Genomic DNA, 72089 nt, shown 5'->3' with positions numbered 1-72089 from the left:
CATCAAAGATATTGAGAACACTTGCTCTTGATAGATCATACTGTTGGTGAGGAGCAGCTCGACATTTCAATGTTAGCGTATGATAATTGGCAAATAAATTTTTCATAGGATCTGGCTTTTGCTGTTTGTTGTTGGAGTCTTCTGTTGTACGTTGGTTTTTGTGTAGAGGGTTTTTTGCAGAAGTCGTATAGCGAAGACGTAAAGCGAAGTAATTGGTCGAGCCACTACTGTTTGAATGTGTAACTCTGGGCTCTGTATTTTTTGATTGAGCGCTATGATTTGTCGCCAGGTTGTGCTGGGCGAGGTAGGTTTCAATAACTGACTTCATGATCTCATTTCTTTCCCTTATTGTAGGTGGGGGAGAGTTCATTGAAGTAAGTTGTCTCGCTTTTTCCATGATCACATGTTGCTTCAATTGCAGCTGCGTTTCACTTACTTTAAAATCTTGTGGAATTGCAATTAAAGCTTTTGGTCCGGTCTCTTTTACAGGAACTACCATATTTATTTCAATTGCACGTTGTGAGAAATATGCATCAACAGCAGCTTTGATTACATCACTCTGGGTATGTATTTTTTTTGGGTGCGATGCTTGATGCAAAGTCGTCAGCTGAGGCACAGTGGCCACTGCATGCGTGGATTTCTCACAGAGACCTTGTGGATTTGCTTGACTGTGGGATCAGGTATATCGTCCTCCAGAGCGGTAATGAGTTGGTTCAAAGGAGAGTGGTTTGTTGGGAGACAAGACGGTTTTTCAATTTGTGTTGGGGGGACTTGGCTTTTGACCAATTGACCAATTGCACCAGTTTGTTTACCAATTTGTTCACAAGTTTTTTTCGTAGGTTTGGTTAGATCAATTGTGAGAGTGCGGGATGAAGGATTGTTAGCTTTAACTGTTTTGTTACTTGGTTGATAAGGTTTGGTAATGAGATGCCTTGCTTTGCCTTTAGCACAAGGACGTTTACTAAAAACGTCAAAGGCTGCTTTATTTAACTGCTGCTTAACCATTGTTGGATTATTGTCCCCACTTAGCCACAATGAATTTGGGTCCACTATTGTGTGGGTATCAGATTCCGTTGGGCGAATGATGGGCTCAAAAGAAGGAAGAATTTGCACTGGTCTTATTGAAGTTACTGATGGTATTGACACATTTGGGACAACTCTAGAGATTTCACTTTCAACTGAAACGTTCTGTGAGGGTAACAATCTCTGATGAGGATGTGTTTTGATCCATGTTGTAATTTGATCAATCTTTTCGGATTGTATATTGATTTTTAACTCGAGGGACTCAAAAAGTTTAAGTAAACTTTGGATTGTTTAGTTTACCGCCACCAATGTAATTTCAAGTATGCCAGTATTAGAAGTTGTTGTCACTTTTTCTCTAGTGGAAGCTCGATGTCTGGGAGTTGGAAGGATGTATGAGGACGCTAGAGAGATAGAAGAGTCCATTGAACATCGTTGACAGTAATCCGAGGTTGCAGAATGCAGAGATGAAATCATTTCTCGAGTACTTGCATGAATTGAGACTTCAGAGAACACCTCTTCGTTATCCTCGGTGTCTGAGATTTCCTCAATTTGATCCAATTGTGGTCGCGATTGTTTATCTTTTTCAGAGATCTTAAGTGCTTGTAGCATTGTGTTATCAGATACAGGAAGCTCCTCACGATTTTGGGATTCTTCATGATTTGTTGATGAGCTCTTGGAGGAGCTGGACTGTGCTAAGGTATCAATAGGGCCTTGAGCTGTAACTTTTGATGGATTTTCCATTTCTTCTTGGTTCGTTAAAGCTGCTTTGGGGGAGCCAGACAGAGCTGAGGAAGGAGTGACGGCTTGAGCCGCATAGTTTGGTGATTTTTGACGCTCTTCCTGATTCATAGCTGTTATGGTAAGAGACCCAATCTGTGAGGCGGGAGTAATGGTATCCTGAGGCATAATTTTCAAAGGAGGACAAAACTGTCTAATGTCTTTGCTCAAAGGTGGTGTTTTTCCTAGATTTTTGAGTCGAGGTGTGAGTGTGATAGATGTGCATGAGGCACTCTTTTCAATTTGTCTTCTGACTTGCTTGAGTCAACACTCAACGGGGTGCCTATTTGAGTGACTGAGTTAGGCATATTAGACTTGAGGGTGTAAGGTTGCATGAATGAAAATAACTCTCAAACAATTAAGCTAATCTTCCACATTAGCAATTGATTGAAGCAAACACAGAACAATAATGCAAACAGAGATAGAAGCGACTTACAACTGCAATAGAATATAAATGAATTCACCCTTAAAAGGTATCAAATAGAATGTTTTGTATCTTATGAGCAAAAGTTCCTAGCCTCAACGCTGCAGCACTGTGGCTAAGCGGCAAAGCGGGACGTGAGGGGACCTGCTTGGGTGCGTGTGTGCGGTGTGCACGCATACCAGATTAAATAGGTACCGCCTCCAAATGCAGGTGAACAAGCCTAAACAATGAAAGATAACAGTAAACAACCGTTTAATATACGTTTCAGGCGTGATAGTATAACTATCAAATGTCAATGAGGTGTATTCACCTTGTGGGCAGTGAAGTTCTCTTTGAAGAGAGTCCAAAAGCACAATACGTGTAAAGCGTCCAAACGTCCCTGGAACTGCACAGAGTCTCACGCTAAAGCGGGACTTCAGGGGACTTGCTTGGGTGCATGCATGTGGTGCGCGCGCGTACCAGATTAAATAGGTACCACCGCCAAATGCAGGTGAACAAGCCTTGTGGGCAATGAAGTTCGCTTTGAAGAGAGTCCAAAAGCACAATCCGTGGAAAGTGTCCAAACGTCCCTGGAACTGCACAGAGTCTTGCAGCAAAGCGGGACTTGAGGGGACTTGCTTGGTACTATTAGAGCATAGTGGGAGAGTGGGGAGACTGGGAGAGCTAACTAGTAGGGGAAGGCTTTAAGGAAATCCAGGTACTGCAACATCATCAGGGGTTATGAGAGCGCAGACCTTGCCATATGCAGACATTAGAGGTTGGAGGAGAAATGAGCCAAAGGCAAAGGCTTAGAAGGGAGCTTATTATTTTTTAAAATTATTTTATTGACATCTATTCAGGTAAAACCTGGAATGTTGTCAAAGATCCTATTTTGGATTCAAAATCTCGGTGCTAGGTTTTCCAGAATTGGCTTCCAACAGATCGGCCTAATAGTCTGCGGTGGACCAAAACTCGCCCGGAATTTTCCAGAGTGCAGGGACAGTGCCAGCCATTAAACGGAAGTCGCAGGAGTAGAAGATGCCTCGTTGATCTGTCAGAAAGCCAATTCGGTAAGGTTTGCCATTGCCACCATCCACCTGGTGGTTTCTCCCGATATCAGTCTGTTCCATAGATCCTCTTCTTGGATGAACCATGGATTCGAGATCAAAGGCACAAAGTAAGTGGATCTATTTTGTTTCTTGTTGGGGCAGTTTAGAACTAGATGTTTAAGTGTTTCCACCACCTCTGTTTTTTTGGATAGCCGACAACTCTGATTACCTACGACACCTCGAATTGATAGAATTTCTCGGGTCAGGAGTACGTTTAATCTTGCTTTCATAAACAGGATTCTTTTTCTTTTCTCTGGAAATTTGTTGGCGTAGTTCAGAGGGTTTTTTACTTTGTTAAACGTCGGCGGCAGGTGGACTAAAAGTTTATTTTCTGCTGCTGTCTGAGTAGTGTTGATCCAATCAATTTCTTCATTTTTTTGTTTGATTCTGTCTTGGTTTTCTTTTAGATCTGCTTCTGTGCATACTATTTCAGAAAACCTTTCTTTTCTGATTTTAGCCCACTTTTTGAGTGCTTTACAGTTGCCGTTTTCCAGTTCGTCTTTGATGAGGGTGTAGGCGGGTAACGAGTCTGCCAGAATTATTTTTCTAAAAAGTCTCATGTCGCTTTGGTCCACTGTCGAGGCTAAAGAAACTAAACCAAGTTCTCTTCGGATAGCCGCCATTGAAGTCGACTTTGGTAGGCCCAGGACGGCTTTCCAGAGTAGACCTTCCAACTTGTTCCATATGGTCTGGGGGATGAAGAGTGAGGCCTCCATTCCAAACGCCAGCGGGCGGTACAACTTTTGTTTTGTAGAAGTTGATTGCGGGCCTTAATGAGAACTTGCCGAACTTCCTATCTACAGTTCTCATTTGCGTTGTTAATCTTTTCGCTTTATCCCAAAGTACGTCTTGCATTGCCAAATCCGTTTCTGAGTTGTCTATTTGGAAGCCCAGGTATATGATGTTAGTTACCTTTTCAATCTTAGTGTTGTCTAGATTCCACGACTCCTGTTTCGAAAATTTCTTCGAGTTGTTCTCAAATGTCATGATTTTTGTTTTTTGTTTGTTTATTTCCAGGTGGTTTTCCTCGATGTAATTTGCCAAGTTCATTAATTTACGCTGAGTCCGACTTTTGTCTGGTCAATCAGGATCACGTTGTCCGCATACAACAGACGTGGGATGATGGTTTTTCCTATTTTCGGTGGAAAGGTCCTGATGTTAGTTTCCGCGTGCTGGAAATCTCCCAAAAAAGCAATGAAGAGAGCTGGGGCCATGGGACAACCCTGTTTGACCCCCCTTTTCACCTGGATTTCCTCTTATAGTGTTCCCTGATGATTTAGCTTCACTCTTATGGTGGTTTGTGAGTGAAGCGCTTTAAGAGGGTAGAGTACTGCTTGCCGGCAATTCCAAGATTCCAGTTTCTTCCACAGCATATTCCGGTCTATTTTATCGAAGGCTTTTGACAAGTCCACGAAAGCTAGGTAGATCTTTGGGGCTCCTTCCTTTACTTTCGCTTTCAGGATGTTGGTTATCAGAATGTTTATTGCGGTGGTGCCATTTTTTTGGAAGCCTGTTTCAGAATGTCATTACAGGGGCCCGATTTTTTCCATACTCTGAAATGGTCCAATATGAGGGTGGAAAAGATCTTACCTATAATATCAAGCAGAGCAATTGGCCTGAAGTTAGCCGGGTCTTCCCGATTGCCCTTCTTGTAGATCGGAACGATGACGGCTTTCTGACATGTCTCGGGGATTTGATGTTTTCTTTCGCATTCCTCGAAGATCTTTCCGATCATGACTGCCCACTCCTTTGGGAATTGCTTGAGAATGATGTTTGTCAAGCCATCCGGTCCAGGCGCTCTGGATGTTTTGAGATTTCTGATTTTTATTTCAATGTCTTCTGCGTTCGAAATGTTCACCCACGACGGGTGAGGCGTTCGTTCTATCACACCTAGAGATTCCTTTGGCTCAGCGAACTAATTAGAGAAGTACTCTATCCATTTGGCTTCTGACACAGCACTGATTAGCCTTGAGCTTGTTGGGTGGTTGATGTTTTTTATCAGTGACCAGAAATCGCTAGATTTCTTGGTAGCCAATCTTTTCATCATTTCTTCCGTGTCCAGTTGGTATTGTGCAGCTCTTTGTTGTTTCCGTCAGCCAGCGTATCTTTTTTTTTCCTGTTGCCAAGCAGACCAGTCTTCTTTGGTGTTTGTTTTCTTTGCCCTTCTTTTTAATTTGTACCCTATTTTCCGTTGGTCCACCAGATCTTTATTGTATGCATGGTTCGGGTGATCTTGTGTCGACCGTCTTCCTCTAGCTGGTTTCTGGTAGGGCAAATGGTGGGGAAGGTAGTTTGGTCTCTCATTTGCCATGCTTGAGCGATTATAAGCAACTTTTACGTCCCAAGATGCTCTGATTTTCAAGAGGTCTGCTTCTGTTAGGCGTAGCCGTGTTTGTTGGGAATTTACTTCAATAGCAGCAGGGTAGACTGATTTTTCCGGTCTCAGTCCTTGCCAGGTGCATGTGAGTAGATTGTGGTCGCAATTAGCTGTTTTTATCACCTTAAAGCTCACTATGTTGGATGTGAGACCAGATGTGAGGAATATGTAGTCTAAAGTCGCTTTCGAGGAACACCGTTCCCAGGTTGGGATGTTCATTTGGTTCGGAAAGAGTTTGGCTATGTTTTGTATGTTCCTTGAGCTGATTACATCCATCCACGCTCTTCCGCGTTCCAGGGTTGAATCTCCTTGGACCTGGCGCTGGCTGTCCCTCCTCTGTCCCTGTTGCTCTTTGTTACAGTTTGCGGTAAAATCTCTGCATACCATGATTTCAATTTCGTCAAACTCCTCTTACAGTTGGTCAATGGTTAAGCCAATGGTTTCACAGAAAGCTTTTGAGGTCATCCGTTGAGGATTGCAGTAGCAATTTATGATTGCTAAAAGATTCAACCGACCTCCTTGGTTTTTCAGGATCACCAGCGTTTCGTATGTTTCCTTCCACTTCCTGGGTGCTGCAAGGCCCAGGCCTGTTTTAATAGCAGTTAAAAGACCCGATGATGGTCTTCCTAAGAGGCCCTTAATTGCTGGTGAAATTTCCAAAGAAAATCTGCCCATCGTGGGTTTGTCTACCAGCCAAGTCTCTTGGAGACATAGTATGTCATATGCTCCTAAGTTCACATCTCCCAACGCTGTTAAATGCATATGACCTCTGGAGTTCCATGATCCTAGAATAAAGTAATCCTTGTCGGGCCGCTCCTCTTTGGTCCCTGAAGTTGTGAGGTTCTTGAGGGGCGGTGCTGGTCGCTGCTATTTGACGATTTTCTTGGACCAGTTCGATGTGAGCCAATCCCACGGTTCTTTTCGGGTGTTTGGAGTCTGGTGTTTTTGTGAGGTCTTCTGGTCAAGGACTTTTATAGTCGACTCGGTTTTTGGATGGCATTCCTCGTCTTCCTTTCTTCTCGTTCTTGTGGGTCTATTTTCTTGATCGTAATAGTTTTTTTCTGAGGGACGCCTTTGCCATGGTTTGTCGACTGCATCTTTCCTGATCCGATCGCATTCACATTTTTTGTTTCTTTGGCAATGGTGTGTGGCTCCCTGAGCTGCTTCTTCCTCCCTTGCTCTTTTCCATCGGTTATGATGATAGAGGTCTTCTGTTTTGGAGCAGAAATGGGAATCGTATTTTCTTGGTCTTATCTTTTCTTTGTAACTCATATTTCTTACCTGCTTGTTTATTTCAATCAGGCTGAAACCCATCAGGGCTAATTCTTTAGATTCCGACTGATCAATGTTAGTAATTCCTGCTGCTTTTACATGCAGGTAAGCTTTAGCTGTTTTGTCCTTGTGATATGGTTCCACCAACTCAAGGTCCTCAGTCCTTACGCGCCTAAGTGAGTTGGTTCTTTTCATTATCTGTAAGACAGTCGGCCGATTTAAAATTAGATACTCTTTTTTGTGTCCAGTTGCTCAAGCTTGAAAAGGCGGGTCAGGTCGTTTCTTTTCGAATCCCTATTCTCCTTTCGTCCTGCTGAGGTCTGGTCACATGGGCTGTCTCTATGTCTTGACCTTGGTTTTATGGTTGTTTGCTTATCCTCTTTCAGGGGTCCGCTACTGGTGTGGTCTGCGTCCCCTTTTTTTCGCCCACCGTTTCATGGTTTCCCATTCATCGTTCTCTTCGAAGGAGTTCTTTGATTCTTCTGCTGTGTTTTTTATTTCCGTGGTTGTTTTGGGGTTATTCGGGGAGTTTGGGTCAACTTCTTTTCTTTCTGGTGGATTTTTTTTCCCAATGTTGTGATAAATTCATTAAAGTCGAGTATGTCATGAAATCTTCCACTGTTCTTGGTGATCTTGAAGCGGTGGCCTTTGGAAGAGTTACTTCGTCAAGAATTTGGATCTCATCTGGATTCGATCCTGTTTTCGTGAGTATTAAAACTGGTTGCTCTCTTGACGATATGTGGCCCCTCGATGGATTTCGGGTAGAGGTTGCTGCTAGGTCTTTTTTTTTATTTTTAAGAAGATTCTCTTGACTTTTCACTGCCTTACCCCCCAGGGATTTGATATCACTGGTCAAATTCTGTGCCTGTGCTTCAAATGGGTTGGCTGCCTGGACAGAGTGTGGCATTGAGATCTTTCTAGACAATAGTTCCATGCTTTCAATTTTTCTTTCCAGGGCTTCGATTTTGGTTTCCCAAGTTTTTTGGTGGCTACTTTTCTGGTCCTCCACGGCCGTTATATAACTTTCTACGTGTGAGATTTTTGAAATCATGTTTGTAATGATTACCGTGTTGTCATGGATCTCCTTCTTTATCGCTTCATACAGATTACAAAAAGGTGCCAATACGATGGACATCGCTGACATGATTGCAGTCATGTCCGGCTTCTTATTTGGGGAGTCCTTCTGTATGGCTGCGGCTATATCACTTAATCGGCGATTTTTGGGAGAGGTCTGTGTTTTCTCCGATCTTTTGGGGAGGCCAGAGATTCCCAAGGCCGCACGGTCCATTGAGGTGCTTAAATCTTGATCCAACGGTGGGCGGCCTGCCGAGAATCTTTGGTTTGTATGCGAAGCCTCCCCCTTCCCAAGGTTTGAGGGAGACGTCAATTGAAGACCCGTGGCCAAGTGGGGCTTCGTCCATGCGAGTCGATGCTCTTTGTCCTCCACGGCACCGGCCCACCTTTGGGATTCCTCCAGTGGTTGGGAGGGCTGGGTCTGATCTCTCGTAGCCTCTGTCACACTGCCATTTGCGTTTGCTGGGGTTGTATGGACCACCTTGTTGGTTGCTGTGCGTAACTCTTTTGGTGGTGTGGGTTTCAGGACAGTGCCGCTTTCGGTAAGTCCGGGGGACGGCTGCTGACCTCCTGTGTTTGTTTGCAGGGTTTTGTTTTCACTCCTGAGGCTATTGGTCGAAGTACCTAGGTGTTGAGTCTCTTCCTCCGCCGGCGTAGCCCTTTGGGGCCAAATTGAGTACATTTTCCTTAGTTTCTGCCCGGCAGGTTTTCTTGTGCCACTTCAAGCATTTCTGCGTCGGAAACCTCGGTCTCCGTTGTTCACTTCCGTTTGTATTGTTGTGTGAAAAAGGCTTTTAGAGGGCAGGATAGTAATGGGGAAGGTAGGATTCTGGGCGTGGTTCCTCTCCTTTTAATCACCTTTACTTCATCTCTGCTCCTATCTTTCATGTCCTTGCTCGACATTTTGTTTAGTTGATTCAAATTTGTCTTAGTTGGTTTTTGTCCCTTTTTAGTTTTAGTTTTTTCTTTCTCTGTTAGTTCATTGCCAACTTTAGTTGCTCCCCCTCTGTTTCCTTGTTTGAGTTCTCTATTTCGCTAGCTGCGTTACATCCTGACCTTTTTTGTCCGTCTTCAAAGACGTCATCGGTCTCTCTTTCTGAGAGCGCATTACTTGAGTAGATCTCAACATTCTCTTTGTTGGCCTTTGCCAGGTTTTTCTCCACAGGTGGGGCTATAGTCCTGTTAGCCCTGTTATTCAGGTCGAAAGCTTGGCTTTTGTTAGCAGAGTGCATCATTACCTTGATTTTGATTTGGTTCTGCACGGTCTCCGTGCTGTTATTGGAGTCTAAAGGCACAGATGGAACCTTTTCTTTTAATTCTTTTGCTTTGTTCCGTGATGACTGATTTATCCTGTGTGTACTTTGAGCACCGCGTTTTTTCAACTTTAACTGGCCTTCACCCTCGGCGCCCTGATCCTCAGAGTGCGCGCTCTTTTCCGGGGTCACCTGTCCCTCATCTTCGGGTGAACTGTTAGTAGATGGGAGGGCAGTGGTCCCATCCCACGTGGATTCTATTTCGTGCCCCTCCGACATGGGAGCCTGCTGGGGTGCTGGATTTGTGATAATGTCCTCGCTCCTCCTCTCTTCGCGGGTGACTACCGTCTCGTCACTCCTACTCTCCTGGCTGCCGGGGTTCTGCTTAGATCCCAGCGAGGGCCGCCCTCCGACAGCCCTAACGTCGGAACCTCTCGCCTCCAGGACAGAAGGCGGAGTACCCACAGCAGCAGAGCTAGAGGAAGCGGGAACGGGGTCGCTCACGGCGGTGGATTTCTCGGGCTTGTTCCCTTCCTTGGCGTTTTGTCGGCGTAGGCGGGCACCAGTCTCCGCCTCTACCTCTGTCTGTGCTCCCATTTCAGCTCTGGGGCCAGCCCTCTGGCCGTGCTGGGCCTCTCCTTCACCCGCCAGAGGCATTGGAGAGCTGGGCGGGGTCGAGCCGGACGGGGAGCTGAGGGAAACCTTTCGCTAGACGGTCGCTGATGCTGACACTGATGTCCATAAAGCAGGTAATACAGATATTGACGGTCTCACTTGGCTCAGCCCTAGGGCTCCGGGGCTTTTCCATCTGGGTGTCCACTGCCTCCCGGGCACCATCTTGCAGCGTGTGTTTGCTGACTTCTTCACTTTGCGGTGTTTTCATTTGTGTAGTCCGTGGTACCCCACTCCTCTCTTGGTTGTTTTGGGAGATTTGCGAGATTTCTTCAAAGTCTTCGACATTGTCTTCGACTGTAGGGTTTAGTTGCACTTTCCGATGGTTTTGCCAACGAATGGCGGTTGCACTTCCGGCTCCATCACAGACTTACTTTGCGTCTGCAGCGGACTGTTGCAGACTGGCTCGAACCTCAGCTCACAGCTCTGCTCACCGCTCTGCGGTGTATGTGGGTGTAATAAGCACTTCCTGAAATAACGATGAGGATAGGCTGCAGACTGGCTCTAATCTCGTCTCTCAGCTCTGCGGTGTATGTGGGTGTAATAAGCACTTCCTGAAACAATGATGAGGATAGGCTGCAGGCTGCAGACTGGCTCTAACCTCGGCTCTCAGCTCCAAGGGAGCTTATCAAAGAGAGGCAACTCAGAGAAGGTTGTCCAGAACCAGGGAAGCCTAGGAACTCCAGTAGGGAGGCCAGGATCCTCAGTAGGCTGTCAACCTAGCCTGATCCATCTACATAAGAAACTGCAATGCTCTCTTAAAGCAGTCCAGGAACCACTGTTTGGAGTTCCCTAAAATGGTTCATAACCCCTATAAATCTGCACTGGGAAGACCAAAAGTAAGCAAGAGGATCAAGAAGATAGGCACCACCATTAGTAAAACAGTATTCTCGAAATTACTTATATCAGTCCTGTATGCATATAATGAGCACTACAGAGAAACCCAAGATAATATGGGTCATTAATACAGCACACAAGAAACTCTAGAAATCATTTTCCAGAGGGCTGCATGCTCACGCAGAGAGATCAATTGAGCTTCAAAGTCATAGGTAGGTTAATCCAAGTTCAATTTTCTGAATTAATCTAAAAGAAAGGTTCATCTAGATCCTTTAGTGGTCATATGCTTAATGTATAGATCCCATTCAGGGGAACAGACACAGTGATTACTCAGCCCTGCCAATGCATTTCAGACATTAGACGGGCATCAGGGCATTCTAAGTTTGTGCACCATATCTACAACTAACATATTTATGTCTGATAAACAGAAAGCATAAATAACATGACAAACAGCAAACAGAGAAAAGAAATGAACAGAGAAACAAATGAAAAGAGAAATATATCTAGTTAGAGCATTTGACCTGAGTTTGAATAGAACCTTATGGCATCAAATGGATAAAATAAAATGGTAAGTCTGCATCAAACCCATCTGAGAATATCAATAATGTATCCAGAGAAGATGAAATGTAGGAAGAAAATGCACATGTACCACTGTTAAAACATCAGACTCAATGAAGGTGAAGACTCTACCTCCTATAAATAATGAGATTTGCAGTGAGAACCCTAAAAGGCTGATAGTGCTGTAATAAAGATGATGGCGGATGTCCTAGGTATGGATGTGCCAAGGTCACATCTTACCAATGAAAGAAAAGAATGAAAAAAGGAATACAGTAGAAAAATCTTAAGGTCTAGTTAGTGGGTGCTGCTCTGCTAAATATTCATTGGTGGTTATTTATCTCCATTCAGTTCAAACATAAATTAACTTGCATACCAATGTCAACCCAATGTGCAAAATACATTGTACTGGTAGTGAATGCTGGAGTGAACGTAACATGTATACTGAACCAAAGTAAAATCCAAATACTACAGCATAACGCTTATGAGTGTTAGTAAGCATCTGGAGAATATTTCGACCAATGTGCATGGCACCTCATCATCTTCTGGTGTGCAAGTTCATTTATGGTCCAGACTTGATCCCAAAGCAACAGGCTGTTGATGTATACATATCAACATGCAGAGTTATAGCAAAATTACATTTATACTAGAATTTGCTGTTCATGTGCTAGTGATTGATACTTTTCTTTAGAACATTTTAAGACATCGTAATCAAAACCATCAAAGAAAAAACCATCAAAGAAAGATAGATCCCCTTTAGAGCACTTCATGAGTAACATAGGAAATTACAGCCCTTGTTCATGCCATCAGGCACCAATGCACTGAACTTATCAATCCAAAATGTTTCTCTTTAGTCCAACTTCTTTGAAAGGTTTATTATGTGATCCATTCCTCTTAACTATCTCTAATTCTTGAAACCGGATCTGCGAGATGCTGCATTGGTGCTCGATCCAATGTCCTGCTACTGCCGAATTCATATTAATAGTGCATTTATTTGACCGATGTTCGATCCAGCGTAGTCTGCAGGGCTGTGATGATTCTGCCCATAGTATTTTCTGCATGTGCATCTTATAGCAGAGACAACACTATTGGTGTCACATGTAGCATACAAGGACAATGCATACAGGGGTAGGTCCCTGTCTTCTTACTGTGATTGGGTGAAAAAGAGACTACTGCAGCTGCCCCCCCCCCTATATCAGAGATAGTGAGAGTGTGTGAGAGACAGACATTAAGGGAAAGAGAAAGAGAGATAGAAGAGAGAGAGAGAGCGGGAGAGAGAGAGAGAGAGAGAGAGAGAGACAGAGAGAGAGAGAGAGAGAGAGAGAGAGAGAGAGAGCGGGAGAGAGGGATAGAGAGAGAGTAAGAGAGAGAGAGAGCAAGAGAGAGAGAGAGAGAGAGAGAGAAAATAGATAAATTGGGAAGTGACACTGTTGACATTTGTAGATATTTTTTAACTACCTTAATCTCCCAAGGTTGTTCCAAATAAACCTTTCTTTATACTTTAGGTTTGAGTCTGGTTGTTTGTTGCAACCCGGTGTCTGTCCAGACAGGGGCAATGCATCAGATCCAAGTGGGACATAGATATATGACGCTAATATCGAAAATTGAAATAGACAATTTGGAAATATGAATCTTGAAACCATGTTTCATTAATTCTATGGCAAACTCAATGTAACAAGGAATAATTTGTTCCAAATTGTTTTGATAGGAAATCACCATTGTTCAACAAGTTCGAAATGCATAGTTTAGATGAGGTCTGACTAATTGTGTGCCAAATTTGGTTAACTTAAATGGAAAGGGCGGAATGTCACATTTTCTTTTGTAAGGAGTCAGGTAACCTTAATAATAGGGTTGCTATTGTAACAATATAATATAAAGATACTGAATAGGTGTCAGAAATGCCAAATGAGTCTGTTTTCCACATCAAGTCACCAATTCAGCAGATCTTCAAATCCTGGTAGCAAACATAAAGGAAGAAAGTTTACTGGAGAAAGTTTACTTTAGAAGACAGAATACAGACTTAACTTCTGTCATCCCAGAGGGGACTACATGATCACGCAGTGAGGACAAGAGCGGAAGCTGGTCTGAGTTTGCAGTTCAAGGACCGCTGCAACAAATCACAGTAGCAGAGGAAGACATGCTAGCCATCTGTAAAGTCATCAGGGATGAGCAAAGCAAGACACGAGAAGTGGAGACCTCAGTGCAGAAATGGAGAGGCCGGCACAAAGGTTGTGTGAAAAGGCTAACTGGAGCAACAAACGTCAAGGCTGGCCAGCAAGACAGAACAAGAGAAGAAGCAAGCAACACGACTGGAAATCCTGCTATATTATTTGCATATTTCTCTACTGTGCTTTCTATTTGCTTATGGAACTACCTTGCATGATTTGTGCATGAATAACATACAACGTGTGCCTCGTTTGAATCTGTTATCCTTTAAACATAATTGAAAGGTTTCCTCATTGTATTTCGAGGGTGGAGGCCAAAGCCTTGTTATTTTGTTTGCATTCTGGGACTTGTATTTCTGTATCCACAATAGTGAAATACAACACCGCAAGTCCCAGAAACCAAAAATAAATCCATAACTTGACGACCATCTCTCAAATGGCATGGGGCATTCTGGTATGTATGCTTAAAAAAGTATGAAGGCATTCTGGTTGCAAGAGACTGCATTTTTGGTACTCTTTGTCTCAGAAAGCCAGTGATTGAATATGAAGTGCAAAACAGGTTTATTATGAGTTTGTTTTGAATTTAAATAAAGTATAGTGTGTGCTTTTCTGCCAATATTGATGATTCACTCTGTACTGTATTGGATTACACAATGTTCCCACTCAGTGGGATGAATTTGTCTGCTGGAATAGGATGACGCAAGGGCAAAGTGGCACGGTATTAGCACTAGGGCAAAGTTTTCCCTACTTTTAAAAACACTGGGACATATTAGAAAACTATTGCACCATGACAACTGCACCTTGGCATTGTATAAGCACCTGGGAAAAAATGGCCCTAGTACACAAAAGATGCATTTCTGCTGAATTTTTGCACCAGGGCAAAGTTTGCCCTAGTACTAATACGGAATGGTATTAGCACTAGAGCAAACTTTGCCCTGATGGAAAAATGCATCAAGCATGTATCTATTTTGCATTAAGGCAATTTTTGCCCTGGATCTTTTAATATGACAAACTGCCCTTGTCATGGGGCAGTAGTTTTCTAGTGTGTGCCACTGTCTTTAAAAATAGGGCAAACTTTGCCCTGGTGCTAATACCGGACGATTTTGCACTTGCACTGGTGCAAAGTTTCTGTAATCTGGCCCCAATTGCGATGGTGCAGCGCAGCAGCTACAGCGTGTGTTTGTTTGTGCTGCACTAAATGCTTTGGTAATTCGGTCCCAGGTGTTTATTAAAGAACAGAGTGTCATTTCGAACAGACTTACAGAGAAGGTAAGAACAGATTTGAGGCAGCTCTAGGGGAAATATGAGAATTGTTTGATTGGGTGACGCATAGCGTGTGGTGAAGCGGTGCATAATGTTGACGGGAGTCATACACCAATAAACAGCTAAAGATATTGAATGTTTACATCAATAGTACACGATGTATCCACCTACGCACAGCATGCCAGATTCCTGAGTACTTCGAGAGAAAATAGACTCATTCAATCAACAGGGTACTTACTTGATTGACTAAAGACTTACATGTCGATATCCCCTAGTTCTCTCTAATCACGTTTATGTTATTTTCGAAAACATATGCATTATTTCTGCTCCTGTGCTGTTTGATGAGGACTTTTCATTCCTGCACCTTGGAGTGGTGCACTCAGGAGAAATTATTGACTTCATTCAGACTAGACCTTTTCTTAAATGATTTGAACTGAGTTTCCAAATCTAAAAGAAATCATCAAGGGATAGCTGCATGAGGGGAGTTCCCTTTATTAGTCAATAGATTAATTAAATTATGCGTAACGCAAAATGTGCACTTTGCAGAGTTGTTAAAACCCCACCACAGTGTGATTATAATCACGTGGGAGCGCACTTGCCTTGTGGTGGAGTGCAAACTGCACGCACTAAGATTGTATGCCGCACCATGTTTTTCATTCATTTGTATGATCAAGAAGGGGCAGGAAACAGAATTGTCATTCATGCCACCTCCATCCTCTCCGCCAAACAAATGCAAAAGCATGACATGATGGCATGTTCATGCTGCTGTAAATGCTTTGGATTGCTATTGAAGTAGTCTTGCCTTTGCCATCAACAAACAAGCAGGTGGACTCCAGAACAAGTCATTGTATATTCTGCTTGCTCTGCATATAAGGCAGGCTGCCTCGGCTCAATTTTCACTATGAAGTGCAAAAAAATGATTAAAGGTGATTGCACCAGCTATTTACATCTCCCTTAAGCACTTTGTAGTGTAAACGATGAAAATTTCATCGAGGAGAACTGGGGAGCAGGTTATTTGAAGTGTGTAGGCACTGCAAGCACTTTGCAGGCAGTGTTGTAATTGTATACACTTCCATATGTTGACTTGACTCACATCATGTCTAGCAATTACCAATTCAAAATTAAACACCCACTACTCCTCCATTGGATATTTTATTTGTTTTATCCCCAATGCGGTCCACCCTGCCCAATGTACTTTGACCTTTGCAATTTGTACCAATTTGTTGTTCCATAGCGGGTTTCCAAGTGCCAGGGTATCTACTATAGGCAACTGGTGGACCTTTTCCATACAGCTATATTGGTTGCTAAGATGGGGTTCAGTCTACTCACTTTACAGCTCTCAGAAACTACCTTTCTAACTTCTTTCTATACTAGTTTCGGTTCTAGAAGAGTCCACGTGTTATAATGCACCTTCTTCAAACTTCTTTAGCTTCTTGGGTATACTTTATTGCTTAGTTACATGAAGCTACATGAAAGGTAATCACTGGGTCCCATAACCCAGGCTTAACTGACCTCAGGTAGAACACTCATACAGCATTCACACATCAACATTCCAACATGGCATCACAGGCTCCCACATTCACAAGCAAGCACTTCACAACACCACGTCAGTCTATTCTCTGGGCCCCCCAAAAGTTGCAATTTATGAGATATGTTGGGCAAGATAGTATAACTCCACATTAGGCGATCTAAAACCACCTGCTAAAGTGGGGGGACATACTTTCTCTAGTTTGAGTCATGGACACTAGCTACTCCACACAAAATCCTTAATTCCCCTAGAGATGTTTCCCATCAGCTTGGGTGGCACTTTTAGAGGTTACACATTGGATAGAAGATTTAATCTCCTTACCAGCACCATTTTCATAATTTGGGTGCAGCTCGCCATGGTTAACGGTCGCACATTTGTTCAATTTTTGCTGTGTCTTACCCTATCTACATTGTCCTTTATCACACCCATGAATCCTTGATTTGGAAAGATTCAGAGAGATTTAAGATTTTTAGTAAACCATTGGAACTGTGTATCTCTGATACAATGTTAATGCGTGTTTCCATTCAAGGCAGAGCTTCACACTTTCTCATGTTGATTCTATATCCAGAAAAGATGGAGAAGGTTTGAACCACTTTCAATAATTCTTCAACAAATAGACCAGGCTCAGCCAACGTCAACATCATATTATCAGCCCACAATAGGGTATTTAGATCTGCTACTGGAGCCTTTATTCCCTGTATTTTTGTGTTCAGCCCGATTGCGATGGACAGAGGCGCCAGAGCCATGGCGAAGAGTAGAAGTGAAAGTGGGTAACCCTGCCTTGTGTCTCTGTTTATATAGAAAATTATCGACAAGCACTCACAGCAATTTACCCTGGCACGTGGTTGGTTGTATAATAATTTGTCAGAGCTAAAAGAAACTGTAGCACCACTATCGCATATAATCAGGAATGTGATCTTATTAAGAGGAGGTTCAAAGAACGAGGGTATTTGTCTGAATGCATAAATAAAGGATTGCTCAAAGCTAATGCTTGTGCACGAGAAACCATCTTGGATACTACAATTCAGAAAAAGAATCGGCCCCAAGATGAGATTATATTCATCACCAAGTATGTCCCAGACAATGAACTACTCTATAAACTACTCAACAAATATTGGCATTTGTTAAAGATCGATTCAGATTTGACCTCATATCTTGCCGATAGACCAAAAATTGTCTTCACCAGAAATAAGACCTTGAGGAATACACTAAGTCCCTCTTTCTTTGAACCTAAACCTAAAACAAGCACATATTTGGCGTTGCTCAAGGGTCCTCCACTTGGATTTCACAAATGTGGTTTTTGCAACTTTTGCCAGTATGCAATATCACCAGTTACAGAGTTCACTTGTCATCAAGGACTGTCCTTCAAAATATGTGATCAAATTAACTGTAGGTCTAGGTTTATAGTGTATGCTATAAAATGTGTTTGCAAACGAATATATGTTGGGAGCACCATACGGGAACTCCGGGTGCGAATCCGAGAACATTTGAACGATCTGAAAGGACAAAATCCTAAACTACCACTTGCCATATATTGGCAATCAGCACACCAAATGGGCAATATTAAGGACATACGGTTTGTGGGACTGCAACAAGCAAAACAACAAGCAAGAGGAGGAGACCAACAGCTCTTTTTACGGCAGCTGGAAGCTCATATGATTTGCAGATTCAGGTATACCACCCTTGGTTTGAATCATGATCACAAACTGATCGTTTTTCTTTAAGTTTCACATACTAATCGATTTCAGATACAATTAGCCTCTAGTTTTGAAATAATGGCATTTAGGTACAAATGCAGTTATTATTTTAGGTTGTTAAGGGTTCATACGGGCGGGATCACCAATTGAATCACATACATATATGATGTCTAAATCTTAGAAATGTAAGAGCCATAGAAATCCCTTTTTTTATTTTCAGGATGCAGAGATCTTTCTTACGGACAGGATCACCATATCAAGTATATGTGCTCAGGTTATTTGAATCAAAAATGACACCAAGAGATCAGGGGTGTTTCTGTCTAACTGCCAACATTATCATGTACTGCTACCAGATAATGGTCATTGCGAAATATCACTAATATTAGCTCTTTAGTATATGCAATTAGCAAGTAATACCAATGTTCATCCACAAATTTGCGGGACAATGAAAATGCACCCAACAAACAGTTGTCAAGAGACATGTCAAAGAGGCATGTGAGCACAGACTTACAGTAACCTCATTTAGGAGGTAGAGGGCTCACTCAGGCCAGACTGCTATATGATTTGCCATATGCTTATGATTTTCAGACCTAAAATGATACCAACAGTCCAGTAGGGGTGTTTGTCTATCCCCAAGCAGTATTATGTATTGATACTAAATGATGACCATTACGAGTTAAAAATACACCCAGGAGTAGACATCAAGAGGCATGTGTAAAAGGTATATGAGTATTTATTTTATTCATTTACACTAACAAAACAGGATGGACATTTAAAATCATATATTTATTTTTTGTCACATACTCGATAATGGGTCTTTCAGAAACCCACGTTCAATAGCTTTCAAAAACACTCATATTGCTATACGGAGTGGAATAGATGTGTTTTCTTTTAGCCCATTGGCTAGATGAGAGCAGAGATGGCCGTGGTCGCGTGGTGATGCGAACACACCTGCGCAAGGACGCGGGCATGGCTGCGTGACCATGTGACCGAAACAATGTGACTATCTGGGAAGTAATGTGAAATGCCCAGCATAGCTCACTTGCGGCAGAATGGAACACGTCGACCGCGGGGAATACTTGACCGTGGCATTCAAGCCGGCAACCTTAGTAAGTAGAGGGCACATTTTGTTAAAGTGTTTGGATTCCAATTCCAATCAGCTACGAATTTCAGCTAATGCTCAGGGACTTGGTTCCAGCATTGTGATGGAGGACTTTTCTCTATAGAAGTTATACCTTGGATGATCTACAAGGATGTGGATCCAATGAGATGACATGTACCATAACTAAGGGACGTTACTGAACAGACCTCATAATCAGCATATTAAATACAAGGTAAACACCAGTAGCTCACCAATTAATAAATCCAGTATATAGTACTATTTCTCACCATCATAATAAGTATAGCCATTTATGTCTCTAATAGAATTTTTCACAAAATCATCAACCTCCAAGAGAGGAAGTACTTTCTCTTGTACATGACAGGCCCATTTATTGTTTGTTAATCGGTGGACTATTCAATGAACTCAGGCAATATAACCTAATGACAGAGGTAAACGTTTGCCACACATTAAATCACCAAGTTTGGCGTATCAACACTCTAGCACTGGTTGGCAGTGATTGGCACTGATGCTCAAATTATAATAAAGGATCACCACATATGTAATTGGCAAATCATGCATGGAGGTGCCTTGTGATGTAAGATTCACTCATGGAGGTGCCTTGTGAAGTAATATTCACTTTCATATATTGCTTCGGGGATGACCATCACTGTTCTGGGACTTTAACAAACTAAGGATGTTGTCAAAAATGGGTTTGTTAAAATTACAATGTGATTATTCAATTCACAGATTTTCAAGGTTTATTTTTCTTTCTTTTTTCGTTCCCCTCTTTCGCCTTTGTCTCACCTCCCCCCCCCCTTTCTTTCTACCCACCACCATTGGTTTTGACTTACTAATTAAACATTACAATGTACTTTTGGCAAACATTGGCAATTATTTTGTATCTTCTTTTTCAAAGGCATTGACACACAAAAAAAGTTATATTTTTGAAAAAACTTTATGATTTAGGATCATACAGGCCCAGCCTTAAAAAAGGACCCAAGTGGATCGAAACACGTGTCGGCTTTCTAAATGGGCTTTGTAAATATATCATGTGCTTGGCTTATCAAATGGGTTTTGTAAATATAGCACATGCTTGATGGGCGTCTACAATTGGCTTTGAAAACCTTTAATGTGTGCAATTAAACAAGTAACCCTACCAAGGGCTGAATAGATTTTCTGTTGACATTTTGTTTGTCAGAAGAAACCTGCGTATGACTATGGTACTGTTCTATACACTCAAATAGTGAAAGCGCGCACTCCTTACAAAACACTGGGAATCCTATATCTGGTGCAGTTTGGGATTCTCCTACATATGTACAGAGGTGTACGGAGGTGCAGCAGTTACATCTCTCCGGGATCAATGTTTTCAAAAATATATTAACACTTCTTTGTGTATTTTTAGAATCCGTAGCGCCCTTTACCTGGTAAATCCCACACAATATTTACTTGGTTGTATAGTAGTCTCACCTTCCTATAAAAACCTTGCCCTAAGACAAATCTATTAAGCATTCAGAACATATAGTCACATTCTACCCAGTCGAAAGCCTTTTTGGCGTCTAAGAAAATTGCTACTCAGTTCACTGCTCTTTCTCTCTCTCTCTCTCTCTCTCTCTCTCTCTCTTGCTTGTTACAGGACATGCAATATTATCCACACTCATCTCTTGCTGTTCTACTGCGCACAAAACTACTTGTGTTTCATGTATCAATTTTGAGATAACTCTCTTCGGAAGTGTGGCTAACACTTTTGCTAAAATGTTAATGGCAATGTTTATCAGGGATATTGGACAGTAAAAGCTACATTGTAGAGGATCTCTGCCCATTTTAGGAATGATCATGCTTAGCGCTCGTTTAAACTCTGCCCACAGAGAGACCATTGTATTTGCCTCATTGAGCATTTTAGGATATTTGTTATTCTAGGGCCCCCGCTTCATGACATTTTATTGGAAGCCCACTTTTTCAAATGGTCACATACTGGAATCCATCTCACTGATTCCTTTTTTGATAACCTCTTCTAAAATCAGGCCTCCTAACATTTGTTGTTACTCAAACTCTAATGTGGGTAGAGGGATCTTGTGTTAGTTGATCTTATGGATATTCTGATGTCATAGAGTGTTTCATAGAAGTTATCTAATTCTTGTGCTATGGCCGCCGGGCCTGTAATGCTTTTGCCATTTCCTTCACGCCTAATTGTAGGTCTTCCTCCCTGTATCTCTGTTTGTTTCAATTGGGCTGCCAGCAGGCATCCCGCTTTTTCTCCCTGTTCATATAGCATGATTTTGATCCTCAATCGTGGGTTTCATCCTCAGCTCAAATCTTAACTTTCATGGGCATATTGCACAAATCACAAAAATATTTTTTTCCATTTATCTTAAAATAAACATTATGGTCTTCATCCCTCCATCAGACGTAATTCTATCGAGGCTTTAAGGGTTAGTCATATGATTATTACAGGTTTTATTAATGCCTCTAAACAAAATTCACACTCAGCCACCCAGATGATTAGTGCAACCCAGAGGTTTGACCAATTCATTTCACCAATTTGGATTTTCCTCTCAGATTACCTATTCAATACAATATTTGCTGCATTACTTGACAGGTGGTGCTGGCCAAACCTACCCATTTGGCATCCAAACTACAGATGTCCCCTGGTCTCAGACACAAGTGAAACATGGACATTCCTAAATGTAATGTTCCTAGGCAGTGTTGCTTGGCCTGTGGGGAAAATCATTGCATGTCAACTAGACTATATCGTTAAACCTTGCAACCAAGCAGCACATGTGGCATCTGGTTTCTCATCTGTCCCTGCCTGCGTGCACGTGTCCTTTTGGGGTGTGAGGTAGAATGAGTGATATCATGTGTGGAAGAGTCTGTGTGTGTGTGTCTGCGTGCGTGCGCGTATGTGTGTGTGTGTGATCTTCTGTGCATGTGTTTTCTATCTGGGTCCACTAAGGCAGGTACCTGGGTGGTAGTGTAGCGGAGATGGGGGGAGGGGGGTCAATGTGCATAGTTACTCCTATTTATATGTAAATACTTAAAGAACTTACCTTGGAACATACCTGGACTCTTTACTGCATCCTGGCCTTCCGTGCATCTACACATGTTTAGTGTAAAGTGTAAGACCACCCCAAAATGTGTGTCTAAATAGTATTCACATGTCTGGGATTGTGTGTGTGTGTGGGTGGGGGTGGGATGTCAGTAAAGACGTTTTCTCTCAACCATCCATTATTAAAATTGACTGGGCGTAAGCACATAACATGTAGGCTTAGACCACCGGTATTGAAGAGAAATTGCAATGTGTGTGGTTCAGGGGAGGTGGGTGGAGGTTAAGAACTCAACTGTGTGACCCCTCTCTCAGGCGTTAGTCCTCTAAACTGACCCATACTAACGGAAGCTTCAAATGCTTTTCTTTCTGTAGACGAGTGGGTAATATCCAACAGTTGATGTGATGACCCGCCACTTGATTATCCGTAGCTGACCCTTTATCAAATTGATTATTGATTACCTTACCACACGTATCCCTTTGAAAGACTAGCAATGCCATTTTGCGGCAATCCATATGTTTAAGATTTACTCCTAGATAAAAGAAATGGTTCAGGAAAGGCAAGTGGAAAATAGTGACATTTGTCATGGATTCCATTTGACTTGCACCTGGCTGATTCAACCCAAAATACTAATGTTAATAGCACAGTTATAATAACTCTGCATGACAACCCTTCAAAAGAATAACAACAACAAATCTAAAATCTTGATAATTACATACGATTTATGTTTGATTTTTTTCCACTTTCTGGAATATGCTTTATGATATAGATAGCCTTTGCTTTCCTGCTTTCCTATTCAAACCAATAATGTATTCTAATTCACGCAGATGCCTGATTTAGAAACTGTTTTTGTTTTGTTTATGGTACTAATTATCCCACTTCAGAAATGGGACATATATTATTGGTGGCAATTAAGAAAATATATTTTAAACTTGCAATACATGAGCAATGAATAAGTACTGAAAAACAAATACAGGAAAACATGTTGCTCCATTGTTGAAGAATGAAAATTGTATTCCAAATGAAGAAGTGGGCAATGTTTCATCATGCCACATATCTGCCCAGGAGACATGTGCATGGAGAAACAAGGTCCACTTGGTGATATTATATGCATTTATTCTTGGTGTTTTGTAAGGGGGCGCTGGCAGAAATATTTTACTGCGGAAAGCAAGTAGGGTCGGAAGGTGTAGGGGAACAAGAGGAGAATAGCGGGTGGGAGAGAATGGTTGCATTCCTGACACCACTTAAGTTGGACTTATACAATGAACAGTTAAGTTCATACAGAAAGTGCATTCAAATTAAATGCAAAATGCTCCAGATGTGCAGGGGAGCTCAACCGTACTAGTGCCAATGGACACTGGACACAAGACTTCAGTAAGGCCTTCAGGGCTCGGCAGAGAAAGGAGACATCTTATAATCGAGTTAGTGCTCTTCTAGATAAGGGGTGGCTACTTCCTACTCATTAGGAAAAGCCTCCAGGGGGTTTGCTGTCTCTGAAGCTCTGCAAGAGCATGCCATTTCAGACCAGAGTGCGACAGCACCTTCCCTCACACCTCTGCTCTTACTATGAGTGGCAAACGGAGCAAAACGGAATGAACTGAGGATAGCACAGGGGCAACGCGCAGGTCTTGGAATCAAGACCACGTGTAGCAACAGAGGTTCAAATACCAGATCTGCACTTAGAAATCAAACTCAGGTATGGTGTTAGGTGCGTTATAAAAACCAATAAAATAAAAATAAAAAAATATATAAATCCGCCTGGAAAATGTTTCCCTGGAACCTGCTTCAGGGATCAGGGGAGTGGGCTGATGGTGGATGAGTGTTGATATATTAAACACACAACTCAATGTTCAAAAGATCACGAGGGGAAAGAGGCATGGTGTTTAAGTTGCATTTGTTTTATTTTAAGCCCTTTCCAACGCCTGTATGAAAGGAATGGTGAAACATAGGCCACCAGCTTCGGATTTGGTGCATTTTATGCTTTTGGCAAAATAAAAAGTCTAGCTCCAGTGACCAGAGAAGTGCTTTAAAGAAAATCTAAAAATTGAGGGACTGTTTACTGAACAGTGTATGGTGTGGGGTCTGTTTGATGCTTGGTTAGACAACCATGTTGTAATGGTGTTGGGACGATGTCAACGGATGACTCACATTTCGGTTACAAAGACATTCACCCAATTTCTGGTCAAGTACTGAAGGTAGGTTTAGAAGCCACATATCCTGGTTCCAGCCAGTAGTCAACAGATCTAGAACCATTGGCTCTTGAGATGTTATGGAATACAATTCCCATCAGCCCGAGCCAAGAAGGTCATAGGTGAGGGATCAAGGGAGTCCGAGCCCTAGGATACATCGTGCGGTAGTCTGTTCTATAGAAGCGTGTTTCCCATTTCTGATGTAATGACCATTTGAAACTTCCAACCAATCAAGTAAGGTGGGTGATGTTCTCTTGTTGTTAAAAGGGGATGGCAGATATTGTGACATTTTTCAATTAGCATTCATCTGTTTCTTTGCAGCCTTGCAAGAGAGCCAGGTGGTATTCCCCCGCTCCCCCTTTTTGGTTAACTCTCTGGCCAGATGGGGTGTTAAGTCCCCTGGCTGGGAAGTCTGCTGGAAACCATGGCTGTTCTCCTTGGAATCTTGCCTGCCACATGCCTAGGATCTAGACTGTTCCGTAACAGGTACTTTCATTGTGTTTCCTATGACATCGCCCTCTCCTCTCAGAGTCTTTTGAGCCCTTTGCTACCTATCCCTGAAGGAGCCTTAAGAACTTTTTTCTCCCATGTACTTGTTTCTTTTTCTTGTTTCCCTTTGTTTCCTATCGCAGACACTCCCATGTACCACCAATGGCTGGACCTATCTGTCCCCATGCAGCAAACGTCTCTGTTTTCCATAGGACTTGGCCATGGGATAGGGTTCCCAGTGGCTCTCTTACTTTCTGGGAGATGTTTCCGTCAGGGGCCAGATTATCAAAGCTTCGAACCTGTATAAGAGCGTGAAGAAAACGTATTAAGCACCAATTTTGGTGTTTAGATAATACAGAATGGAACAAACAGGTTTAACTCCAATGGGTATTATAAAAATAAAATCACCAGGGCAAAATTGAAGCAGGTTGTTTCATGAACTACGTTTGCTGCTTAGCATGAAGAGAAATGTAGTAAAAACCTTTTTGTTTTGTTTATGCAATACACCTTGCACAAAAACCAGTCTGATTCATTGGCGGCCTCATTCAAACCTTTTTTTTTTAGATAATATAGATTGTGACAAAACCGGTTTACTGCCCCAGGAGTCTCACCACCTTCCCCTGCTGGATCCAAGTCTAAGAGCCCATCTATCAACATGGGTCCCCTTGTGCAGTCCTCTGCCTGGGCCCAGCCGTATCAGGTAATATTTTCGCCAGCAAAAATATCGCCGTACATATGGTCGTCGGGAGCGGCCATAGGCGATATTTTTGGTGGTGAAAATATTAGGTGCGGGGGTGTCCCCCGCACATAAGAAAATGATGCAGGGGTTGCGGGGCTGTCCCCGCAGGGTCCATGTGTTATTTTCGCCGCAAAAATATGGCGATATTTTTGCATCGCTATATTTTTGCGGCGAAAATATCACATGGAACCGGGCCCAGCCTCAGCAAGGTCAATGTGCTTCCTGTTCACACACTCTATGCGTCCGCTCTCCTTCATGCTTCTGTAATTCCTGCTTTGGTCTTGCATCTCACAACCCTCCACAGCTTCTCACTTTCTCCTGTGACACTTTCTCTTTTTATTCCTCTCCAGTATTTACCCCATTAGTGGTGGGTCCCATGACCTATTCTTACTTGCCTCATTGGTTTACTGATCACCGTCCCCTTCCCATTCTTCAGCATTCTCAGTCTCTTCCACCTGGTCATATGTTCTGCGGGGGAAAGGTTATAAAACCTCAGGTAGCCATCTTGGTTTTCCTTTCCCTTGTTCTTTCGCTCTGCCTGGTCAGAGGGGTTTTCCCTCTGATCCCCTGGTTTAATCTGGTTAACTGAGTCAGTGTTGGTCTCCACCAGGGCTTGCATACAACATACATGGCCCCCATCCTGGATTTTTGAGATGTTAATGGAAATTGTGAATGGATATGGAACTGTCCTCCTGACGACCTTCCAAAATCTCTAAAAGCTCGTAGGACAACATTCCAAAATGTAGCTCCTAGACTGGTGCCAGGAATATGCAGCATTGACCGTACACCTTCAGTACTACTCTTCCGGCATTGGCTCCCTATTGCAGCCCCGCGTGCCTACTAAAAGGGACGCATAACTTACACTCACCTACACGCCTAGCTGACAATCTCTCTCACTGTTAACTTCTGGGAACAAACCAAATTGTTCCCTCGAAATGCTCAACTTTCAAAGACAGCAAACTCTCATTGAATCCTTCCTACTGTGTGTCCCTAAAATGAGGAACACTCCACCAGTTCCCAGTTTCTTCCAAGCTTCACCTGGCAATTGTGTCCTACCATTCAAAGACGACACCCATGAAAAAAGCGGGCTATAATTAGGAAGCAATTGTCTAATGATCCCCTTTGCATCACGGAGCAGATAAGGGGTACGCGTAGAAGACTTGTTTTTATATTCCATAACCACACAACATTGCAGCACAAAAGTGGAAAAACAATCACTGAGCATGGGAACCGAAGAAGGGGCATCCCACAACGCCCTCCACAATTTACACAGTTGCACTGCCTCCTACAAAATGGCTGAAACTATAACAGGAAGCAACTGGGCTCATGTAACAGGGCCCATGTTACTGGAAAAGGCGCCCTGATGCCTCGGGTTTGTGTGCGCTCTATAAATGTCAAAATAAATAAATAAACACATTCTTTCTGCATCATTGAGAAGCCGATTGGCACCAAGGAGCCTCTACATACTTCAGGAAGAGTTTTGCCAGAGAAGTAAAAATTCTAGACATTCCTGATACTTACTAGCGGTATTAAGCACCTGCCTAGTTTTGTTCGCCTATAGCCTGAGGAGGTGGAATGATCACTGCTTCCTTGATTGCATATCCTCAAGGCGCCAGAACAGATCAGTCAAGTAAAGTGAAGAAAGCAGCTAAACCCCCATTACCAGGTCTGATCTGTGCTGAAATGAGGGCCCTGGCAATGCCCTGTCTTAAGGTGTTTTTGGCATTTTTGCCCGGTCTGGGACCTGGCGGCACCCAGCCCACTTAAAGGCCAGCTCCAAATCCTCTTTCATCTCCCACTGTTACAGTCTCCCTTTTTCCTCTCGCTCTCACTGTCCCCATCTCCTCCCTCCCACTTTTCTCCCCTCCCACTCTCCTTTACTTATCACATCTTACTGGATGTCCACCTCTCTCCCTAGTAATCCCCCACTTTTGATATGATATGATAGTTTATTTATAACGTGCTTAATACCCAGAGGTTTCTAAGTGCAGACCCGGGGATCAAACCTGTGGTGCTCCGTGTCGTCTTGCTTTCAAGGCAAGCACGTTGCCCCTGAGCTATACTCCCGGGACAATTGTTCTCTCTAATCTAATGATTGCTCTCTCTAATCATCCCTCTTTCTATCACTATCTCTCCAGAACCAGAATAGGCCTCAGAATAGAGCAGGGGCCACTGTTGTTGTGAATAGTCTCGGGAGGATAGCTTAGGGGCAATGTGCTCACCTTGGAAGCAAGACGACATGGAGCAATACAGGTTCGATCCCTGGGACCGCACTTAGAAACCTCTGGGTATTAAGCACGTTATAAATAACCTATCATATCAATAAAGGACCGGTCCCAACAGGCCATCCCCTCCCTCTCTGGTCCCCCCGTGTTGTTCCCTTGTGTACCCCACTCCCTTCCTGCACACAGGAGTCTGTCCTGATACATTCTGGTTTCACCATCACCGTCTTGTGGCCAATGCTGGATTTTACTTTTATGGACTTCATTGATTAACGGTGTGTCACCCTTTCTCAACTCTCATGCTAAACTTCCTTTGATCTTGTCCTCATGGCGGCCCTGAATCATGCTGCTCCCATCTTCATCTTGTATCCTGGCTTGCAACATTATGTGTTACTACTGACTTCTGCAATTGTATTCGCTCTCCTGTCTTGCTTCTACACTCTTTTTGACTGCTTACTCTCTTTTCTCTCCTCCTTTCCTTTCTCCCTTTTCCCATCTCCTCCCCTCCTCCCCTTACTTTCTTCTATGCACTTACTCTATCAGAATTTTCCCTGGACCTACTATGATAGCAACCTCGTCTGTCGCTCCCCATCCCCTTACTGTTGCCCCCTCCCCCTCCCTCCAGCACTATCAGAAATGTCGTCAGGCCTAGTACGTACGGTAGTCGCCTGTCTGTTTCCATTTCCTTTCTACTCTCCCCCTCCCTTCCTTATCTTGGACTATCTGAAATGTCATCAGGCCGAGTACGATAGTTAACTTCACATCCTTACTGTTCGTGGCCTGTAAGAATGTCGTCCTATTTTCCCTTGTTCAATCCCTTGCCTTGAAGCGCTTTGAAACACATTGAGTATAGGCGCCATATAAATAAACTATCATATCATATCATGCACTATAGGGGTTGGCCATGCCTCTCTAGTCTAATGCGGAAAGAGCAGGGGTGCTAGGAAGAGGAACCTGAGAGCCTATTATTACATGGTGTTATCAGTATCTCCTTTAAAGAACATCCAGAGGCAGAGGTTTCCATCAGGGTCTACATTAGTAACCCGTGTAGCTCTGATGTTTCTTCCAGCATGCTGAATTACTCGCGCACATTTCTACTTATGCATGCCACAGTAGTCCCCTATAATTTACCTGTAATTACTGAGTTCAAGTCAATGGAATGGGCATTATGAAAGCCCTCTCGAAGCTCCCGATAAACTGATTTACATGCAGCAGCTACAGGGCCCAGCGAAACAGTAATTGACCCTGCTGACCTCGCCCGACTGTTCAAGGTGTTGTAATCTCACCGGGAGTCTTCCATCTCCGCGCCACCCGTCCTGGCTGACTGCAAGGTAATTGCATGGAATTCTGGTTTAAGCGTATATAGATTTGTCACTGGCCAGTGGGCATCACCAGGCCCAATAAAATCAACAAGCCTATAATTAGCCCGCACTATCTATAGTAACCTAATTACAAAAATGCAAATGAGGAGCCCGGCTACCATTAAATACATTTAAAACGAGAATTTGAAAATATTAAGGATACAAGTCACAGGTAAGAGTGCACCGATCTCGAAATGCTTGACGGCAATTATGTGCTTCATTAAATTAAAATGAACTTGCGTTATTAATAATGACTCAAATGACCTAGCCTGCTAGCCCAAACTTTTAACGTCCAATATATTATTAGTTAGGAACTTTTCAATTAGGACATGTCTTTCAGAATTTAGCAAAGTTCTAAAAACTTTTTTTTTCTGGCCAGGGATGTTCAAATCAGTTGCGAAAAGGTGCAACATTTGCACTCGCCGCTAACTTCTGGCTAGTGATGATTGAATCTTTGCGAGTAGGAAATGGTGTGCTGTCTGTGTTTAAAGAATTGAGTGAGAGAGTCTTATTATGGATGGCTAGTTGATTGCAACTTGAAATGTGTACCCCTGGGTTAGGGGGTTGCTGACAAAGAACAGTACAGTTCTATTGGGAAGCAGGCCGGGGATCCATGTTCATATGTGGTTAGAGCACGCTGGGCACTGTACCGCAAGGAAGCCAAGGCCCCCGCACACCCATCGTGATGAGACAGCACTCTCTCATGTGCAGACCACCATATGAAAAAATGTACACTCAATAACTGGAGACATTAAACAAACAAGACATCTGGGTTAAATAAGGCTGCAACCTTATTTATTATTATAGGGAGCTATGTGGTAGGAGCAACCTCGCTCAGGTCATCTGAGTGCACGGCCACCAAGATGTTGGCCATTTCCAGTGGTATCCCTAAGGCGGAGCGCCCTCTGTTACCTTGCTTGCCAATCACTGTAGCCTCCATGCTTTGGACCTGACGAGAACAGCCCACCAGCCCTTGAAATATAGCCTATTGTCAGCATGGCCTGCCTAGCTCTTCCAGCCAGAAAACTGGACTCCAAAGCTGGGCTCGACAGGTTGGTGGAACCAAATGACCTAATCTGGTACCAGGCCTATGGCACCTGGTTGCATCAAATAGCATCAATACCACTGAGCAAACCTCTTTCTAGGGAAGATCGCAGAAGGTGGCTGATATAAGTTCTAAGAAGGAACTAAAAGTCCACACTGGGTTTGCTACTGCAGTAAATAAGCCCTCTTGCCGTCCACCGATGACACAAAACACAGCTGCAATTACACTATTGTGACAGCCTTCCATGCAGCTAGGTGATAATCACTGGGAGGACTAATTAGTCATCGCTTTTGATCAATGACAACAAGAAATTGTTAATACACTGTGGGGTGTTCCTCAGGACAGCATCACTATCAGCGAGGTAATTGCACATTGTGTGAACATATGAAGAAGATAACATATTTTTCAGTTGGAGATTGTGGCTAGCAACGGAAGCAATTCAGTAACTGTAAGAGCAAATATGTAATCAATTGCATGGAATGCGCCGGCTCCAAGATATATACATGAAAGACTGAGACCTGTTCACGCAAGAATTACGGAATACCGCTCACGTATCAGATGCCAGGCACTCTATGCACCACAGGTTCTGAAGTACATGCAAATGAACCACACAGAAGATGAAATCTTGTGGTGTGTTTGTCTGTCCACATGTTATGTGGCATGAGTTCCAATGATGATTCAGCTATGGCTAATAGGAAGCAAAGCTGGACACACCATTTGAAATCTCATCTTGGAGGTCTGAATGAACAAATAGATTGGACCACATTGGTTCATTAAGTTCAGCATATACTGCACCAACTTCTACAGGAATGATGCTTAGTAGGTCCACAGTTCAGACACAGACTTATTACACCCAGTGAGGAGCTGCTACTACCATGTTATATTGCAAGTTAAATGAATAGCTCTTTTGCGTAGTTGGCCATAGAGACAGTATACTCAGGGGTCTGCAACCCTTGGCTCACCAGATGTTTTGGACAACTCCCATTAGTCGCAGCCAGCATAGTCAATGATGAAAAATCATTGGAATTGTAGTCCAAAACATCTGAGGAGCTGCAGGTTGCAGACCCTTGATCTCACAGTTATTCAGACCTCTGCTGGAAGTGGTCTTAGGTCCTTGGCATTTGCACGTTTTAAAAAAAATGATCTTACAGAGATGTCATTTAGGCAATTTTTTGTATATACAGTGATGAGGCTAAACATAGATATTGAGTATACATGATAATGTATCAGTGATTATTATATCAACATTAAATCAAAGGATTATAGAAACATGCCTTTGCTTTGGATTGTCCTGTGCTAGTTGTTAAAATGGTAGGAAGCATGCAATGATGCCAGACATTTTGGCAGCCCTACATCATCAATGAAAATGCTGTACAATATGTAATTTCAGGTGCTCTAACTAGTAGGCTGTGATGTCATCAGACCAACCAAGAACTACATAAGTACCCACCAAAGAAAATGGTGCCTCACGCTGACTCATCTATAATGTATTTTCATATTTTTATTTGAAGAACTGGGATATCAATTTTATAGGCAGTGTAATGACAGGGCACATAATGCAGCGTATAGTTCTGCCCACCCTTCCTCACCACATGCAAGGGAAACTTCAACGAGCGCCCTACTGAGGTTTCTTCAGGAGCTCTGTTGAAGAAAATCTCATATATTTGCCTTTAATTCAACAGCAGCAAAACTCACAGGTACAACAGATTGAGTGCCGTCTTCTTTATCTAGGGACCCCTCTTCTGAAATTCACAGATATCATTTTAACAAGATGGGGATGCTAGAGGCAATAAACGCAAACACATGATTATATTGAAAAGCCCTTAGCAGCGGAGAATAGAAAGATACAGAAAGTGCACTTTCCGAAACTGTTACTAGAGTTTCCTATTCTTTAGCTAACAAACATCACATTTACTTCACTGTAATACTGTACTGCCAAAACATCTGATTTGGTTTTCAAAAGCTGCTGATTTGTTCTTCACCCCATAAGGAGTGTTCTCCTGTGCCCTTCCATCCCCTCCCCGGTTCCTGTGCAAGCTTCCAATACTAGTTGACGGGGCTCTGTAATAAGTGGGGTATTGTAGTAGTAAAACACTTACAGGGATATCTGCATACCCACAATACTTGGCAAGCAAAACATAGATAAGGCCTCTTATGACTTTATGTGCAGTTTAAGAAAATGTCATGAATCTGCATGTGCACAATTACTATGAAGTGAATACAAGATTGTCTCCATCATGCCCCACCTTTAAATTGTTGGGGTGGGATTATACAAGTTCTCAGTGAAACCTCTTTCATATAACAACGTGGCACCATATAATATGTTTAAGTCTATGCCCCATGGAACTCTGAAATCTTGGAAAGGATGCACATTGTGTCAAAAGCATTCTAGCTATCCGAATATCCGTTGCCCCAATACTACATCCAAATAATGCCAGGCATAGTCCATACCCATTATGCCTTGCAGGCCAAGTATATTATATTGCAATGTTGCTCTCCACTTATATGGTAATATTGGCATTGCTACAATAAGAGACACAACATGACATTTGCCTCCTCAAAATCTTTAGAGGCCAAATTATTCTTTGAATTTTATAATGCATTAGACATGGACAGACATGACAACACTCTCATCAATTGTTGAATCGCTGTTCTGATTCGGTTATGGCTTGATGTGCTTTGCACTCTGAAGTAACCTGCACTGAGAATGGGAGTGTGTGGCTGGCTGACATACCACAGAGTAGACATTGGAGGGAAGTGAGAGTTTGTGTGCTGCTGCATACTGAGACCTACTGTGCTCTCTCCCCGCCGGTTTCTTCCCTCCCCCCCCCCTGATGTGGTGCAGTTCATTGCAGTGCAAATGTCCCAGAAACTGTGCATTCTAGGGTTGAGGGGCAGTCTTTCTACGAACACATTGATTTTTTTCGCCGATTTCAGGCAACTGTCTCGTGTGAAGGTGCTGAAATCCAGGGAAAGAGTTGCAGTGTCCAAATGTTATATAGCCAGTAATGTTTGGAGAGTCCTAAAAGGTAACTATGAAAAATGTGGTGCAGATTGGTGAAATGGTATGGACTTGTGTTAGAGGTTAAAAGGTCGAAATACAAAGGATTGAATGCCATTTTTTCAAGTGAAAAGGACCGGAAAAAAATGGCTGAATGCATTTTTTTAACTTTTTTTTTAATGGGGGATTCCCCCTCAACCTCCTGTTTTCTTTAAAAAAAATGTTTTTTAACAATATTAAATTAAAAAACGAAACATATAAAAGCATTTGAAAAAATTGTTTTCCGATCCTTCTGACTTGAACTTTTTGTCATTCGATCCTTTGTATTCGATCAAATGACTGGACACCATGGAAATTGTATAAAGAACAACGCTTTGTCAATCCACAAACCCACAGACACATTTAGAGTGTTGCTGGAATCTGGGGAAAGAGGTGGGGTGTCCAAATGTCACATAGCCAGTAATGTCCCGAGGTCCTAACAGGTCATTATGCAAGATTTGGTGCAGATTGGTGAAACCGTGTTTAGTTGTATAAGGAACCACACTTCACCAAGCCACATACCCATAAACAAATCTTGACTTTTGCTCAAATCTGGGGAAAGTGGCGGGGTGTCCACATGCCTTGTAGCGACGATTGTCCGGAGGGTCCTAACAGGTAACCCTGCAAATGTTGGTGCAGATTGGTGAAACAGTGTGGAATTGTGTAAGGAACAATGCTTTGTCTATGCCACAAAACCAGCCACAAACCCACACATTTTCCCTTCTATAAATATAGATTAACTTGCAAGGGGGCACTACAAAGTGTTTGTGTGACATATGTACAAAGAATAGGAAGCATGGGATGAGTTTACACATCCAAGTAGCCTGCTTACTTACAGTCAGTATCAGATATCAGATATTTGAGCTGACAGTTAGGTTACATCGTCTGGGTGATGCTTTTGCTAAGTCACCATGGGTACCAGAAATTCTTGTGATTGAACGTCATTCAAATTATAACAGAAAATAAGTGGATGTAGCTACAAGTCTGGTAACCTTTTGCAGAGCCAATGCGGGTATAGTCAAGGTTGTCTGGTAATATCTGAATGTGACCAGGGGGGGAGGTTAGAGTCATAAGTTTTAAGCATAGTAGAGTGAAGTCTAGGAGTCATGGGTAAGAAGCGACGCTTATTTAAAAAAAAAAATCCTTATTGTGTTTTGATCAAAACTATGATCTTTCACAAAATCACAAAAAAGCATAATTTATACAATACGTTTTGAAATAGCACATATACAACAAAGAAAGAATGAGAACAAGCAAAATCTTTAAAAACCTTCTACAGTTCATGACACAAGTATAACGTTCAATACAAGCATTGTCTCACATTTAAAATTAGATTTTCATTTCCTAAAACATACAAAACACCAAATATTATATTATCAACATATTATCAATATTATTACTACTCAAATAATAAGAATTTGGCTTTACAGATGATTCCAAACCTATTAAAAGAATTGTTGCACATATATAAATTCATTATAGTTTAGATATACCCAATTGACATAACATCCTGACTATTTCTGTATTAAAAAAGAGTTCATGCCCTGCAATCAAATGAGCCTAAATATCTTCAACATTCACATCATAACTCAATCCAAAGAAGCACCCTAAATACTTTGTTCTAATCTCAACCAACATCAGACATTTCACCAAAATATGTTTCAATGTTCGAATAGCACCAACAACCTTACAAAATTCACAATTATTATCACTCAGAACGGATGTATAGAATTTCAACAGTGGCCAAAAGATTCAAGCAAAAATGCAAAAATTGTCCTGTAATGGTTTTCCAGGGAGATTGAACAAGATATTTGGGCAAAGAATGCAAAGGTGTGTCTATTTTTGCAAATGTAGAGTGCACATTATAGGTCCTGGTCAAAGCAATCGTATGGATCCCGTCCATTTCCTTAACTTTCTTTTTAACTCTTAGTGGATTTTCAACTAACTCATTCCATCCAAGCCCGCAATAAACTATCATGTTAGATGTTTGAGCTTCCATAGCAATTAGTAAGTTAGATGATTCTTGTTTTAATTCCACTTTGAGTTCTTCATGTAAAGTATTTTTCGACGGGGAATCCATTTTGCCAAGGAGTGAAGCCATTCTCAGAGTGAACCACACATCTAAAGTCGGGAGCCTTACCTCATAACACAACGACACCATGGGCAAAGAATTTGGAAGGTCCAACACATGCTTCCAAATACGGCTTTCCAATCGCTCTGAAGGCAAGTCATGAGCCGCAGGCTCAAATTTGAGGGCATGTAATATCTTTGGAATAACCCCCCCAACATAAAATCTCAGCAGCAGTTTGATTGAGAATTTACACTATTTATGTAGAATTTCTTCATTTGATTGACCAATTGCTCTATTTTATCAATTCTTTTTAACATAACTGCTTTGTTAAGATGCTCGGTCAGGTGGAAGCCCAAGCAGATGGTCTAATTTGTTTCTTCTATTTGAATCCCACCCAGAAACCATTTAAAACTACGGCCCATATATTTATGTTTTCAAATTAAGATCATATTACACTTTGTATGATTGATAACTAAATCATTCTTTTTTGTGTAAACGCGAAGAGCCAAAAGTAACCTTTGTAGACCAATAGGGGTGAGATCTAAAAGCGCTTCATCATCAGCATATGTTAACCAACTTATTCTGACACCACCTATTTTTGGGCTGATCAAAGAAACCTCCTGAAGAGCTTCTTCTAAATCGGCTAGATATAAATTAAAAAGGCATGGAGCAAGAATGCAACCCTTCCTTAACCCTCTAGTGGTAACAGAACTATCTCTTAAGTTACCTGCATCATCTAACCTAACTTTAACAGATGTGTTTGTATGTATGTGTTCCAAAATGGCTAATAGAGAGGGAGGTATATTCCAATTCTTTAATTTACACCAGAGCACTTGTCAATTAACTGTGTCAAAGCCCTTAGAGAAATCTATTATAGCCATAAAGATAATCAAAGTGGGTTAGTCCATTGATGTTAGTTGCCATCCCTTTCCTGAACCCAGTCTGGAGTTTCAATAGTATTCCTTTATCCAAGGCCCAGGCTTCCAATTTTTCTAAAATCAAGGCTGCAAAAATGTTACTATCCGCGTCCAACAGAGCAATGTGTCTATAATTGCTGGGGTCCTCATGGTTGCCCTTCTTAAAGATTGATTACAATAGATTCCCTCCATGTGGGAGGCAAAATAAACAATCGGAGGATATGCCTAAACAAGTATTTCAGCAATGTATACAGCATCTCTCTTTTGGATTTCAAAATGCCATTAGTGAACCCATTAGGGCCAGAAGCTCGAGAGGCAGAACTCTTAATAATGAGGCACTCAATGTCCTCTCTCTTGAATTTGACATCCCACACAGGGTCATTAGCGGGCTGCCAAACTTGCTTAATTTCACTGTTGATAGCAGTCTAATGCAAGCACCATTGCATTTTAGTGACTCCACTGGACTGCAACTCAAATTGTTTATTTCTGCCTGAAAATTCAGAGTTATTCTGATAGTGAGCATTAAGCATTATTTCCCCATCTTTCTAAATCATCCGGTATCTATGCGAGCATGACCATTATTTATATGATCTGACTATCTTACATTTTTTCATGATATTTCATATGTGATGGACCATTCAGTCGCAATTGATGCAACTGACAATGGTAGATCTTCTTTCTGGCCCATACCACTCTACCAAACCTGTGTGTGTGGGATATACTCCTGTCCTGTAGACATTTGGGTTTCTCCTTATCCCATACAAATTCTTTAAAAACAACACTAGTTCAGACATTCATCAAATTATTTTCCAATACATTGCTACAATAATATTCCAATTTCTTTACTAATCTAGACCCACCCTTTGTGAATGTTAAGATCTGATTTCCACCATTCCCATCTACCAGATCTCAGTGATACAAAGACGGATTAGCCCTTGAGAGAATTACATAGTCTATAGTAGAGGACTGTGCTGCCAGTTTTCCAGTTGTCTTTTGGTCGAAGTCCCCTGCCACATTTCCATTAGCAATCAATAGTTCCCATTCCTGAAGTAGTGCTCTCCATTCTTTGCCATTTAAGTATTGTATCCCTTGGATGATTTAGACACTGCAAATTTAAATCCCCTGCCAAAATGACCTGGGATTCCCCATGCGTCATCCATTTACCCAAAGTTTTGGATATTTCATTCAAATAAATATCTAGCTCCATGACTGCTGGGTTCCAACATAGATTTAGAATTAGAACTCAACACTTCTTACCATATTTCTTCACATCTAGAGAGACTGCCAAAATACCAGGGAAGTGATCAGACACAATATTTGTGGATATGACAATCGAATTATGGGTTGCTAAGAGTAACCCCATGCCCCTGTTGGACACTCACCGTTGGATTTCAGTTCCAGATGCTGAATTATAGAGAACCCATGTATATATATTTTTGAGGAGAGCCATGTTACATGCAATAAAACAATATCACTTGTGTTAAATATTTGTCTTCCTCATGTTTCATACAACTATTGTATCCCCGGGTTTTCCAAACTAGCAATCGCACCGCACCTTCAGAGCTGCCAGAAGCATGGAAACTGCTGTCCTGAACATCTGCGAAGACCTGCTCTCCAACCTTGATTCTAACACCCCCTGTGTCCTCATCTTGCTTGATCTTTCTTCTGCCTTTGACACGGTCAATCATGCTGCTCAAATGTCTCTGTGATAACCTGGCTATCACTGGTCAGGCCCTGGTGTGGCTGACTTCTTTACTCACTGACCGACCCTCTAGCTCCAACTTGGGTCCTCCCTCTCCGCTGTCTTCTTCTCTACCTTTGGTGACCCCCATGGGTCTAACCTCTCTCCCTGGGCTGTCCAACATATAACTGGAACTTCTTGCCCACCGCATTGCATATCATATCATACCTGCTATCAAAGATCATTTTTACCACTAATATCCTTTGTCAGTTCATGCTTCAATGTGTCAAGCAACAACATCCAATCTCCTTTTGCATCACCTCGGGACAAGTTTCTCAATGTTTCCATAAAGGTTTCAAACATTTTCATCTCACAACTTATATTGTACTTATACGGCCCAGGAACAATTCAATGTTCCCATGAAGTCTCAGCATTTGACAACTCACTCCTTTGCAATAGACACCTGATTTAATTCCTATCTTTATGAATCATCAACCCAATTTTAGGAATGTTTTCTTTTTTTCCAACAGGCTTCCCATAACAAAAGAGGACTTTTGTAGAGGAAAGGAAACAGACAAAATCTATGTCAAAAGTGGAAATTCTATCTAGTGCCGGTATTTCTCTGATTCATTTAAAAATATTGACCTATTAAGAATCAAATCCAAGTTCAACCAAGGACGGAAATCAAAATACACCATTATACTTTCCACCTTTTTTTTTAGTGCTCAAGGCATCCTCCCATAAACTAAATGAGGGAGATCGGGGAGAGTGATTGTTTTAGATTTTTTTAGATCACTGGGGACTTCTTACTTAAATTCCTCACTCTTTAGTCAAATAATTTAACAAACCACTCTCAATCCCCCCAATTCCACTGCAGATTAGTAGAGGGTCAGGACTTTCACTAATTATGACAGGTTCATTAGTTGTGGCTTCTTCCCACACAGAGCTAAGGCTTGGGACAAAGGTCACCACTTTTTAATTAATTTGTGGTTGATTATCTGTATTTATTACCACTTTTACAGCCTGTTTTAGCATATTAAAAATTGCAGCCCATCTATCTTTGCAACTTTGAGTCCCATCTTTGTCTAGTATTGGTTGGTCCCTTTCCTTGGTGAATCCATTATTTCTGGCCAGTCTTAAATTAGATCCACTTTGATAATTTGAGATCCCATGAAGTTATAGATGGTCAGAAGCCAAGTCAATTTTCCTCAAGATGATATATATATACTGTGTAACAACTGGGTGGCTTCATTATTGATACCTGAGTCTGGTGGATTAACTACTTCCAATAATAAATGTCTACAGGGGTATTACCCCATACATATCTGGTATTCACCCCACCTACTAAGTGGGGATATAATCGAATTATTTTACAAACAAAGGAGGAGTCTAATCCCTAGTAAACATTAACAATGTCCAAAATGCACACAATGGTAATACCATGACATCACCTTGTACATTCGTCAATCATCAGTATATGTCCTCAAAAGATGTTCCAAATCACATATTTTAATATTCAAAAAGAACTCAAAAACACAAGACCCTGACAAAAAGATCTAAAACACTTAAAAAGCATATGCACATGTTACAATACAATATATACAAAGCTTAGATTAACTACTTCACCACCCTCTAATTCCTGCAATCCATGACCATTCTGTTGTTTAATTACACGCTGGGTAGTTAAATCAATCGAAAGAAAACCCACCCTCTCTGTTTGAGTAGCTGTTTCTATATGAGGAGTATTGAAATTGTCCGATATGACACTCCTAGTTGGCACCCCATTATTAGTCTCACCAATAGTGCCACCATCCTCTTCACTCCCTTCCCAATGTAGGTTTTAAAGAAACTTCTGAGAATTGCATCTACACTGCTTTTATCTTCCATTTTTAGTTTTTTTTACTGCCTTTTTATAGTGTATTAAGTTTTCGTGGGGGATTTCATTAGTTATTACTAAATGTAGTTTGCTGGTACACAGTTAAGACAAAAGCTATATAGTTGTCGTGCCTCTAGCTATCTTGGAAAAAAAAGCCAGGTGTTGAGGCCTTTGCAGAAGGATCTGTGGGAAGAATCTGATCTAAGTGCTAAGGGCAAGGAATTCCATTGTTTGTTTGGCTGCAATCACAGGGAAGCTACAATCTCCGGCTTTTTGGCGCCTGTATCTATGGATGGCTAGAAGGCACGTGTATGCTGATTGGGTAGGTCTATTGATTTGGGCCTTTGAGATTTGTCTAGCTAGATAAATCGGGGCACTGTTTGATAGGCATTTGGGGGTCAGAGATAAGGTTTTGAATGTAATGCTTTCCCGGCCCGGGAGCCAGTGGATATTACGTCTAGCTGATGAGATGTGATTTGTTTTATGCATATTGAGTGCCGCTCATAAAGCATTGATCTGGATGATTTGTAATTTAATGTCGCGTGAATTAGATCCTACAAAGAGGGAGTTACAGTAGTCAATCCTAGACAGTATAAGGGCTCTGGCGAGGGTGATACAGTTGTCAGTGGTCAGGAATGTTCTGCTGGTGTTGATCAGTTTGGCAGTGTAAGCAATGGCTAAAGCGATAGCATTTACCTGCCTTGTTAGGGGGAGCGAGGAGTCTAGATATACTCCTGAGGTTTTTACCTCTTTGACGACAGTGATAATGTTTTTGTCAATAGTAAAGGATTTATAAGAGTTAGATAGGTTATTTAGCCGAGATTTAGTGCCAACGAGGAGTAGTTCTGTTTTATCATCATTTAGGTAGAGCTCGTGTTGCGCCATCAGGCTTGAATGTTTACTTATATTTCGCTCAGTACGTTGGAGTCAGTGTCAAAATTGCCAGTGATGGGTAGGAGTATTTGGCTGTCATCAGCATAGTTAGTTTATGTGACACCCAGTTTGTCTAAGAGGTCAAAAAGTGGCTTGGTGAAAATGTTGTATAGTGTTGGCGAGACACAGGAGCCTTGGGGCACTCCACAGGGCAGTGAGGCTGGGGGGCTGCCGCGGTGGTTGAGGACACTCTTATTGAGCGGTTGGAAAAGAAGGATTCTATCCATTTTATGGCTTTGGCCAAGAAGTGGGCAGCTAGGGCGAAATGTTTGCAAAGTATATTGTGATTTACCAAATCAAAGGCTGCTGAGAGGCCGAATAAGAAGAGGATGGCCAAGTTACCGTTATCTTTAATCTCATCCATTTGGACTTTGAGGTCTAAAAGGGCGGTTTCCAGTCCGTGACCAGGGCGGAATCCAGACTGGCGGAGGCCAAGGAGGTTGTGAGTTTCGAGGTATTTTTGAATTTGCAAATAGGCCACTCTATCAAGTATTTGCAGGAGGAAAAGTACCATTGTGATAGGGCGGTCGATAGTGGGGACATTGGGGTCAAGTGTAGGTTTTTTGAGAAGTGGAAGTACCAATGCTTCTTTAAGGTGTCTGGTACATTGCTAGAAGAGAAGCAGTTGTTAATCAGGGCCGTGATGAAGGGGGCAAGCTCTTCAGCATAGTCTTTTATAAGAGAGACTGGGCAATTGTCGCTTTGACATCTCAAAGGTTTCAGGCCTTTGATGATTTTGGTAGATTCATTGGTGGTTCCAGGGGTGAATTCGAGCCTGGGCGTGGGGCTAGAGGGTGTCGGTCGCTGGTCAGGGATCTGGTCAGCTGGGGCAAGTTTGGTTTTCTTCGCAGTGATTTTGTTTTGGAGTACTTTTTGGTCAGGGCATTGAAGTGTAGTTTGTTCGCATGAGAGAATGTTTTATTCCAGATGCGCTCAGTGATTCGTTTTGAGCAGTTTAAGGCTTTGAGGCTTGGCGTGTACCAGGAATTCATTTGGGCTATTGGTGTGAATTCATGTTTGCACAGGGGTGCTACTTTGTTAATGGCTTCTAGGAGAGTTTGGTTGTAAAGCGAGACCATCACAGTGGGATCGGTTTTGGTCAGAAGGAAGGTTGTTAGCCGTTGAAGCAAGGGGAGTATGTTGTCTGGCGTGTGTATGGGAGTGAGGGGCCGTTTGGGCCCCCCGCCATGCATTCAGTACGGTTTGGACCATGTGCCTCCCAATGGTGGGGGACGCCTCCATCAACCTTATGTTAATATCAGCCTTATGCTGGCATTGGCGTAGATGGGGCTGTTGCGCGGGACACATGGCATCCATTTTGTGCACCCTCAACTCCATCTTTTGAACTAGGCCTCACTGCGATAATACGAAAAAGGGATCTCTCACCTTAACAGTGCCGTGCACACTGTGCACAGGGCCCCCACCCTTTCTCACTGTGTCTGAAAGTTTCACAGCTCCATTCTCACGCTCGAGCCGGAGGCAATTGCAACAAAAACAAATGTAACATCTCGCTCTTCCTCTGAGATCATTGTCCCTGTGTGAACAGGCCTGAGCCAGGCCTTGTAGCTCATCCATCTCCACAAACCTGCCCGTGCCTCCTCACCCTCGCTAACACATGTTATCCAATCCTGTGTCCATGTAATCCCTTATATGATGATGTCATTGGTGATGATTTCTGCCTTCATAAATTAATGTAATTGTAATGTTTGCCAGAGCGCTCTCGGGCAGCAGAGTTCTCTGGATGCCAATGCTTGATAAAGGAAAGACTAACTTTCGCAACCGGTTCTCTTAGTCTCAGTCCCCGTTGGGGTGTGTCTATTTATTCATATTGCACATGCTACGACGGGGATGGGCCTTTACATTTGGTTACCCCCCGCAACGTGATTTGGGATAGGTGCCCCAATGCCCCGTGCCGTCCAGCGCGATCCGGGACGCCCCCCAGCAAAAATCATCGTCTTTGCAGTTGACCAGCCCTTGCGCACAACGAGAAGGACCAAGGGTTCCCGTTTACCAAATACCCAACTAAAAACTGCTCACCGAGGCGGGCCACGGCTTGGTTGGGGTGCGGACAAGATTGTGGATAGACGGTGAACGGTAGCTCTCGGACCACCCACTGAACAGGTAAGTACCGGTTGTGAAAGTTTCAGATGGATAAAAGAGGGTTTGGGAGAAGGGGAACAGATAACCGAGTGGGCAAGATAAAAGTTAGGGCAAAGTCGGGGTCTTTGTGAATGTTACTGAGGCTTTTTCTCACCTATCTTTTATATAGCCATTAGGTTTTTGTGGAGAAAAAAGAGGTAAAAGAGGTACAAGGGATCCTAGCCCGAAGGGGGTAGAAGGTGGCGCCACATAGCATTGTCTCGTCTAGTGCAGGTAAATAAGTGAAGATAAAGAGAAAATAGTAGGAGTCTCATATATTTAGGAGGCTCGGGGAAGTAATTTAGAATATTCTTTTTCCGTGTGAGCAGAACTCTTGGTGAGGTAGACTGAGGGGTTTAGAGGTGGGGAGTGTCTGAGAAAGCAAGGTTGAGGGGTATACATTGAAATAATTAAAAAGGGGAACACAATGGAGGTAGTTCATGTTATGTGTTTATGTGTTTTTATGTTCTTGTACGACAGTTATTACATATTGGTCTGTTAAGTAAGAACCTATGTATGTGTGAATTGAAAAAGAATTAGGTAGATCAGGAAATTCAGTGATGAAATGTGTGAATAATATAATAAACATGTTGAATAGTGGCAAATAATGAATACCTTTTGAAATATTTTGTGGTTCCAGCGAGGTGGTGTAAGTAAAAAGGTTGTTGAAATATTGGAGGCCCCAAAGGTTAAATAAGGTTGAATAAGAATTGTCACAAGATAGAGATTGCTGGCTGATTGATTTTGTATTCATCCACAGAAAGTGAAGTGATCAAAAATAAGAGTACAAATACACTATCATGGGAGGGACACCACCATTTGCACACATCTGTCAACATCTCCCTTTGTATAGTGAGAAAATACAAAAATATCATGATCAATGGGTGGTGGAAATAAAAGGAGACAGCGTAACGCCTATATGGCCAGAGGGAGAGTCCTTCGACAAAAGGGTATTGGATATAGTATCCACACGCTTGCTTGCGAAATACAGGGGAAAGCAATTGCAGAACAGAAGGGAAGTGCTAGATTTGTGGCGAATGTTCGAGGAAGAAGCACCTACAGGCGAGGTAAGTAAGGACGCAATAGTTGAGAAAGAGAAGGTGCCGAAAGGAGGAGATGGGGCTACAGGGGGAGAATGCATGACAACCACAGCAGAGAATGACACTACCAAAATATACCCCTTGATGACAAGGCCTGCAGTGGGGTACAGTCAGCCCCTATATGTGCCAACATGCACAGCACCAACGACCCCAGCAGTGGCGTCGGCCACTGTGCCATCCCCGTATGAAAGAGGAGGGCTGTACAGCCCAACCAGTGCCCCACCAATGCATTTGGCACGGTTAACAGGAGATTTAGACAGACAGCTTGGGCATGCACAATTACAGATAACACAGGTACAAGCCTTGTGCGACAGAGGTCAGATGTTGCCAGGGGGAGGGGAAGTACCACCATTAACGTTGGGCAACCTCACACCTCCACAAAGCGGCGCAGGGGGATCCAAATCATCCCCACCACCACTGCCAGTGCTAATACCAAAAGGGCAAGAACAAGAGTGGCAATCAGGTGAGTTTCTGTTCCATTTAAATGGCAAACCCGTGAAAATAATACGGCCAGCAACACCAGATCGCCAGAGAGGGGACGCCCAAGAAGAAAGGGAACAAGAAGAGGAATTAGAGGAGGTATGGAGTGATTTTGATGAGTATGAAGAGGGAGTGGCTTCGATGGGATCTCCATTGCCATTCCCATTCGGCGAAGAGGAAGGTCCCCGCCAAGGTGGCAAGGGAGGTTAAGGAAAGAGTAGGAAATATGCTGGTAAGTAAAATGAGGAAGGGAACGGTAAGTAAGAGCGGAGGGAAAACATAGCTACAAATGCCTCTGGTACATAAAGGAGCAGGGAGGCCACACTACATACTGTGGGCGCAAATGGATAAGAATAACTTGTTGAAACCTCTCCCTCCACTTTTGGTTGGGGCGGGGAAATGGATACATGCATTCGAAAAGAACACAGCGGGATTACCATTGGCTGTAGGGGATGTGAAAAGGTTGCTGGTGTCCGCTGTTGGTGATCAAGCAGATGCAGTGTGGGTGAAGGCGGGGTTCCCATGAGTGAAAATGAGCTGTGACCGCCATGACAGATCGCCATTTAACAACATTAGAGCACAAGTATGGGATGCGTTGAGAAGAACGTTTCCAGACATTCCAGACTTACACCTAGTGATGCAGTGCACTATGGGAGAGGAGGAGGAGATAATACAATTCATCCTCCGGGTACAAGACCTGTGGAGAAGTTAAACGGGTACGGCGTGGGATCAATTTACTGCCTTCTTCTACTTCATAATCAAAAAAGGGCTTCCAAAGGAGGTGCAGAAGACCTTGGATAAAATAGCTAGGATAGAAGCCAAGGGTTGGCCCGAGATTTAGAGCATAATTGTGCACCATTGTAGGAGGATCAAAGTAAGAGAAAAAGAGATAACACAGCGAAGGTTGGCAGACGAAGCAAAGTTAGTACAAAATAAGTTAGTGAAGGTTGCAGCGCTGAATGCAACAACATCAACCGACAGGAACGGCGAAGGAGAAGAGGGAGTGGGAAACGCACCAGTCAGGATGGCCACAACATGGGCTGCAAGTGGATAAGAGCAGTGGCATGGAGAGGAACAGTACGGAGGGCCCCAATTGCAAGGAAGGACAGCAAGAGGACAAGGTGGGTACAGAGGACCAAGAGGGGGATTTGGAGGAGTTTGAAATAGAGGATTTGGCACCCTGAGATGAGGGGAGGACCACAAGGGTCATGTTGGAACTGTGGGAGGTTGGGCATTATACAAGAGAATGTAGAATGCGACCCATGGGTTATTACCAAGGACAGCAGTATGGTCACCCACATCCAGGAAGTCCATACGGATTACCAATGGGAGGGTGTGGACAAAACAAGCAATATTATAATGAGCCCCAAATGCAACAAAGACACAGTCCCAGCAACAACCACAACAGAGGGGTATGCAACAGCAAATGCCAAGACAAAATACGGTAGGAAATGCGAACAATAACATTTTTGCAACATCCGCTAATGGCAAACCTGCTCCTTTTTGTGGTGCAGCAGTGGAGGAGATAACGTTTTCTCAGTTCCAGGAACAGAGACATATGCAGATTAGGACAGCCCACAGAAAGCACTTCTGTGTCCAGTCCTATCCACTACTCTACGTGCAGAAGAGGAACCACTAGTGGGAGCAGGGAAAGGCAACAAACAGTTCATCTTTATGGTAGACTCGGGAGCAGAAAAATCATGCCTCATGGAAGGCTGGTTCCCGCTCTCGGGAAGAAATTTGGAAACACAAGGGTTCTCTGGGGCTATTTTAAAAGTTCCATACACAAAAGATCTTGATATAACGGTGGGCGAAAAACAATGCGCGCACTTCTACTGTACCACGAAGACGTGGCAATAAATTTACTGGGAAGAGAGCTCTTGAGTAAATTAAACATGACGATCTCCTTTACTGAACGGGGAATAGTTTGTTCAACCCCAGGAGTGTGCCCTGTACGGGCGATGCTGATGATCAGCACGATGACAAATAAAGTTGCGATGAGAGGGGTGCCCATTGACATGGATATGTTCATTTATGGTATCAAGGAGTTAGCACGAGTGGTGCCAGAGATAACAAGGAAAGAATGGAAGGCACCCTCAGATTTTGTCTTCCGCCCAATTGTAAATACAGACATTGTGCCAAGAATAATGTTGCCTATTGACCTAGAGGGGGTGCAGGTCTCGAGCAAACATATCGCAGTAATAGGACTGGACACACATGGGTGCGGGTGGAGAACAATGCTTGCATAGACCCAAACATAATGTTGCGCAATTTAACAGATGAACAGTTGTTTACTGACAGTGAAAGTGACGGGGAAATAATAATGGAGATAAGTATACCTTGTGATATCATGATCCAGCATAGGGAAATATACAACCCTCTTATGGCTAGTGTTAACGTGCCACCCACCATATTTGAGAATGACATGGAGAAGGTGCTGCCAGAAATATGGACCATAGGCCCCCATGATGTAGGGCTACTACACGAAGTTACACCAATCAAAATTAAATTAAAACCAGGAGCAATATTGCCCAGAGGAAAACAGTACCCACTTTCCAGGGAGGCAGAGGAAGGAATACAAGAAACAATAAACGCCCTATTACAACAAGGGATAATAGTGCCATCTAATTTGCCATGTAACACAGCGATTTTGGCTTGGAGGATGATCCAGGACTTACGCCCACTTAATGACGTCATCCAGAAAGAATTCCGGTTAGTTCCCAATCCAGCGTCAATATTGTGTAGCATACCTAAAGATTCCACATGTTTCACAGTAGTGGATCTGAAGAATGCTTTCTTCTCATTCCAATTGACCCAAGCTCTCAGTACCTCACAGCGTTCACGCTAGGGGGGAGCAGATATGAACATTGCAGACTACTGTAGGGTATTGTGAAAGCCCCAGCAGTTTTAATAGGATTTTGCATGAAGATCTCGGAAAACTTAATGTAGAAAGCGCAGTAATACAATACGTAGATGATTTACTTGTCTGCAGCAAAAGTGAAGAACAGTGCAGGGCCGATTTAATAACATTGTTGAATTTGTTAACCATGAAAGGGTACAAGGTGGGCAAAGGCAAACTGCAATATTGCCTACCTGAAGTACTGTACTTAGGACAGCTAATTTCAAAGGATGGTAAAAGTATATTACCCGACCGGGCAGCAGCCATACGCCATATGATCATTCCAAAAACAGTAAAAGACATGCAGAAGTTTCTCGGCATCTGTAATTACCTCCGTGCATGGATACTTGATTACGCAGCATACACACGCCCACTGCTATAAGTACTGAAGGAAGCACAAAAGAACAACGTCCCAATAAAATGGACAAATGAGATGATGACACAGTATCTCAAATTGCAAGATCTTGTTGCACACGCATCAGTTCTCGCGAACCCAGTCTATGACAGGGAATTCTACTTATTTTCACACTGCAATGGTACTCTAATGACTGCATTGTTGACACAAAAAACATCACTAGGCCACAAACTATTGGCCTTTTACAGTGGTTCATTGGATTCAGTAATGCAAGCTCACTTTGCATGCGAACAAGCTCTCGCAGCAGCCTTCACAATAGAAAAAGTGCCACCATCGTGATGGGATGTTCAGTGACCCTACATGCAGAACACTCACTCTTTGTAATTCTAGAAAGATCCAAATCAACGTTAACAACACAAAGGGCAACAGCCTACGAAATAATAATCTGTAGTCCAAATGTCCATGTGGTTAGGTGTAAGACAGTAAACCCAGCTACATTCATTACTGAACCATGCACTGTAGGAGATATGCAGGAACACGATTGTGCTACATATGAGGGAGAAGAGGATGATATTCCCAAAGGGAGTGAGAATGCAATGCAGGAGGGAGAAACATACTTCATAGACGGCTCAGCATCAATAGACAGTGAAACAGAGGAAAAACACGTGGGAGTGTGGTTGTAAGAATGGAGGAAGAGGGATATGAGATAATTGTACAAAAGCGTCTCCACGCTCATTATTCTGCACAGGCAGTGGAATTAACTGCACTAATTGAGGCGGTGCACGCTGCTAAAGAATGTGCAGTAACGATATATTCAGATTTGGCGTACACCACAACAACAGTACACTCAGGGCTGTCACGATGGCAAAGGAGAGGGTTCCGGAGGGCAGATGGGTCGCCAGAACAACATGCTGCATTACTAAATGAGCTGATAGATGCATTAGTAGGACCATCACTAGTAGCAGTGGTCAAATGCCAAGCCCATACCAATAACACGGATGCAATCTCATTGGAAATCCCAGCAACAGACGCAGCAGCGAAAGACGCTGCATATTTCAATGTCCCACCAGCAATTAAATGTATTATCAAAACACTGAGGACAGAGACAGTAGAGGAAGGATAGAATAATACACCATTTTCCCAAAAAATAGAACTTCAAAGGCACGCACCGGTAGAGGAACAAGAATTGTGGGCCAAGAGAGGGTGCAAGCAGTCAGCAACAGATTTAACATGGAGACAGGAAGTAACAGGGAAAGTGGTGATGCCAGTGGAGTTGCTAGAAATAGCGTTCCAATGGCTACACTTTCCAACACATGGAACTAAGCAACATATAGCAGCAGACGTACAGGAACATTGGTTTGTTCCGAACCTACAGGAACATCTGTCAAAATTTGCTATAGAGTGCACCACATTCCAAACATACAGTTCAGGGATGACACTGAAGACAATACGAGGAACATTACAGCGTCCTGTGGGCCCATTCAGAGAGCTCCATATTGATTACCTGGATATGGGCGAAAGATGTAATGGAGCAAGATACTTAATTGTGATAGTCTGCCCTTTTTCAAGGTGGGTAGAAGCTGGACCATGCCCCCACCCAGATGCAAAGTGTGCTGAAAAGTTCTTGGTGCAGGAGGTGTTCTCACGGTGGGGCATATGTGATGTTATAAGATCAGATAATGGCACACACTTTGTGAACGACCTCTTCAAGGAAGTAACGACATTACTGGGGGTCAAGCACAAACTGTGTTCGATTTATCACCCAATGGCTAACGGCGTGGTAGAAAAAATCAATGGCCTACTCAAAAGTAAGTTATGAAAGTTGTGCAACACCCTCAAAAGAACTGGTGTATTGCTTGCCCCTAGCACTGTTCCAACTCAGGACGCACCCAAGTATAGACCACCATTTGAGCCAGCACGAAATAGTGACGGGCAGGCGCATTCATACGCCTCTCTCCCCAGTAAGAATAGCTTCAGATGCGCACAGAGCTGACACAGTGCTGGGGGACGAATTCAAGGAATACCTTACTCAGTTGACACGCGCAGTGCGTAGGATAGCACAACAGGTTGCACCACCTTTTACTGAAAATGCTGCGACAGACACTGTGATGCCAGTCCAAAGGGCCAGTTAATGCCAGGAGAAAATGTGTATGTGCAAAGTTTTGTTCGGAGGTGGAACTCGCCAAGATTTCATGGCCTGTATGAGGTCATTTACTGCACACTGACCGCTGTAAAGGTTAAGGGATTTAAATATTTTGTGCATCTGTCAGATGTGAGAAGAGCACGTGATAGTGCAATCCCTTAATGCGAGCAAGCGAACAGCAATGAAGTTGCTAGTGGGTAGGGAAATAACTACGAAAATAGTACAAAATGAGGAATAGAAAGAACTGAAACATTAAGTAAGACAGCAGTTATAAATCTCTCCATCTCTCTCTCTCTCTCTCTCTCTCTCTCTCTCTCTCTCTCTCTCTCTCTCTCTCTCCCTCTCTCCTCTTCAGATTTCATTAAATGACAATCCACAGTCTGTATATAGAAATGATGCTCATTGTTGAAAGAAAATGCTGTTGATTACAAACGAATATAATAGCAATTGAATGTATGAGAAATATAGAAAAATAACATTAAGGTGTGCACACCATAGAAAGTATTGTTTAGCAACCAAGTAGATATTAATGATAAAATAAAAAACGTAATGAAATGGATAATGAAATGTGTGCCCTGTCACTTAACCATTTTATATCGCCCCTCCAGGTAACACAATGGCCGAAAGGAGTGCACTCACAGATAACGGCACAATTTTAGTTAGTGATAGGGTAGTTAATAGAGCTAATAAATATTATAATTTAGGGTGCGGTGTGAAATATTCTGCAATATTGTTTTCGATTATATTTTTTATGGCCTACTACTATAATGTGTTTTTCATTGTGGAGGAAATGAAAAAGGGGGGGAGCGGGGCACAGCTAAAAAGAGAAGGATCAATACTTATATGGGCAGGTGTGAAAACAATGTGGAAACATAATTATTCTGTTAATGATTTTTCTGGTAATACAAATCTCACTACGTTGCACATTAATCACACAGCAACAGCCCCCCTTTTTCCACTTGCTGCTATAAGCCCGAATAACGATAATGAAGGAAACGAGTATGATGGTGATTACTTTTGGGAAAATGAACCTAACTTGATAAATATTGATGACAACCATAGAACTTACCTTGCAAGGAACTATAATGCACTTTTATGTTGCTGGTACCCAAGAGACCCCAGAACTACAGGCTGGGTACACAGTGAATGACCTCAATTACACAGCATGGGCCGGAGTCTTTCCTGTACATTATCGAAAAGTAAAAACAATGAATAACCGGGAAGGGGGGAGGAGGAGACGGAGAAGGGGGGCATGAGGGAAAAGATATGAAATTTACCATGCCTTGGATTAGATGAAATTGAAGACCCCCGCCACCCCGACTAATCAAATAAATGGTACTCAGAATTGAGTGCTACAGCAAAACAAGCCACGAACGAGAGCTGCTATGTCGGCTCTCTCATACCGCATGCATCAGGTAAACCCAAAATACTTGTACCACAAGAAGTACCCTTGTCAGAAGCCCAGTGTTTAATTCATCTCGTATTATGTAGAATTCGGAGCACCTTCCAGGCACACACTGTTACAATAGAACTGTTGCAGAACGAGAAAACATGCACAAGCAGGTGCCAAGGAGTAATATGCATTAAAGAACCATTCTTCATCATAAAAGGAACAAGATTCACAGAAAATAAATGGCATGACGAAACGATTGAGTGCAAAGCTGAAGCACTCAGAGGACTAACTGAAGAAAACGTTCAATGGGTCAAAGAAACGTGTGCTGCTGTCTGGTCCCAGCACATAAAATCAACAAAGAATCCCACAAATCAGCTTCCTTCCCTTACCTCACCGAGTGAGCTACCCTAGATGTATACATATTAAATCCTCTGCATTTTTTACCCCAAAACAAGGGCTCTTGACCATGTAGTTGTTAAGAAAATATACATCTTTTAATGTTTATCACAACATAACATCAATTCGAATATACAATATTAAAACAACACATACATTTATTCAAAACACATACTTAACCACATATTATTGTGTGTGCATTTCCACTAGGTGCATAACAACACAATCATCAGACACCTTGTTTCTGCCTTTCTATGCTGTATCCTCCACAGGGAGTCCCCGTTTTTGTTTATGCCCTTCCCAATTTATACAGGCAAAAAAAGAATGTTTTGGGTTAAAAAATGCAGAGGATTTAATATGTATACATTGTCCCGTGTATGAACCGGCTTGAGCCAGGCCCTGAAAGCTCATCCATCTCCACAAACCTGCCCGTGCCTCCTCACCCTCGCTGTTGGAAAATTACTGCCAGTATAACCCTGTGTCCCTGCAAGGTATTCTCTTGATGTGCCAGACATGTGACCCTGCCATGAAGCCCACCCCAGCATGCCCTTAGCTAAAATCAGACCTCTGTCACAGTATATTGCCTCCCACAACTAACGCATGTCAACTTTCCCCCCAGCCTCTTTGATAAGTCCAGACCCACCCCACAATCAATGTTATCATACTGGTCAAGACCCTTAATCTGGCACCCCATATAAGTCCCAATAAGTAATTGTGCGATTACACAAATACAATTTATAGGTTTATAATGATTTGCTCAAAGGAGTTGTAATGACTATTATTTAGTGCATGTTTTATTGTAGTGTTAGCTTAGTTAGCGGCCACCCTGCCTCACAGCGACCTGACCCTCACCCCGCCCGGACACAGGCAGATGGACCTTTTGCCACTCACCCTCCCGCCAACCGAACAATTAATCCGGAAGGAGCAGCACCTACAGCAACATATGTTATCCAATCCTGTGTCCATCTAGTCCCTTATATGATGATGTCATTGGTGACGATTTCTGTCTTCATAAACTGATGTAATTGTAATGTTTGCCAGAGCACTCTCAGGCAGCAGAGTCTTCTGGATGTCAGTGCTTGATAAAGCAAAGACTAACTCTCGCAACCTGTTCTCTTAGTCTCATTCCCCGTTGGGGTGTGTCTATTTATTTGTATTGCACGTGCTTAGATGGGGATGAGCCTTTACACATGATATTCCGTGAATATTTTCAGAGGTCATGTGAGGCTGCTTGAGGCGGGATATTTAGTTGAGCTATATCATTGATAGAGAATATGTTGACATTGTGGTCTGATCAAGGGCACAGATTGTTAGCTAGTATATTGGTGTAGCAGTTGTGGTCTTCTAGCCAGTCTACTGTGCAGCCTTATCATGTGTGCGGTTGAATATTCATAGGGAAAAGTCTTGAGCTTCAATGGTGTTTTTAAGGGAGAGGATTGTGCCTTGTTGCCTTGAAAGGTTTAGTATGGGAGTCTGTAACCACAGAGACACTTGTGTAAAAGTCAAGGCTAAGGGGTGAGCTTGTTCTCTTCGAGGTGTGTTCAGTTGCTGAAGTAGAAGGGGCCTTAGTTCTGGATTTGAGTCGTTCATTTCTCTGAAGGATGGATGGGGTGGTTGTTAGAAGGTGCTGCTGGCCGGTGACTAGACGTGATGCTTGTCGCTTGTTCCTATTCTCGAGGGAACATACTTTCTTGGAGCTTGGGGCTGTCTTGTGTGCAGTGGTCTGCCGGTTTGCTATGGTGTGGAGATGCTGTGCCTTGGGCAGACGGAGTGATAGGCGAGATACTAGTTGCTTGTTCCTATTCTCTAGGGATTATGGTTTCTTAGTGTTTAATGCAGTCATGTGTACAGAAGTTTGCCGGGTTTGTGGTAGTTTGGATTGTCCATGCCTGAGAAAGGAAGGGTGATGGTTGGATGACGTATGCGTTGGGCAGCAAACGTGCCATTTTCAAAGAGAGTAGGTGTTTGCATTTGGTGATGGCGTGTGGCAAGTAGTTGCTGGGGTGGTTTGTTGGCTCATGGGCATCAGTAGCTTGGTGCACCCGATCAGGAGTGGGGCTAGCCATTATTAGTAGATCTTTCATCTGTTTTGACTATTTGGTGCAGTGTGGGTCTGGGCTAGTGAGGCTTGGCAGGGGTTATCTCAGGTTATGATGGCTTAGTGTACTGTTTATCACATCTAATCACAGTAGCGTGTTTCTGCCTAAAAGCCCAGTTACTCAATGTATCGAGCTTGACATTTAATTCACTAAGAAAAAGTGTATGTGCTTATAACAGCTGAGATTGATGGAAGTGATAGATTAGCTTCGCTAAGTGTATCATGTGCCATTGCGGGGCTGCTAACTTCCACACCCTGAGCAATATTACTTGTACTTAATAATTCCACAAACTGGGGTAATATCGCAAGCAATTGATGAAATATCCTCACCATCCAGTTGTGTGGTGTTTCTTGACAAACTCAGTTGCACAAGGCCAACTTTTTCCTTAGAATTCATCTGGTCAAGATGAATACAACCAACATAACCGACACTAGTATATTGAAAGGTGCGGGTAATGCTCCCCAACCCTTCCCTAAGGCTCTCGAGGGCTCGGGGCATTAGATTTCCATACTGGTGCCAGCCAGAGGATATAAATCGGTAATCTTCTGACCCGTTACCGGTGTTACAGTCTTATTAAGGGCAGGTCTCATCGTGGATTTTCATTTAAGAAAGGCTCCTGTACCCATAGCTAATACGCATCAGAATTCAAAAAATTGGCTGATGCCTCTGGGTGGTGTATTGCATTGGTCTGGACTGCCAGATCCAGGCAAATGGATTGAACCAACTCATCCTCTGACTGAACTAGTGCTTGGGGCCATTTGGATAGCACATTTGCATCCCCTTCTTTCGGATTTCTAGTTGCAGCACTCAAGTGGAAAGAGCCCTGAGACTCCAGCACAGCCGAATTATCATTAGCACTTGACTTTTTGAAGTTATTCGCAGTGTGTTTCTGTCAGGGCCGGTGATATACTTAGGCTATCAGGAGGCTGTTCTTAGGAGAAGTAATAAACAAGTATCACCAAACTATATATACTGTTATAGTAAGAGGTGCACTTCGCAAAGTACACCCAATAACTTAGTGTTCAGTTTATGTTTGTGAAATCTAAATAACGTATGCCCACCCGCACTGACCATTAATACTTCAGGCACACTACTGATGAGAATTATTCTGCGGAAGAGCTCAAAAGCCAAAGACCAGCAGTCGCTCTCCCAAGGTGAAGCATATACAGGCCTGTAAACTGGAATTCCAAAGAACGCTCAAGGGTTCATGGCCAACATATTATCACAGGTGTAATGTTCACAAGATATAAAACGCAGGCAACCGCTACAGCATAAAGAATGGCAAAGCTGCAATCAAAGTGATAAAGATTTTCAATTTTGCATCTGCAGCCTTAGAAAGACTCCAAGCCAAGTAGCACACGCTGACTCAGTTTCAAGGTCGAAGTGTACGAAAAGAAGTAGTGGAACTATGTTCCCTGCTGGCCTGCACCCACACCCTACAAACCCCATCACCATGCCCCCTCCCAAACAAAATCCAAACCCCAAAACGCGTGCACCTGCTTTTTAAGTGAACGTTCAGTGCAGTGCACTGAAAGTGCAAGTTTCAACTTCTTCCTACAATTCTATTTTAAAATGAAACCATTCCGGAACGGTTTCTTTTTCAAATAAAAGTATAGGAACAGTAAAACTTAATTGAAAAAAGTAGGGGAGCACCGCTCCCGCTCAGTTCGACCACTGCATATAACAAAGTCAGACAAACAGTCCAGACATTTGTAGAAGACAAATCAAGCATGGATGACAAGAGACACTCCTTAGGCTCCAGCGTACTTTCATTCGAATCACATAGAAAGATTTCCAGGTCGAATAATCACAGTCAAACGCAGGGCCTCAAAAGCCACAGCCCGCAATCACTCCTGCGTTTAAAAAGCAGAATTAACAATATTAAAAATCAACGATGATCTCGACAGGTGCTTCTTTAAGCACAGCATGTCTTCTCCCAATCCAAAAGAGATAAAATCGTGGTCAGAAATCAAAGTCACACGAGGGAGCTCAAAGGCAACAGCATGCAGGCGCTCCCTCGTTAAAATGAACAGCTGTACCGAAAGGGGTCTCCAAAGCCAAATGTTAGTGAAAATGTTAGTGAAAATTAAGAATCAATTATCATGTTCAGACGTGGATGAACTTACAACCGCCCATACGTCCAAGGGTCCACAGAACACGTAAAACGGTACTTTAACACTTCACAGCTAAGCGCTGGCAGCTGGGGCAGGATAACACACGCCCTGCAAATGTTAAAGGGGCAGCAAGGAAATACACAGAAAAAGGGCTTTCTCGAATGCCGCTCACTCAGACGAACGTCAAAAACTTTCCTTCAGCAGCCAACGATGAATCTTTCCCTTGTGTCACTAGGTGTCACTAAACATAACTCTTAATGCAGATAGTTCCCACTGTGCTTTCACAGGACCGAATTAACTTAAAATGATTCTGATGCTAGTGTGTTGGGGTGTCAGGAATCAGTGGGTCATGAGACCACAGAGCAACAGAAGCCCCAGAAAACTGGGAACACTCCTCAAGCACTCTGCAAATGCTCCACTAGTGAGTAGTGTTTTCAAATGCTCGCTCCTCCTCCTCACAATAAACAGGGACAGCAGACTCTGAGCACAATGCTGGACACCGGCAACACTCCTCAAGCACTCTGCAAACGCTCTGCTAGGAAGTAATGCTTTTGAATGCACGCTCCTCCTCCTCGCAATAAACAGGGACAGCAGACTCTCTGAGGAGTGTTCTCAGTGTCCCGTATTGTGCAAACACTCCGAATGGAAGATTATTTGGTTAATGTGTGCAGGTATATCTTAGCTACATCGCCTGTTCATGGAGCCACTTTTTCATATTAGTTTTTAACCTCTTGTGGCTATATTCTGATTTTATGATTTTTAGGTTTTTAAGTTCAAGCTTGCTTAATATGGCAAAGAAAATAGGCCAGACCAGAATATCAAGACTAGCTAGTACAATTTAGCTTCATCTTGTGAGAAAGCAAATATTAGGCACCTGCTGTGGCTTGTGCCTTATTAAATCTTTTTGAATTGGTGGGAATTGTTTGTAGGCACTGCTAAAATTCTTCTAGGCGGCACCCAGAAGGACGCTGGGCAAGCGCACATGCGCCCAGCTTAGAGGGAACATTGCTTGCGAGTGTGGCCTTCTCGGCCTGGAATCTGCAAGGTCAGTCTTCGGTTCTCTGCTTTTTTACAGTGATCCGTAAAAATATTAGGTTGCACTTATGACTATGAACCTTTGGATATCAGCTTTTTTTGTAGGTTTGCCAAGACAAAAAGATGACAGCCCGCAAGGGAAAGGGAACAACGGGACTCAAGGAGGCGCAGCACCAGGGGCGTTGCTGAGGGGGGGCTAAGGGAGCTATAGCCCCTGATATTTTGGTTGTAGCCCCGGATAGAATCTCCGGAGCTACAGCCAAAAGGCTAGCTAGCCCCCAGTCCCAACAGTTCCGACATCAGCGTAGCCCCAGGTCTTTTCCAGACCTAGCAACACCCCTGTGCAGCACAAACCTATCAGCAGCCTGCCTACTTCCGCCGGGAAGCAGTTCCTCCTGCGATAGCCACATCCAGAAGACATCACAATCCAGGAGCGCTCCATATGTCACCAGTCATCGATTGTGCACCTAGAGCAGAGGATGCTTTGCAATCTCCCCCACACTAAACTATGTGGTGTACTCCAGTGGCAACTCTACATGATGGGCTTCACACTGCCATCCCTTTTATGGTCACAGTTTGCCATTGGCATCAGACACACCTCACAGCGCTGGCCTTCACAGACTCTTTTCCATAACCTGTTCAGCATCCCCCACACATCCACAAATATTGCAATTTAGGGCGTCATCTGTCTGCCTCCCATAAATAAATGAGGACATGCATATATATGTTCTACTGGCAAAAAGCTTCACATGTTTTTTGGGACCCTTAAAGGGTTAAGCACGGCAAATTCAAAGCTCACGAAACCAGAATGTAACACACAGAAATGTCAACCTCTGCGTGATGCGCTGAACGTCTCTCCCATCCCTCTCCTTGACTCCGCCAAACACTTTAGTTCACTTTTTGACCCACATGTCATGCTGCTTCATAAAATTGAAATAGTTAAACATTTTCCCTTCTATAGAAAGCTCTCTCCTGTCCAGGGCCTTTATTGCCAGGCTAGCACGAGCGCCAATTGGATCAAAGACGGATTACTGAAAAACTCTATTACACACTTGTATTCCCAAGAAAATCATTGGTCAACTGCAAAAGGTCAAACTACAACAGCTGAGACGGTGGCATGCCCAGACGTAATGATCGCATTTCCGGTATTCTCAGAAAAATATATTGGATTCTTATTGGGAAAAAAAAGCGATTTAAGAAGTGCGCAAATAGGCACAGAGCCCTTTAGAATCTCCTCTTTTTTGAAGAAAAAATAAAGAACACTTTCAAGCAAAGAAGCCGGAATCCACAGATCAGTGCACACGTTAAGGGTTCTCCGGTTCAAATGATTAAAGTAATATAACATTGACACAAGAAATGTTGTTGTTGTATGCTTGAAAATAGAGAATTACCTTTCATTTGTAATTTTTAATAAAACCAGCTCTACTTCATTGCAGGACAGCCCTCGAGGCTAATTATATTGTATGCATGCTACCAGGTTAAAGCAGGCATTAATGGTGATAATGTCACAATGAAAGATGATCCTGCTAAATGAATCCCACATTTAATTATCAGTAAACCATATTTGCTTTATTAAACTCAGAAGGCGATTACTAGTGTTCTCTAGGCTATAATATAGTTATAATATATTAGTAAAACAACATGTGCTTTTAAAAGAAAGTTGACAAGAACAACATGGGAGGTGGAAGCAGAGAAAAGTATTGCCTAAAATATCCTGCTAGCCCCAACCCGGCAGTGTGCAGTTTTAAAATAACAATTTGTCACTCAAAGCAGCCTCTTACAGACACCAACAGAAAACACCAAAGGCTGACAATAGGAATAGACACTAAGCAGTAAGAAAGTATGCAGAATCACTTGATCTCATTGGTATGGAAGACTGGGGGACAACGTACACATTTCTATGCAATAATGCAGCTAAGGCTTTCTCTTTGAACCCCAGAGTAGGCCAAAAGCAATCGGATTGAACTGCAGCTTGTACTTTGCCAAAAGTATGGTTGTACATATTTTTAATTGGGTCATTTTCCTCGTTTACACATTAATTGTGCATTTTTCCTTGTCGTCATTTTTGTCGAAAATATTGATTTAAATAGCGGGTTTGTGCCCCCAACCCCGTATCTAACCCACACCTACCACCTCACGCTGATAATCCCCTACCCCAAAAACACAACATATATATATATACATATATATATTTTAAAATAATTAGACTAAAACGACCACAGGCAAAAATGCACAATTAAGGTGCAAACGGGGAAAGTGGCCTTGTTAAAAATAGCAGTAAATGCTAATGAATATATAATTTATTAGATTGCAAATTAATTTTCTTACAGTAGTATATCCCATAATGAGTGGCTGCCATAATGCAGACAAGGGCTGGTTATCCCGGATAACAACTGGTCATTTCGGGATCCTCCTCTCCTGTGGTAAGTCTAGTCCACTATTCTCCTGTTATTTCTTGTTTCTTTATTTGGGCATTGACGATTCCTGCCTTGTTTCCGCAGGAACACTGATACACCGTAGCAGTTTTTCCTTCTGGGTTTACTTTCTTTGCGAGTACTGTTTTCTCATTCTAGTAAGTCAATTCCCATTTTGAATGATTGTTTTGATTCATGCAAACTGGAGACTTATTGCCTGATATTCTCTTATTGTAGTCTACGGCTAACCTTTACTGCTGTCCTATTTCACGAAAGACATCTTGTGGTCTACCCAAGGAAGAATACTCCGATCTGCGGCTGGTGTTCCCTTCTTCCTGCTAATAGACTTCTCTGCGTTTTTTATCACTCAGTGGGGTACATTGGTCAGAAGAACTCGTCGGCTACTCTACGTGGGCAACGAGTTCTGACATGGAGCTAGTAATAGGGCGTCACCCATGTTTGCATACAAGTGCTTCATTTCTAGAGGAGAGACAATTATCAGCTGCGACATTTAATTACCAACCAGTTGGAAAATACACCCAGATCCGGACACACATCATCGTGCACCATCCCTGTCCCTCCTGTGAAGAATGAAAGTATACCAAGAAACCAAAAATAGTGGACTTAAGATTGACCAACGTTTAGACACAGAACAGATACACAAATTGCAACAGTGCGATGGCCACCTATGCAATATGATGTCCATATAGACTTCTATTTATAGGTAAGAACAAGAGAACAATCATACCAAGAATTGGGGAACACTGCAGCTGTTTGTGGAATTAAACACTTATTACTCCATTAACCACATTTGTGTAACCCAAAATCATACGAATGACGACATAGAATAGACAATATTAAAACGGGTACTTTATGCAGATACATCTTTGGGCAAATTCATCATAGGCCTGGGTGATCAAAAAGTGATATTTCTACCAGAGTGAAAGGAAGACATTGAAAGGGAGCTTTGTAAAAAAATAAAGGACATTGGTGAATAGGTTTTGCTTCTATGGTCCACTTGTAGAATTCAGTGCAGTTATAGATATATTCTATGTCTTTGTGGGTCATTTCCTGAATTGTAAGCGTACAACATGTGTTGTTACATGAACAATATTGTATAGACATAGGAAAATGTGAGGTTATGCAGATTGATGTTTAATTCATGTGATAAACGTATTTCACATCTGTGTAGCATTTACAGGCCTTGATCAGAAATAGATAACAGGTTGTGCTATTTAGACACGCTCACCCCATTAAATTGTTTGATATGAGATGTATCTGGTGTACAATTATGAGTCTTCTTAAGAGTGGACCACAATAATAAAAGAACAAACAGCCAACAGGTGTTTCGACATCAAGTCTTTCTCAAGGCTGTGTCGGTACAACAGAAAAATAAAACAAAGCAATATTTGCACAAGTTAAGTGGTAACGGTGACCAACAAATACACATCAGAACAAAATCTCTGTCTGGGTTAACCCCATCCCTGTTTTCTCTCCCTGTCATGAACCACCGATTTCGGCCCTTCTGGACTTCGTGGTCCATGATGCACCACGGCATGAGGTCAGTGATTCTTCCAACATGGCTGATGGGCCAGAAACGCTGAGCTCTAGTCTTTTCTAGGAAGCAGAGAGTTGCGCGCAAACAGGCACGCCTCCGCGGCTCTGCGCGTCTCAACGCAACTGCTTGGAGTTGTTAGGCATGTGTTTCGAGTCCGTATACTGTACCATCTACAGTTCCTTACCCCTTTTTTCTTTCTTCCTGGAACCCATTCCTGATTCCTGCATTTTACCCGCTAGCCTATTTCTCCTCATCCCGGATCCCATTTTGTGCTCGGTGCCGCGGTTCCCCGGGCACTCTCTGAGCATAGGACACTTGCTCCTCCTCCTTCCTGGATCCATTGCTAACATTCCTGGATACTGAACGCTATCCGGCTTAGGCAGCCGACTACCTCACGCTGGAACCCGAAGACTCGCGCTCCAACCTGTACAAGTCTCGGACAGTGAGAAAGAAGGAAAGCGCTTCCAAGAAGATAACAAGCAAGAAAAAACAGGTGAGAAAGAAAGAAGCTTGTGACACTCCCTTGGTTTGCATGCCTAATTTATACATTTTGGTATGTATATATTTTCTTGCCTAAAATATACATTTGTTTCGCTCTGATGTGTATTTTTTAGTCACTTTTATTTTTCGGTTGTACCGACACAGACTTGAGAAAGACTTAAGAAGAAACCGCCAAAACACATGTTTCGACATTAAGATTGGACCACAATAATAAAAGAACACTGAAGAGTGGGAGCCAGGGGTCGCGAAACAACCCCTCAGTCCTCCTAAATTCATGATGAGGCAAAAAGCCAGAAATGCCCGCAGCCACCTATTTTAGCCAGAAATGCTTGCAGCCACCCATTTTATTTCGGATGGATCCCAAGTGCACCCATGATAGACAACTACACTGAAAGGTATCCTCACAGACAACCATACAGACTGAATTCTGTACACATCTTCACAGGCAAATTGACGAGGGGGGTCCTGGGAGTCCCTCTGCCAGACATTATTCCTGGTTACAAGGGACATACCCAGATTCTTTAGCTCACTATCTTTCACAGAGAGTAAATATCCCAAACATATCAGTCTTTGTCCTGCCCTGGGGCAGTCCATCACCGAAATGCTAGGCAATTCTCCTCTGAACAAGAGTACCAACAGCATCCCCAGACACGTGTTTCGGTCTGGTTGGACCTCATCAGTAGGGAGGAGCTCTGCCTCTCTAAGAATAGTGAGCAAGGGGTCCACGTCTGGATTCCCCAAGTAACTTAGGGTGAGACCCAAAGTTACTTAATTATGAAAATTGACAAGGGGGTTCTGGGAGTCCCTCTGCCAGACATTAGTCCTGGTTACGAGGGACTTACCCAGAGTCTTTAGCTCACTATCTTTCACAGAGAAGAAATATCCAAAACATATCAGTCTTTGTCCTGCCCTGGGGCAGTCCATCACCGAAATGCTAGGCAGTTCCCCTCTGAACAAGAGTACCAACAGCATCCCCAGACACGTGTTTCGGTCTAGTTGGACCTCATCAGTAGGGAGGTGCTCTGCCTTTCCAAGAATAGTGAGCAAGGGGTCCACGTCTGGATTCCCCTAGTAACTTAGGGTGAGACCCAAAGTTACTTAATTATGAAAATTGACAAGGGGGTTCTGGGAGTCCCTCTGCCAGACATTAGTCCTGGTTACGAGGGACTTACCCAGAGTCTTTTGCTCACTATCTTTCACAGAGAAGAAATATCCAAAACATATCAGTCTTTGTCCTGCCCTGGGGCAGTCTATCACCGAAATGCTAGGCAGTTCCCCTCTGAACAAGAGTACCAACAGCATCCCCAGACACGTGTTTCGGTCTAGTTGGACCTCATCAGTAGGGAGGTGCTCTGCCTTTCCAAGAATAGTGAGCAAGGGGTCCACGTCTGGATTCCCCTAGTAACTTAGGGTGAGACCCAAAGTTACTTAATTATGAAAATTGACAAGGGGGTTCTGGGAGTCCCTCTGCCAGACATTAGTCCTGGTTACGAGGGACTTACCCAGAGTCTTTAGCTCACTATCTTTCACAGAGAAGAAATATCCCAAACATATCAGTCTTTGTCCTGCCCTGGGGCAGTCCATCACCGAAATGCTAGGCAATTCTCCTCTGAACAAGACTACCAACAGCATCCCCAGACACGTGTTTCGGTCTGGTTGGACCTCATCAGTAGGGAGGAGCTCTGCCTTCACAGGTATAGGAGAAGAAACAGAGATTGTGGATGGAAATACCCTTATGGACTGCCTCGACTAAAGCACCAAGAAGCCACAATGCTGACCTCAGCAGAAACCCCACGACGTAGCAGCATTAGACATTCGCAGTCTGCACTGCGTTACACAAACAGGTCCTTCATGTATATGAGTTTGTGAGTGCACAGTTCTATAGCTAGAGGACAGATACATATACATGCTGTCATTGCTTTTATTATTTTTGTCATTAGCCAAATGCAGTAATGCAGAATCGCAAAGCACAAGAGATCCTGAGCACGCTTGCTGATGCTTAAAGCCAATAATTGTGTGGACATATAGGAGTGCATGTGGAGCCTGATCGAATCACATATATCTAACCCATAGGGAACGTAGCATAACACGAACAATGTAGAAATCACATTATAAGGTTTAGGACTATTACACCAGGCCTCAAGCCACTGAACATGAGATGGACCGAGCTGACTCAGGCTAAACAGAAAGCAAGACGTGCAAAGACAGGCTCACAGCTATGGTCAGAGATACAAGGACACATTCCATTATCCAGATTACAAGGGGACCAGCTGCAGAAAAACTGAATAAATCCTCATAATTGTGAGCTGGTGAGCTCAATTTTGTGGAATCTAAACACAGGGTACAGCCGAATGAGACAATGGACATTCTTCTGTGGTGGGAAAGGGAGCCGATCCCTGCAAAAAGATGCAAACTGCAACAAGTGTTGCAACGAGAAGAGAATATTCTCATAGGCAAAGGTGGTGTACACAAGTTACAATATAGACACATACTCCCATTTAAGTTTACCACAGTCTCTGTAACAGAGATAAACACAATGATCTCCAGTCTTAAACCATCCAAATGCCAAGGTGACATCTGCCCAGTTACAGTTATGAAAAACGCTGTGGAAGAACTTGCTCCTTTCGTCACCTCTTCATAAATACCTCCTTTGAAAAAAGTACTGTACCTACTAACTTGAAAGATGCATGGGTCCTCCCCCTTCTAAAAAAGCCGACTTTGGATCCCAACATCCCAACAAATTATCGACCTATAACAACCGTACCTTTCCTGCTTAGAATTCTGGACAGGGCAGCTTACCTGCAAATACAAAAATGTTTAGAATCTAAAAATCTTTTAGGACTTTGCCAATTAGGCTTTAGACCAGGGCATGGGACTAAATCGGCCTTATTAGACTTAAAAATCCAAATGGATGAAATTAAAGGTAAAGGCAACTCAGCCCTCCTCCTTCTATTAGATTTATCAGTGGCCTTTGACCTGGTCAACTGCAATGTTCTATGCAATTTTGACCTTGGCTGCCCATTTCTCTAATAAAGCCTCTCAATGGATTCAATCCTTCCTATCCAACAGAACAATGAGGGTATTCGCCCCTACGGCATCCACCGAGACTTCTCCAGTCGACTGCGGAGTACCACAAGGTTCCTGTGTGTCCACCACCTTATACAATATCTTTACAAAGCCTCTCTTTGACCACTTGGACAATTTGGGTGTCACCTACACTAATTATGCAGATGACACCTAAATCCGCATCCCCATCACAGGCTCCTACAAAGCCTATTCTAAGCACCTTAATGAAACATATGAAACCATTCAGGCGTGGGTGGCTATCCATGGCCTATGTCTCAACAACGACAAAACCGACAAAATCATTTGACATTGACAATATTACCATCAAGGTATCTATCTTGATTTGGCCCTCACACTAACAAGACAAGTAAATACGACCGCCTGTGAGGCGGCCTACACCTCAAAACTTATCAATGCCTGCAGACCCTTCCTTTCTTCAGACAGTTGCATTACCCTAGCTAGGGCCCTCATACTATCCAGACTTCACTACTGCAATGCCCTGTACATTGCGACCAACTGTCAGAACTTAAAAAAAGTCCAGGTACTACAAAATAATGACTTCAGCGTGGCTCTTAACATCACAAAGTCTATCCACATATCAGTCATAATACGTAACGCCCACTGGCTCTCGGTACAGCACAGGATTGTATTTAAAACACTATTACTAACAAATAATTGCCTTTTGAACGCAGCTCCAAAATACCTAACCAACACATTTCCAAAACATCTCACCAATAGACCTACCCGTTCCACACATGCTCACCTACTAAATATACCTAGATTCAAACGATAAAAAGCAGGATGTAGCAGCTTCCCGGTACGAGTTCAGAAACTCTGGAACTCCATGCCTCTGACATAAAGAACAGCAAAGATATGGAAACCTGGCTCTTTGTACAGGAGCAGCAATTCATTTGAGTACCCTGCCTACTATGACAGCTGCAATGCCTTCATACTATGCATCTCTCTGTACCTCACTGTATTGTAATGTTTCATGCTTCTGTAACTAATCTGTATTTAAGAATATAATGTAATGTCTCTCATTATTGTTGTAGCAATGATGCGGCCAGATACCTTTGGGTTAGGAGCTCTATATAAATAAATACATAAATAAACAAATAAATAAATAAATAAATACATACAATCATTGTTCACATCACCTCAAAGAGGTGCACGGCGAGCTGAGAACTCGATTGTTAAGAGCTATTCCCCCAGGCCTGGGACTCAATCGCAGTTTAGTATGGCAGGGGTGGATGGCAAGGGGAAAGAACTAATGGTAGGCCCACTACTCTGCAACAATGCAATAGATAGTTATTTTGAGATGGGACAGGCCAGCCACCTGATATGTAAGAGCCAGTAGAAAAACATCTCTGGGAGACCATATAGGTTATGGAAGGCTCAATGCCCAATCCCTCACGGTGATAGGTTTTTGGAAGAAGGGCCCAAGATGGTGACGTAATATCACAACAAAACTGGGGAGCACACATTGTAATTTCAAGAAATATTAGAATCTTCTGATGTTCTTGTATTGATCCCTGATGGTTTTCTTTGCAAAAAACTGTAGCTTGTACTTTCCGTTGACTGAGTCCTCTGTTCTGGGGAGGGTGTTGGGCACTCCGAGTCCGCAGACCCCAGCATCATTCGGGCATATCTGGGAGTCTCACCCAACAACACTCATAATTGTACACCAGATAAATCTCATGTCAAACAATTTAAGGGGGCGAGTGCGACTAACTAGCACAACTTGTTATCACTTGTATTTCATGGCATTAAGAGTATGATCTTACTGAACTAGCTGCGCTGCACGCCAAATACCAAAATTTTAGGACTAGAGAGCACCACAAGTCAGACATACTCAACATTTCTTTGATCAGAAAGAGTTGTGTAGGTAACATGAGCACCCTCTGTGGGTGCAGGAGCTAATCAGGTAGCTCCGAACCTGGGCTGAATATACTGATTGAAGCCCGGATTTGGAGCAAGCCGAGTGCTCTGCACACCCGCCCTCCCCAAGGGCTGCCATTTCCCCTCCTCCCTTGTCTCCCACCCCCCCATCCAGACCCTCCTCCTCCCACAAACCCCCACCTTCCATTTCAACGGCACCCCTGCCTGAATTTCCCTGGCTGTTGATGCAAACGAAATAGCGCAGTTAAAAAAAAAATTGCTATTAGCACCTCAAGGGTTCGCTTCGCTCTGGCCTTTAACTTGGGCACAAGACGTCACTGGTCAGTGAATCCCACTGAACGCGTTATTATTGCCATAATATCACATTTGTAATATGTTTTGAACAGTTTGCACCATTTACACATTTATCTTAGATTTAGATTTGGTTAACTAAAAACCTTCTGTGTTAATAAAATAAACCCCTTTCAAATATCTATACAAAAATAGTACTACAAGACACTCCAAGATGTTAGGAAAGGTTTTAGTCGGAAACTAAGATATCTTTGTCAGTTCACAAGTTCATATTTAAAAGCAAGTTGTTTAAAGTACAGGCCCCCCCTACCGGTGACCATACTGCAGTCTCACACACACAGGGCATGTCGGACGCAGGGGTGTGATGATGTCGCAAGCTATATGACACGTTTACAACAGACGCGCCAGGTTAGTGGACAAAAACTGCCGCAGACAGTGAGACTTTCATCACAGCCACATATCGTTTCCATGGTGCATCCTCTGGGATATACCATTTACGTTATACCATTACATTAATAGACATTTTTTGGGACCAAATAGAAACAGCTATAACATGACTAGATTCCCTCATTTGTGACACATATGTGAGACGATCTAAAAAGAAATTTCACTTTTTGGTCCTCCCTACAAATTCAAAAATAGTTCCTGCTGAAATAAAGGACATAATAACCTTCTTGACTACATCATCAGTGGGGAGAATAAGCCTAAAACTAGTTCAGACATTGAAGAAGGGTATTCTACACAGGCACCATATTCAGGTTTATTTTAGGAGCTATACCTAAACACTAGTGTAACATCTCCCTTGGTGTGTGACTCATCAGGACCGACTTGAATTATTATGCATGCCTGTTTCTGGAGAAACAGACACATTGATTCTATAGCATATTACAAGTGGGAGCCATATTAGAAAGGCACAGGTTGGGCTCAAACTATGATTAAATGTCATGCATCCACTATAAAGTGCAGTAAATCACTCCTACATCTCTCTGCAAAACTCTACTTTTATTGATTTTTGTAATCCTTTTTGTAAATGATGCAAACTTTTCAAATCATATTACCAATGTACTATTGCTACTTACACAACTCCATCTGATCAAGGTCTGTAAATGCTACACTGCTGTGAAATTCATTTATCATATGCTGTCTGAAATGCATATTTTTTTATTTCTATTATCTAGTCCTTTACAGCTGCCCAGTTTGCCACAGGAAGAGGTTTCACTAACACCATACAGGAAGGAAACATGTTAGGCGAACAGATGGACAAAGGCCAAGAAAAAATATGGAAGAACATATCCCTAATATAACAGGTGGGCGGAAACCTGAAGAAACAACATGATTGGCTAGACGTCCCATAGTAAAGTTAAGAAAATAAAATGGTATTATTTTCCCATAGAGGGAATAGACATATGCAGGACACTACATTATGAATAAGAAAATGCTGAGTAAAAGTATTGTTGTTACTTATTGTTAGTTATGATATATATCAATGTTTGAAATGGGTTTGAAGAGTGAGGATTTGATCAACAAGGGAGATACTTTGAAGAATGGCAAATGTTTAATGGCTAATTAGGCGCCATAGGTCATTGTACTTTTAAAACAGTGACATGAATTATCAATAGGACTCTGTAAAAAAGCCAAAATCAATGACACAGTAACATAAAGTGCTCACAAATGGAATGCACATAGCAATGAGAATGTGCATTGGGTACGAGTTTCTCCTGCAGCTAAAGGTTTCATATCTTGGCTTCTGTGAATCTAACAAACCACTGAATCATTACAATTTAAACAGGACAGAATAGACGGTGTTTACCTTGTCTTGATCCTTTGCTATGTTGGTCGCCTGACTGCCTTGTTCTGATCCGCGTTTGCTTTTTATGTATTTCCTCAATGCTTATCAGCTATTCTGCGCTTTGGTGCCTTTTGAGGTTATTAGCGCATTAAACATCAATTAATGGTAATAATAATAACAACAACAAGTATGCTGGCATCTCAGAAAATGTGAAATGTGTGCCCCAGAGGTCATTTATACTAAATGGGCAATTCCCAGTAAGAGGATACGCCTCTGCTATCAGCCAAGGGGTGCTTTCAAACGGACAAGGAAAAGGAACGAGTGAGGACTCCACTAAGTCTGAGTGAGGTATGTCTGAAACAGGAGTACTGATATGCGTACTCTGTGTGTTGCCAACTCAAAGCCAGCTGGTGCTTTGGAGCGGACGCCATGACTTGCATTTTAGACTAGCAAGCGTGCACATTGTAAGATGCTTCCAGCCAATGGAATCATTCCACATCAAATAAGCTCATACCTGGCAATGGTTATGGTATTAAAGTCCTGACGCAAGAGGAAGGCGAGAGGAACCAGAAAAGGAGCAGAAAAAGACAAATGGAGGCTGAGAAAGACAAGAGAGGAACAGACAGAGTGAAGCAACTATCCCACAGACATCCCCTGGGCAAAGAATACGTTGAGTTTATGAGCATGCAGGAGCATAGGGCCATCTTTAATCTGGGTCAATGCCAATGATGCCACGGTGCCCAACATCTCGGTCACATCAGTGTTGGTGAGATTATCCTGTTCAGACATCTCGCAGAGCAAGCAAGCTATGGAACTGTACCAGTGTGGGAGAGATCACCTCTGACAGCTCTGGAAGAAAATGAGCTCTCTTGTGTGTGTGAGAGACCCTATACCTCATGGTGAAGTTCAAAGCTTGATTCTCCTTCATGTATCAGCTCACAGAGGTGTGCTCAAATAACCAAATAATAGTTCCAAAGAATGGGAGCAGACAGGGTCAGATTGAAAAATCACAGCACCCTCTGCAATTCTTCTTACCAGCATTAAGGGCATGAAACCTTGAGGCCACTCAGAAACAAGGTTCATCAACTGAGCGTCAATGCCTGAAGCTAGTTCAGGGTTTGGTGATGAAGATCAAACAGGGTGATCCAAAACTAGAGAGTCACATTACAAAGATGCACTGTGCATAGCTGGACTGGCATTCATTTGCACAATATACAGGGCTGTTTCCTCCATTAAGCTAGAGGACTATGCCTACACAGACGGTTTATCCTGCTGGGGTAATTTAGGCAGATTCCTTGGCCGAGGTCCCATAGCATCTGTGAACCGCAATGCACGTGGAAGTTCCTGAGGGAACTGACACCATCTTCCACTGAGAACGGTGCCTCCCTGCTCTGCTCCCCACATGTTCAATCTACTCAACATTGCTTATCACTCGGCAGGAGAAGCAATGCTATGTTAGCCACCGAGTATCCCATTGAAGGCAGCTGCAATCCCTCCCTCCACTCCATCCCCCAACACACACACAGGTGGAAACAAAGGCATCTACAATAATGGCCACTAGAAGTGGCGTAACACAAAATCTGCCCCCCCCCTGTGACCCATGCTACGGGGGCCCAATACCCCCAGGTTGGAAACAAATCACGCGTCGCACCACACTCTGGGCCAGCCTAGACTAGATTACCATACTTGTGCAATAGGCACAGATGTGCTGCTGCAGGGATACACCACACACTGCACTAGGAGAAAGATTTAAACATTTGTTTTAATGCATATACAGCACACTTTCTGAGAAAAAGTGACTAAAACGCCAGAGTGTTTGCAATTGTTTTGTAGGGTAACACCAATCCAAAAATCCAATACATTCAAGTCACTGACAGCAAAGCATTATATTAATTAAAGCATTAATGTTTCTGTGCACTATTCAACATGCCATGCCACAATGAATACATGTCCAACTGGCTACACAATGTAGACCAGTCTAGATATGTAACATATTACAGTAAAGCATGCCAGGCCACATTTAGACACACCTAGACTGGTTGCACCAAAATGACAGCAATAACACTTATAGTTATTATTTTTATCCCAGATGCACAGAAACATATACAATGCTACAGTAAGAAGCAGCTAGAAAGGCAGCACTCAAATGCCAGTCTAGCCAGTTAATTACACTTATCAGGACTGATTTATCACAGATGTCCAGTTAAACAAAAGTCAAGCCAAACTAAGAAATGACTTGACTGGCTGTACCAAAATGCCTCTCTATCCACTGACGCCAAATATCATGCCTGCTTAGCCTGAACTTGGATGACCATTAGGATTTTTAACACAATCCTCGCCCCAACCCCCCACACATCCCCTCTCCCTCCCACCCCCTGCCACAATCCACAAAATTAGCTCCTCTGTCCAGAATTAACTCCACCTCCCTCTTCCTTGTCCCAGTGCTCACGCATGAAGCACCTGGCCTCATAGGTACGTACTGGGATGAGGAAGAGTGGGACTCTGAGTAATGAAGATTACAGGTAACTAAACCAGGCATTACCTCCATGTCCCTCTACCTCATCCCAGTACTTTTGCATGAGACAAAGTGCCTCATGCACAAGTACTGGGACAAGGAAGGAGTAATGAAGATTACCAATAAGTAATCAATTAAACACAAGCCTTGATGTAACAGAAATAATTTCTTTATGAATGCATTGAATTTAAAAATAAACTATTTCATTTTAATTTAAAAAAAAATGTTTTTGTTTTTTTTTGTTCGAGGGGGCCCAGGACACATACTGGCGGGGCCCACTGCTCTGCGGGGGCTATGGCGTCCCCCGCTATGCCAGTGGCCACTAGGACGTAAAGTGAAGCCTAAAACAGACTAATGTCCTGATAATTCTGCGCGCTGGGGAACAGAGACCAGTTATGTTTGAGCCCAGCTAAACCACTCTACTTAAAACTAGCAAGCAGCCATGCAGCTGAAGGGGACTGCACAGTGACAGGTAACTGCAGCAATTAAACAGTGGGTCATTTTGTTCATCCAATGACAAACACAATCAATATAAATTAGCTCGTGGTTGTCTCCTGCATGGGGAAAAACGGAAGACTGTCAATAGTCCTGATTTATACTCAAGCCAGGGACATCATTTGTGGGTAGCTAGGGGTAGCAGCTGCTACACCTGACTCCCCCTCAGCTACTCCTAGACCTGTCCTTGCAACCCCTGGGCCACTGGAAAAAGAGGCAGTGCCGAGAGCAGATATCTGTTGCACCTGGAAAGGTAGTGGTAAATGCAGCTAAATGCGCCACTGCTTTTTTCACCTGGAATCTAGATCTTGTTAGCTGGAGAAAAAACAGGGTTGCAGGAAAAACGATAAAGCTGCCATCACTACCAGGTTGGCAGGTCATAGTGAAGAATGGTTGGGCTCAGAGGCGGGGCTGTCTGTGCAGCTCACCTACTACTGTAGAAACAGGAAGGGTCAAGCTAGCTGGAAATTGGTAAGAACAGCTGTACTGTCACAGCGCAGCATGAACGCACGTCTCATCAGTGTTTCTCGTCTGCTTTGCACATCTGGTGTGCCACAGCGCCAGTGATGAGAGGGGTGTGACCCAGTGGATTCTGCCACCAATCCTGCCTGGGCACTGTGTGACCTGACCCATATCCGCCATACCTGCATCGCAGGCAGACAGTAGATAGGCCAAGGTGAGATAATTAATGTACATG

Source organism: Ambystoma mexicanum, chromosome 11 (genome assembly GCF_040938575.1).
Source record: "Ambystoma mexicanum isolate Mex_15411 chromosome 11, UKY_AmexF1_1, whole genome shotgun sequence".
In the NCBI taxonomy this organism is placed as follows: Eukaryota; Metazoa; Chordata; class Amphibia; order Caudata; family Ambystomatidae; genus Ambystoma; species Ambystoma mexicanum.
This window is presented reverse-complemented; position numbering follows the sequence as displayed.